Here is a 60,948-nt window from a genome sequence, read left to right as displayed (position 1 = left end):
TTGTGTCTGTTTGCCAGGAGCTGGGGGATGAATTCTCGGTTCAGGTGTACTGAACATCTGGGTTAACTCCGTGTGTGTGATGGGAGCAGAAATCGCCTGTGCACAGTGTCACAGGAACGCCCATTGCCAGCGGCGGATGGGTGTGAGCTGAGAGCATGGGGAAGTGTGACAAATGGGAGGGTAACGCAGGCACTAGCAGGGTCTGTGATCAAGAGTCAGAGCAGCAGAAGGGGCTGATGGAGCCACGTTGTTGCTTACAACGGAAGCTCAGCAGAGCAGGGACCATGTCTCCTTTTTTGTTCTTTTTAAAACAGGGCCTAGCCCATTGGCGCCTCTTGCGTGCTACCACAACAGAAATACGAAGTGCAGGCCCCGGAGGGCAGGGTCACCCCGGCAGTGCAGCCCTTTTCCCCACCTACGCTGGCAGACAGAGCCAGGGAGGGAAGCATCATTCACTCCCCTCTGAGATTCCAGCGAAGCCGCAGCATCAGAACCTTCCCTGCAGCCGGGCCCGACCCGAAGTTCCCTCTCCGCAGCGTCCTCCAGCTGCCCCGCCAGCTAAATAAAGCCCCACACAAGGTAGAAAAGGGCGTCACTGTCCCATTTAATGAGCGCTCGCTTCCGTCACAAACACGTACACGTGTGTCACCACACCACAAATGCGCAGCAAAGCAAAGTGCATGGAGGGGGGCGGGGTGGAGGAGCCAACGGCCCTTCCCCGGTCCCCGAGGAGAGGAGAGGCTCTCGGTACCTTGTGCAGCGGGGCGCAAGGGCCCCCGGGAGTGTTCAGAGAGCACGGAGGGCAGAGAGAGTCCAGCACTCGGTTCAGTTGGCACCAACGTTGGCAGAGGGGCACAGCTCCAGTTCTACCGCTGAGCAGCACAAGGGGTGCAGGGGGAGACACGTCAAGTACGCCAGGACAGGGGACGGAGCCTGTGGGTTCGGGAGGTCCCAGGGATGCTGCTATCGTAAGGTTGGATCCTCCCTGTCTGAACCCCAATAAGATCAAAGTGGGGGAGGGGAAACACAGAGGTGGGGAGAGGGAAGGGGACCCTGCGTGAGGGCCCTCAGCTCTAGCTAGCTGATCTCATGTGCAACATGTCCTGGGGGGATACATTCCCCACCCCTGCCCCGAAGGAGGAGGGATTTGATGGCAGAGCTCCGGTGGTGGCTCCACGTCCCTGTCCGTCGCCCAGCCACGGCCCAGAACACCCCCCTGCTCTCTGCCTCGCCAGGAGGGGCAGGGCCTCGGGGATTATCTGATTGAGGCCTCGGTCGGGAGGTCGTGACTGGACTCCTCGGTGTCCTCACTCAGGGCGGGCTCAGTGCTGGAGAGCGGGGTGAACGCAGGAGACTTTCTGAAAGAGAACGAAGAGCAGGGGTCACGTGGGCACCAGATGGGGGGGGCAGAGCGGTTATAGGGGGCACTGTAGGGTCAGAGGGAGTCCTCAGGTACTGGAAGGGGTGTAGTGAACTCTGGGGAGTGAACAAGTGACATGAGACGGGTTCTGTGGGGCAGAGGAGCCTAGGTAAGCGCTGGGGGCAGCGATGGGGAGCTCTGCTCAGAGCAGGATCCCACTGGAGGAGGGAGGTGACAGCATGCACTCATGGGAGCAGGGCCCGGCCCAGAGCCGCACTGATTTCATCCTGCCAGCAGGGCCCAGCGGGCCGGAGAGGCTTCATTTCTCTTCAGACAGCGACATCGCCCCTCAGAGCTGACACCGGATTCCCCGTCTACAGGCACACGGCGCCGAACCCAACTCCTGGGAGGAGCTGTAGGGGTGTCGCATTCAGAGTCCAACCCAGTCCTGAGCGCCAGCCTAGCCCCCGCCCTCCAACGCACTAACCCCCGTTCCCCTGCCAGAACTGGGGACAGACCCCGGGCACCTCAATTCCCAGTGCCCTGCTCACACCCAGGCCTCTCCCAGAGCTGGGAGGAGAACTCAGCCTGTGTGGGAGCAGAACAAACCTCCCCACCTTCCACGCCAAGCACAAGGAGCATTTCCTTGCCTGTGCCTTGTCTAACGCAATACATAGAGCAACGTGTACGTCGAAACCACCCCTCCTCCGCAAAAGCCCAGCACCGTGCACACTGCGCTCCCGGCGGAGAGGGTGAGCGAACACACACCACCTGACAACGGTGTCGTCGTGGTGCTGAACCTGGAAGGCGCTCAGACACTCCTGTGGTGAGTGCAGTACGAGAACCTGTAAAGAACTGACCTGAACGCAGGAGTCCTGACTCAGTCCCCCCCGCCGCTCCGAACTCCTGCCCCTCCCAGAGCTGGGACTGGGACCCCGGCACGCTGGAGCTCACCTGTCTCCAGACTGGGTGATGAGCCGGCGGCAGGTCTCCATCTGCACATCCAGCCCACGCTTCATGCTGCACATTTCCATGTATTCGTGCAGGTGCCGATTCATGTCGTTCTTTGCTGTTGCGAGTTCCAGCTGCACACGGGGGAGCAATGGGGAGCTGAGCTGAGCTGAGCCTGCTGGCAGGGCATTGTCCACGCCAGCAGGGGACATTGCATCCTCTCCCCAGCCCACCCGCCCGGGATACTGCCCGCCCGCCTCACCCACCAAGGGACACCGGCCAGCTTCACCAGCCAGTCACAGGGAGACCCCCCCCCCACTACCATCTTTCTTCTCCCTCCTGTCCCTACACCGCCCATCTCCTGGCCCCCCATCGGCCCCACTCGCCTTCTCCCACCTCTATTTGGTCGATGGTTTCCTGATACTCCTTCTCACGGCTCTTGAAGAGCGACTCTGTGTCCTTAATCACCTTCTCCAGACTGTCGTCCTGCTGCTGCGGGAGACGAGGGAGCCATGACGTGTGGAGACAGGGCAGTTGCCAGACGTCAGAAACCAGCGTGAGAGATTAGAGAAGGACCCAGGAGCACCGGAAAGAGTGAGGAAAGGGCAGGGGACAGAGAGAGGCAGAGACACAGGATCAGAGACGGAGGGGTGTCCCCAGTTCAGCCAGATCCCGTTTAACGGACCCGGCCCTATATCTGCATCCACCCCGTATCCGCTTGTACAACAAGCTACACCTACGGACCTACCAGCCTCCCCCATCTAGCAGCAGGGATGGGGCAGAGAACTCACTGTCTGGGACCACTGGCAGGTGAAGTTCTGCCCAGCAAAGCACAGCATTGCCCAGAAACACTGGGGATTGTGGCAGAGAGACAGCGCCCCCGTCAGCCCACCTGAGAACCCCCACTGGTAACCCGCCAGGGCAGCGGGAGCAGCTGCAGCGCTGGCTACGTAGGGGCCTTGGCCAGTTGGACTTTCAGGCTTCATCTTCGGCGGTGCAGAGCGAGCTTCCTTCCCACTCAAGGAGCCGACAGTCTCCTCGGCAGGTATAACGAAGAGACCGGGGACGGGAGCTCACTGGAGTCTAGAACAACTGGCACCGCCTGCGCTTGCTGGCTTGGGCAAACGACTCAGACAAGTGGCCCTGGGGTCATTTTGCAGGGGCGGGTGGCGTATCTAAGTACAGTGAGGGGAGCCAGGCAGGTCCTGGCTGGGTGGGTCTGAATATTCTCTATTCGAATGAGCGCTTCAGGGGTAACAAACACTCAGTTCTGCCCGGCAGCAGGGAACTGTCAAATCCATTAGAAATAGGCGCCGATCTGTGTGGGAAGGAACAGAACCAGGAACGAGGGATCCTCGCTGCACCGGAGAGCGGGACGGGCGGCTGGAGAGGGGGCAGGACTAGAGCATGAAGCTGCTGTTACCTCCCCCTGCGCCTCTGCAGCTGCGATGGCGTATCCGGAGAAATCCTCCCAGAGCAGCAGCGTTTCCTCGGTCTCCTCCCAGGTCAGACTGTCACAGTCATCCTCAAAATCGTACTCCCGCCTGGGGACCAAGAAACCACGAGTCAGCACAGAGAGGGGAGCTCTCCCAGTCAGAAGAGCGACCAGAGTGAGGCCTGAATGCTACCGGTGGGGGAACTCTCAGCTCCTCCAATCCTGGCCTTTCCCTACAGGAAAGTGCTGTCGTGAGCATGGCAGGGCTTTCAGCTACCCCAGTCCCAGCACGCAGGGGGAAGAGCAGGGGCGCTGGCCAAGGGGGAGCTCACAGCAACTCCCGCCCCAGCCTGTCCCAGCAGGAGTGACGCAGAAGTAAGAGCTGGGCTGCACTCACAGCTGGTTCAGCATCCTCTGCATCTCCTCATTGATGCTCATGGCTGTGGTCTCCTCGTCTTCCTCCTCTTCAGGCTTTTTGGAGGCATCGCTCTCAGACAGCGAAGTGTCCTCGTCGCTCATCGGCTTCCGCTCCCGCTTCCGCCCCGCCGTGGCTGGGACCTTAATGGGAGACAAGTGCAGAGACTACAGAAACAAGGCCGGGTCCAAGGTCCAGGGGTGGGGTGGTGAGAGGAGATGGAGGGGAAAGGTATGGCACAGGGGTAGGAGGATAGGGACAGCAAGAAAGAAAGAAAGAAAGTAAGGAAGAAGGAAGAAGAGGGGGTGGGGGAGAGAGAGAGACGGGCTCATTATGACCAGGTTAAAGATGGTGCAATGGCTAAAATGTGATTTTAGAATATTTTTAAATTAAAAACTATGCAACTAGAGATGGAATCTGTGAACCTGATGAGAAGAATGTGGCTTAATTGAAAAACTCAAATCACCCCCAGAGACAGAGGGAAAGAGAAAGACAGAGAGACAAAGAAGAGACAGTCTCAGAAAAGTGAAATATGTCAGTATTTACAGTCAAACCTGCGCTTACAGAAAGTGTCTAAACTGTACATTTTCTTAACTGAATGAAACTAACCAGCTGCTTCTGTAGGGGGAAGGGGAAGAGACAGGGACAGAGAGAGGCAGAGACAGAGAGAGACAGGGACAGAGAGAGGCAGAGACAGAGAGAAGGGCGGGGAGGAGAGAGATGGGGTTAGAGACAGACACTTCACACCATGTCTCCCTCTTCTGCAGCTGCTCCCCCATCACGCAGGAGTCCCGAGGCCCAATCTCTGAATAATGAGATGGGGGGGTACTCCTAAGGCCTCCAGTAATGTCTGGAGCTCTCAGCCTCCTCCCCTTGCTTCCCTGCCTGCTGCTTCCTACCCCACTGCATGTAACCCAGGACGGGAGAGCAGCTGAACTCATGGAACAAGGGTCAGGGTGACTGAGCCCCTCCTCTGCAAGCAGCACGGAAGGGCTTTGGTCTCTCCCCTTGGCTGGCGGCTCCTTTCCCCGGCGGCAGCTGTCTCACTCGGGACGGCAGCAGGCACATCTCACCTGAAACATTTTGATCATGTCCTCACAGTTCCGCTGCTGCGCCACGTCGCACAGCTTGGCCGTGATGTCAATGCGCCGGCAGATGTCCATGTCCACCTTCATGGCCTTCTCTTGGATCTTGGTGTCCAGCTCTGTGAGGTTCTGAGCCGGGGAGAACCAGCCCAGCGCCCGGGGGCAATGGGGCAGAGGAAAAGGGGGAGTTAGACAAGGCACGCAGCACCTGCCGCTCGCACGAGCAGAGAATTCTCCTGAGTGTCCTTCCGCGAGGGAGATTACACTGCAGGCGTGATCAGAGCTGTCCCCCAGGTAGGGAGAACTGGGGCGACTGCCCTGGGGGGGCCCCGCGCTTTGACTGCAGCCGCCCACCTCCCGCCTGGGCCTGGGGTGAAGTCGGGACCCTGGCAGCAGCCTCCCGCCTGGTCACCTGTATAAAAATGTTAAGGGGGGGCCCACGCAGTACGATTTGCTCCGGGCCCCGCATCCCCCTAGGGACGGCTCTGGGCATTATAACCAGGGCCAGGCACTGTCAGGGCAGCGCAGACGGAGCTCGGGCTGGAGGCTTTCCCCCATCCATCCAGGCTGGGCTCTGCTGTGTCCCCCTGCAGACAGTCCCTGTTTGGGAGGACACTCCCAGCAGTCTGCCTAGCCGTGTCTGGGCCAGGGGCTGAGGGTTTTGCTGGGCGGGCGGGCGGGGGGCACTCACATTGCTCATCAGTCCCTTGAAGACAACCAGCTCTGCCTTGAGCTGCTGCACCTTCATGGCCAGCTCCTCCTGGCAGGCTTCAGCCTCCTGGGCCTCCTGCTCCGGGGGAAAGGGAAACCCTGGAGTCAGTGCCAGGAAATAAGGCTGGGGCGCAGGGGAGAGGGGCTGGGACCCTCACCTCATGCAGCTCGGTCACTCGGTCCTGCAGCTGGACGCGCACGGTGTACTCCTCTTCCCACCTGGCGAGACAAATGTGGGAGTTACACCCGGCCGGCCTCACGGCCCCCGCCGCTGCGGAGGGCAGAGCCGGCAGCTGCAGGCTGCCTTCCCCACGGCCGCTCTGTGCACTGGCAGACCCTCTCGAGCCATGCGAGGAGCGTTGGGAGCGGGGGAGAGAATTTGCTCTGGAATTTGCTGCCCTTCCTTCCCAGACAGCTGCAGCTGTTCGGTGCGTGTCATGCCGTCTGACCATGAGCTGGTCCCTGCCACAGACTCTCCTGCTCTCACTCCGAATTCACCAGCTGCCTTTCACATCACGCTGGGAGACCTCAGGACACCAACCACCAGCTCTATATAGCAGCTGAAACGCGCTCCCCCCAGTGCCAGATCTAGCCCATTGCCCCTCCCCACCACGCCAGGTCAGAGGAGTGGGTTATACTGGGTTTTGCTATACTGGAAGCAGGGGGCATTGGGCACTGAGGGGCTGAAACAGTCTGTGCTGTGCTTGTGTTATATGTGCTGGTTTATTAAATTGAGCTGTCCGGGGAGAGTGGACGCAGAGCTCTGCAAAGGGCTCCACTCTCCAGGGCTGCCCGCTGTTGTGATGGGCTGTGCTATAATCCACTGTATTGCACTGTGATGGGCTGCCTTGAATCCGCCTGTTTGATGCCAGCTGGTACTGCCAGTCAGGGGTCATGTTACACCGGGCGGTACTGCACTGCCCTTGGTTGCAGAGAGCTGTTCTGCCCTGGTTCTGCTGGGCTGCGCCAGGTTGCACTCGACTTCGGCTGTATTGTGTTGCGAAAGATTGCTGCATTAAGCTGTCTGGCACTGCAGCACGCTGGGCTACGCTGCAAGGATTGCAAGATGACAGGCAGTTTTATGCTGGGTGTGTGGTGCTGCAACGGGCTACAATACACTCTTACGCTATATTTCATAACCCTGGGTTTGTTGCGCCCTTCTTTGCTACATTGTGTTGCCTGGTACCGGTTTGTGTTGATCCATGTTTTGCTATGTTGTGCTGGGTTGTATCTCACTTTGCTAATTAACTGTGTCACCCCATGCGTAGCTCATATTGGCTGGGGATGCACGGTCTGGGCCCTGCTCTATTGTGATGAGTTAGTGCAGACCGGGGTTGTGTTGCTATTCCACTTCCAGTTCACTTTGGAAGGGTCTCTGGGCGGGACACACTTTACAGAGTCGCCCACTCGTGCAATTTGATCATGATTCTTGCAATCGTTGGTATTTTTCTTAAAGGCCCAGCTCCTGGAGTTGTAGAATGACACAAGGATTTCCGCTTTCATTTTTAACAAAGGACATTTCTAGTGCTTGTGGCTGGGCAGAAAAGTTTGAAAATGGGAATCCTAAAAGCTCAGCACCCAGGAGGCAAATAGAAAGAGCCACACGTTCTCGTCGGAGTTTTAAGCCGATCTCCTGGTTTCTGAGGCCTGACTCATGGTTTGGAACACTTGGGCTTTGGCACCACGGTCCACGCCGACTGTCGGAAAACGTCCAGCCCTAACGCTGCATGCTGGCCTTCTGCCAGCTACTCCAGTCCACTGCCCTGAGCAGACAGACAGCCCATCCTCCGTCCACAGGGTAAGAATCTGTGGGGGTTCCTCTGAGCTTGACAGGGGAGAACAGGAGAGAGGGAAGAAGAAAGAGATACAACAGAGGAGGACAGAGATACAGGCCGGATGTGCCTTACACGGGAACTGATCAAACTAGGTTTCCATCTCGGAGGAGAAAATGGGTTTCGGTGACACAAAATACTTTCAAAATCTCTTCCTCTCCCGCCTTCTCTGTCCAGCGCCAGCTTACAGCGCTCTCTGTCCCTCTCCATCGCTCCCTGGAGGGCGAACTACTGCTGGGAATGTTTTTAAGAAGTAATTCCCCTGACCCATTCTGGAAAACGGGTGAAGTGCTGGTGTAGAACAGACAGGGGGGGGGGGGGGTTCAACGCTGGCTCAGAAAAGGACAGTGATACGGGGTGGAAGCAACCCTTCTGTGCGCCCTCCATCCTTCCCCACCCTGCTGACTCCTCTCTGCGTTCCCCTCCGCTACTCCATCCTCCCTACCTGCAATGCAGCATTCCTAATAATAACCTCCCTCAGCAGCTTCCCCCACACTGCCCAGACCAGCCAAAAGCCTCCAGCCGGCATCCTGGACTGCTGCCGCCGGCTGTGAGCACTGCTCCCTCCTCTAACCCCTTCTCACCACCCCAAGTCCCCCCGGGCAGCCACAAATCCTGCCCTGCTCCCCAGTGTAAGACGCACATCACTCCAGTACTGCAATAGCCCAGTAAGCACAGGACCAGAATACGTGAGGGGAAGAAGACAGAAAGCCAGGGAGATCCTCTGCCCCACATAGACCAGGCCACCTATCAGACAACACTAAGCCAGCATTTCCCAGGCCAAAGACAAGACCCAGCCCCTCCCTGCCCCATGAGGAAAACAATACGAAAAATTCTAATCTGTCTTTTTAAAAAATCCATGTACGCGAATCTGGGACCGCAAACACTGAAATGCCTGATCATCAGACGGTTATTGTCGGGTGCTACTAACGGGCAGGGTTCACGCTGTTTGGGGGCTTTAAACTGTATATTTCCAACCTTAACATGTTTAGATGATGCTTTTAAGTTTAACCTTCACTGTGGATTTCCTGGGTTTGCACTAGAAGGTTTGGGGATAATGATGCCATCTCTGTGACGTAGTTTATTCTGAATTACGGATACGGGCTCTCCGTCTTAGCCACATCTGATCAGAGTTTGTGTCTGGGAATACATATATGTACATGGGAGAATGGGAAAGGGCAGACATGACCGGGGTCCCAGCTGCATGACCCTTGGCAGGTCTGCACACCCCTACGACCACTGACTCATCATTTAATTGCATCCACCCCAAGTGTGGTTTACACCCAGCCTGTCTCTTGTGGCTGCATCGCTACCTCCATCCTCCTGCTCCGAAGTCCTGTACGTTTGAAGAGAGACTTTCCTCATCACGCTGCTGGGGGCTCAGTAGTCTATGGGGCTGCTTTGGCCAAGGTGCAGATACTCAGCACTGCCTCATGCCCTCCCAGAACGCGAGAGCGTCATTCCCCAAACTCAAACTATTAGAAACCCAGGAAACTCTTCCTACAAAACACCAGCATAGCTCTGTCCCTCTCGGGATGGCAATAGGAACAAGAAATGCCATGGGTCTGCAGCACAGAAGTTTAAGGAATTATCGCAGGAGGACATGAGGAACCCAGGGCCGGGTTGAGCACCTGCAACCTTAATTCCATGGCATTACATTTTTGCATATGAACTTCCCCGGATTTTGTTAAGAAAGGGAGGGGCCGTGACTGAAGGGACATTTTGCATCAGGGAATGGGGAAGGATTCTTAGGCACACCCTGCCACCCTCAGGCATTGGCTCCCTCCCCCTCCGGCAGGGTTAGAAGGCCAGTGAGAGGAAGGAAGCTGGTAGCAGAGAAGCCTTGAGAAAGTCAGCTATCAGTTAGAGATTGCACGGGGTGGGGCCTTCCGGAATCCGTACCTCATACTGGGGCCCATGTAATGGGAAGGGTCTCTGCACTCCCCTTGCCCCTCGGAGTGGGAGATGGGGAATCCCAGAAGCCCTTCCCTTGATGTGGGAGAAGTGTGTGGGAAAGGGGTCCCCAATCGGGACCTTAGGAGGTTCACAGCGGCAGCTGTGCATCTCAGAAGGTTCTCAATGTGGGGAAGGGATTGTGGGGCGTCTCTTTCTCCTGTTCCTGCTATTCCTGGCAAAACAATGTAAAAGTAGGTTACGCCAAGCACAACACTGGCCCCCAGGCCTGCAGTGTCTCTAAACATGCCCCCATGTCCCCTCCCAATATACCCACAGAATCACAAAGCCAATGCCTCTCCCAGAGCTGAGGAGAACATGGGACCAAAGTCTTGGAAGTTCTTCAGCATCAAACCAGCTAAAACAGACTCTCGAACTGTGAAGACACCAGAACAGGTTGGTCATATCCCTGAGGTTTACAGGTTTGGAAACTGCCAGGCACAGAGGTGAAAGCCCAGATCCCCAAAGGTTTTTACTGAAATCACTGGCAGTTCAGCCCCAAAATACCTTTGAGGATCTGGGCTTGAGTGACTTGGCTACGGAAACTCAGGAAGTCTGTGGCAAAGCTCAGTACTGAACACTGGGTCTCTCGAGTCCCCATTCAGTGCCTCAACCCCAAGACCAATCTTCCTCCTACAGTTCACAGGCGTGGGGTAGTTCTCCAAAATACCTCGGCAGGATGGCCAGCTCCAGACATATGGCTGAAGTGACTGGCTCGTTACCACATAGCATGTTTGCGGAGGGGCTTCAAAAATAGATACCCATGCTCCTGGCTCCTGCTCCAGTGCCTTCACCACAAGCCCATCTTGTTTCTTCCTGCAATCCCTGCCTCCTCCATTAGCACCGTCAGCAGACTGACATTCCAGCTTGTGTGACTACACCCCGGGCAAGTCAGCTTTAGCATATTCATTTCAAACGGCTGAGGGGATGACACCTGAGGTTGCCATATTAGAGCCCTGGATTCTATTCCTAGGTCTGCCTGAGGGCTGCACAAAGTCTCTGGTCTGCGGAAAGGGGCAATGAGAGCTGCCTGCCCCCTGAGAGAAGGCTCTGAGTCACTTACTTCCCCATCAATATAACGTATGAAGTGCACAGAAAGTAACCCCAGCAGTCCGTGGAAGAGGAGTCCTGTGCATCTGTTTCCCAGTCTAGTGAACCTTCCCTGGAACGTCAGATATTTCCCAGAACAGCCAGGTCCCCTCCCCCACGCTCTCCTGCTCCACACACAGCTCACAGCAGTTCAGCTTCCTGCTCCAGAAAGCCAAAAAGCCGGATTATTGTGAATTATCCAGTTCTGGACCCCAATCTTGGTACCTGACAACTAGGGGGTAACGGGCAGTTCAGAGATACCTGTTTTACGTGGATACCGCCCATAGTTTTGCCCCTTTCATTGCTTAAAAAAATCCCCCAAAAGCATCACAAGAAAGTTTTGGATTTTTTTTTAAATTCACGTGTCATTTGGATGGGGACGTGGGGTGGGGAAAGAGATTAACGTCTCCAGAAACCCTCAGCCAAAGTACCCCAAGTTTGCACCCAACACGGCCTGGTGCCCTGAACTGGGACCTGCTTGTTTTCAGGATGATCTTATCATACATGGTCGATTTTTGAGCAGTTTCAAAACCTGGCTTTAAACAGAAGTGTGGTTTCCACCTTAACTAGGGCAAAGCAAGGACTTCCCGATGATATTAAAAGACTATCCAAGAACTTTGGGCACAAGCCAACCACTAGCTATTTGAGGGTCAAGAAGAAACTTTCCCTGGGACAGGTCATCCCATCACTGCCCGACCCTGCACCGTTTCCTGCACCTGCCTCTGAAATAGCTGGTCAGGCTAGGATATGGGACTAGCTAGAAGAACATAGTCCTGTAGTATAAGAGGTTTGGAAAGGAAGGACAGGGAGAAATGGGGTTAGTGGACGATAGACAGTCCTATCAGGGATTTCTCCCGTGCATTCCCACTATACAGCAAGGTCCCTTGTCTTTGACATTGAACTACCCACAGTCTTGGAGAGTTGTTCTTTGCCCTCACCCAAACTGCATCTCCTCCCTGACTCCCTATTTCCCTGGCAGGCCCAATCTCCTCACGCTCTGTATCATCTCACTCAGCACTGCTAACGCTCGCTACTTTTTCTCTTAAAGCCTCAGCTCCTGGAGTCATGTTCATTCAGGAGAATCTCAGCTTTCATTAAAAAAAAAACCAAACAAAGCTTCAGGCTGGGGTGAAAAGCCGAAGCATGTGACCCAAATGCACCATGAAGGCTCCAAAACCAGACGGTGACTGAAAAGAGCCCCAGCATTTATCACTGGAAAAGTCTGCAATGATTTTGTAACCCACTCACCGGATTTTTGGGGCCCAACTCACAATTTGGAGTGCTGGGAGTTTGCCATCTAGACTCACCCCCTATTCACCCACGTCCCTCAACACCTCGCTGCCCCCCCCACCCCGTTCTCACCCGCGCTACTGCTTCTCCCAGTTGCCCTGGGGCCCCCACTCGCCCCCGGGCCCCCCTTTTTCCCCTTTAGTCGCCTGCCAGCGCCGGACTCGCCCGCTCCCTTTCTCACCTGCGTTTGTACTCGTCGCGCTCCCTCTTCACCTTGGCCAACACGTTGTAGAGGGCCCGGATCTCGGGGGTGATGGTGTCGATCTGCACGCCCACCCCGTCGGGGTGAACCCACGAGACCCCCGGCCCCTGCACCAAGGTGGTCTCGGGCCCCGGGCCCAGCCGACGGGCCTGCGAGAAGGACCAGATGGTGCCCGGCATGAAGCGGGAGGCGGATGAAAACGGGCTGCCGGACAAGGGGGAAGACTGGGAAGGGGGCGCGAAGGGTACCCCGGGGGGCCCGCTGGGGGAGCCCAGAAACCTAGCGGGGGCAGAGAGCCCAGCCGGCCGGGTGCTGCCCAGGGCGAGCCCCAGCGGCCGGATGGGGCTGACGAAGCTGGTCTGCACCGCCTGGTCTCGGCGCTGTACACTGCGCGGCCGGCCGCCCCCCTCCTCCAGCGCCTGCTGCAGCTGCTTCTCCAGCTGCCGGTTCCTGCGCTCCAGCTCGTGCACCTTGGCCAGGAAGCAGCGGAAACGCAGGTTCAGCGTCTTCAGCACGTTGATGTTGGAGCCCAGGTCGTTGCGGAGAGCCATGGCGGCCGGGGGGGCCGGGAACGGGGGGGCCGCCGAAGCAGGGCCCAGCTGGCCGGCGAAAAAGTCCCCCGGCGGCTCCCGCGGCTCCGGCTCCGCCAGGCCCTGCTGCTCCTGCTGCAGGAGGAAGAGGTTGGGGCCGAATAAGGGGTTCATGGCTGCGGCGGGGCTGCTGCCCGGCAGAGGCGGGCCCGGGCGAGGGAGGGGAGAAGCGGGGGGGAGCCGGGGAGGGAGGCGGCTTCCGCTGCAGCTGGGGGGGGATGCTGGGAAGGCAGCGCTGCCGGGGTAGGCTGGGTGTCCGCACGTAGGAGCAGGAGGGGAGGGTGCCGGAGCCAGGCACGCAGCGGAAGAGAAGGAGAGAAAAATCCTGCCCCCCACTTCCCCCTGCCCCAGCTGAGAGGCTCCAGGCTTTTCCCCGGGGCGAGGGGCTCTGCTGACCCCCCGGGCGAGGGGCGGAATCACGGGGGCAGCCTGGTTTTCAGAGCGGCTCAGCCTGGGGGTCCATCTAGCCCGGCGTCCTGTCCCTGAGCCAGGCCGGCCCCGGCGATGAGCTGGAGAACCTGCCCTCACCGCCCAGGCTGGCCACAATTCAGGCCTGGCCTAGCCATCAGGGTGACGTCAACCCCCTGCCTTCTGGCCAACGACGGAGCCTCGTCGGCTTGATTGGCGCGCACACCCGGTGTGCTTTGTCCTCGGCTGCCCCTCAAATGCAGGGCGAGCTCCCCGTCAGCGTCCCGAAAGCCACCCGCTTATCCGCTCCAGCAGTGGATCAGCGCCATCACAATGCCCACCCAGCCAGGCCACCTGGTGATGGCTCGGCAGATGATGAGCCGAGACCCGCTCTGCACCGACAATGTAGGTCAACGTCATGCAGCTTGTTAACCACATGCAGTCTGCGTCTCCACTGGCACGTCCGTTCCGCCGACCTGAACCACAGCAAAATTCGACTTAATAAAACCACCTCTGCAAGCGGCGTCGCGCTGAGTTCGAATCCTGTGGGTCGAATGAGCGTCAGTGTAGACAGAGCACAACATCAATCGCCGTCACTGCCCTCTGGGAAGTAGCCCATAATGCTCTGTTGTGACTGCTCTGCACACTGGCAGTCTGCAGCACCCTGGCCGTGTAAACAGGAAACAGCTCCTCCCCACACGCCCCGGGAAATTTTGAACTCCCGTTTTGTGTTAGGTCAGCGTAGAGAGAGCTTGCCAGCACAACTGATCCTGGCGACTGCACGCCCCCAATGCACTCCCGCCTGGAGCCGACCTGAGGTCTTGGATCACGTCGGTCTGCGGGGCGAAGAGTCTGTTCTGGCTCAGCACCGAGCCAGCAAAAAGCCATTTGGACATCTACGAGAAGACATCTCGCGCATGTTGGAGAAGGGGCACAACAGGGACGTGCGGCAGAGCCGCGTTAAGATCAAAGAGCTGAGTCAGGCTTATCAGAAAACTAGGGAAGCTAACAGCCATTCTGGCTCCTCACCCCAAACATGCCGCTTTTACTAGGAGCTGCATGCGATTCTCAGCAGAGACCCCCCCACTATGCCACCACGCAGCATTGATACCTTGGGGGAATCTGAAGCCAGGATGAACGAGGACAAGTTGGAGGATGAGAACAGGGGGCAGGCGAGTGGGGTATCCCTTCTCCTTGAAAGCCAGGAGCTGTTTGAAACACAGGAGCAGCCCACCCAGACACAGGAAACCATGACTGACTGGGATGCCGGGGAAGGCACATCTGGTGAGTATGTACTGCAAATTGCATGTCTTTGGTTATATCCCCTGTCCAGATTCTTGTACCAGTGGGAAAATGGTGTGTGTGGCGGTGGGGCCATGCTTCCTCGTACTTGGTGTACTTAAGCATTGGGTTCACCGCGGAAAAAGTTATTTATGTGCACAGGGATGCTCCGAGAATCCTCCATGCATATCTCCAGGAAGCTTTCATGCAGATATTCTGCAATCCTTTGCAGAAGGTTTCTTGGGAGGGCAGCCTTATTCCTTCCACCGCAATAGGACACTTTCCCCCACCACTCTTTATTAATTGTGCAGGCATCATCACGGAACACAGCATAGCAGCATAAGGGCCAGGCTGTGGCCAGATGCTTGCAGCAAATCCTCCCTTTCCACCTGTGTCACCCTCAGCAGGCTGATATCACTCACGGTTACCTCGGGAAGATGGCACGTTTACAATACCCACCCAAGAAAGTTTTTTGAAGTATGTTATTGCACAGCCAGGGATAGTTTCTTGGTTCAGCACACTGCAAGTCCTTAAGCAGGACGTTGTTGCTATGGGCCTTGGACATCAGCAAATGGGTTCCCATTTTTTTCCTCCAGAGACGATTAACCCGTACCCACCCCTCACCCTTTCTACCACCTGTTAAAAACCTGACCGATTGGGAGCCTGATATCCATGCTGCTCTTGGGAGCATGGACTTGTGCAGCGTGGGCCCCAGGGATTTCCCTAACATAGATGCACTCGCCCCTTACTTACCATGGCTGGAACGGCACTCCGACCCCGGCAATAGTATGCGGTTGTAGCCTTCCCTTGGGAATGTTTTTACATTGTAACATTGCTTTTCCTCCATGGGATGAGTTAACAATGGGCACCTTGTGCTTTGCTTCCCTCACAATGGACAATGTGGCCATCAACACACCACCATCTCACACTCCTGCAGGGCGCCTGTTGCAGATAAGAAGGTGAAAATCAAACAAACCCTGGGATGACATGTTTAATGAGCTAACGAATGCCTCCACGGCTGCTGACACAGAGCTAAGAGCGTGGAGGATTTCATTAACTGACAAACTGGACATGGACATGGACCACAGGAATATGAGTGTTCAACACATGAAGAGATGCTGCATATAATGTGTGATCAGTCAGGCATGTTGAGGCATCTGGCTGAGCTTCAGGAAGCTCAGTGGCAAGACAGACTCCCTCTACAGCCCCTGCAAAACTATGAGGTAACACATTCTTTCCTAGCCCCCCACCCCAAAGCCATCTAGGAGGAGGTTAAGCAGGGTGCAGTACGTGCTGCACTCCTCACTGGTTGAGGGGAGCAGAAAGACGCAACCGGCCCCTTTAAGGAGCGATTCTTCTGTGTGCGCACAGCCAAAATGGGCTGTGTATCGCTGGCCCCACACAATGCATGTGGAGTAGTCCATTATCTTTCATTTCCCCCCCCGAGAAGGATCAGCAATAAAAAAGTGCTGCTTTACAGTTCATTATTGTTTGTTTATTGATAACAATGCTTCCCTGCGGCGCAGCACTCCCCGCTTGACTCTCAGCGTTGCAGTGGCATCTGGGTGCTCAACATTTGCGGCCAGCTTATCTGCCTCCACAACCCAACCCCATGGAACGTCTTCCCCTTTGTCTCACAGACATTATGGAGTACACAGCAGGCAGAGATAACTATTGGGATTTTTTTTTCACTGAGGTCTAACCTAGTGAGCAGACTGCACCAGTGCGCCTTTAAATGTCCAAATGCACATTCCAACACCATTCTGCACGTGCTGAACCTATGATTAAAACCTATAATTAAAACGCTCCTTCTCACTGTCCGGGTGCCCGGTGTAGGGCTTCATTAGCCAGGGGAGCAAGGGGTAGGCAGGATCACTCAGGCTCACTATTGGCATTTCAACATCACCAATATTTATTTTTTGGCCAGGGAAGAAAGTGCCCACTTGCATCTTTTAGAACAGACCTGAGTTCCTGAAGATGCGCTCAGCATGCACCTTTCCAGACCACCCCACACTGATGTCAGGGAAGCATCCCCTATGATCCACAAGGGCCTGCAATACCATTGAGAAGTATGTGTTCCGGGGCTAAGATAGGGATGTATGTGCCATCTATGCCCCCCCACAGTTTGGGAACCCCATTGCGGAAAACTCTTCCACTATGTCCTCCACGTTTCCCCAAGCAGAAGTCTATTAATGGCCCGGCACACTTGTTTCACAGTTGTTCCCATGGTGGATTTACCGACTCTGAATTGATTCCCAACTGACTGGTGGCAGTATGGCAGTGCTAGCTTCCACAGAGCGATGGCCACTCTCTTCTCCACTGTCAGAGCTGGTCTCAAGCGAGTATCCATGAGTTTCAGGGCTGGGGAGAGCTCTCCGCAAAGTTCAAAGAAAGCGGCCTTTCGCATTTGGAAGTTCTGCAGTCACCGCTCATCATCCCACACCTGCCTACCGATGCAATCCCACCTGTCACTGCTTGTTTCCCGAGACCACAAGCAGCGCTCCACCGACTGCAGATGGTGTGTGACAGCCTGCGGCAAACAGGAATTGTTTTGTTCTATGGCTTGTAGCAAGACGGCCTCTGTACCATTGCCATTTTCAGCGCTGCGGCGCCTGTCTTGCCCCTGGAAATACGGCAGGATAAGTCGTGAGGTGTTTGTGTGGCTCACAATAATAGTACAGCGCTGAGCGGGCTCCTTTCCTCTCAGGCAATAGAATGCATGCGGCAGAGAGCGAAGGGTTTGAGAAAATGGCACGAAAAGGCGATCGGCTGTTTGGGGACGGGGGGGTACGTTGCATCATGGGAGGATGACAACCTTCTCAAAAGCCTCTGCAGCTAGTTGCACTGCGGGATAGCTCCCCGCGGTGCACTGCTTTGATTGTCGACCCGAGCACGGCTAGTGGGGGGACAATCCCTGACGCACTGAGCGTGGTGTGATCACAGTCCTCCCACTTCTAAAATTCAGTGGATGACAGTCGATGTAAAATAAACTGACTTCATTCCACAGTGTAGACATACCCTGAGATTTTGTGTATGTGGCTCATCTACGCAATAACATGCTGGTGTTATTGCAGCTTCTCTTGCCCCCCACCCCCAAATGGCTGTTTGTTTAGCTCACCCGTTCAGTCTTGCCTTATGACTGTAAGCTCTTTGAGGACTACCTTTATTAGACTGGGACTCAGAGAAACCTGGTCTCTGCTCAGCTCTGCCACTGGCTTGCTGGGTGACCTTGGACAAGTCACTTAATCTCGGTGTGCCTCAGTTTCCCCATCTGTAAACTGAGGATTCAGTCTTTAGTGACATGATCACATGCTATTTTTTCCACAGGACCCATCTCATTCAGTGCACAGGGTGGATGGTGCTCACTAAATGAGACGCTATTATAGGTTTTATTTACTCCCTGTTACTCAATGTATGGCCCCAGGCCTCACTCACTGCTCAGAAGATAAAAAATATTAATTTCCTCATAGGCTTTTCTGCAGCTCTCATCACCAGAGAATCCAAATGCTTTACAAACATTACATTATCTTTGCAACAACCCTGTGAGACGATGGTTTATCATCCCCATTCTACAGACAGGGAACCGAGGCAGAGTCAAACGTGCCCACTGAGTTTAGATGTCCACTTTGAGACACCTAGGACCTGATTTTTTAGAGCACTTAGTATTATATAGGGCTGTAGTGTTCCAAGTTCAGCTCCAACTGACTTCAGTTGCAGCGGTGAGTCCTCACCACTTCTGCAAATGAGATCCCGGAAGTGAGGAACACACAATTAATGACCACCTGGGAAGAGTTTGGTTGAAGTGACTTGCCCCGCCCCACCCAGGAACTCTGTGGCAGAGGCAGGAATGGAATTCTCCAGGGCAGCATTCAACCAGCGTAGCCATGAGACCCTCCTTTCTCTTCCTGCAATCCTTTGCCCAGTGCACCCACATTTAATTTCTGCAACAAACGAGGCAGGGGGGTCCTACAGACAGCAGCCTCCTTCCCTGAACATCCCTGATTTATCCCCAGAACAGGTCCATTGCGTGCACAGAATGAGGCTGGGGCCCTATAGAAATAATAGCATGTGATCACATCATTAAAGACTGTACCATAATGCATCTGCCTATGGGGGGGCCGAAGTAAAGCTGTACAGGCAGCCTTAATTATGGCACTTCCTGACTTGCGTGTTCCTGCCTTTGCAGCCTTACCCCTATTCGGTTAATGTGCCATCTGCTCCCGTTGACTCATTGCTCTTTAACTGGGCGGTTTGTTCCGGCATCTTTTCCTTTGTGACCTCAATCTTTGGCAGAGCCACACCGCTACTGCCGCACAACAGCCCCTCTGGTGAAGACTGACCAAAGAAACCAGGTGCTTCTCTGCAATGCCCTCCTCCCTGCAGGGCTGGGACCTGGAAACCAGCAGGCACGCCACCCCTGCACCAGGACAGCTGCTTCCAGTTGGGACACTTAAGAGAGCAGGGCAGCACCTGGGAGTCAGGGCCCTAGCAGTCTCTGGGGAAAGCTGCAGAGAGTTCTCTGCCAACCCTCCTGGGGAAAGAGGGAGGATGGATCAGGCAGCCGGGGAGGGAGCTAGCCTGCTGACTTACAAGAGTGAAAGTCAGTGGTGGGAGGCTGAATTTTAGGAAGCCAGTGGCAGGGTTAGCTGGCTGGGCCTCTTCTGCTAGAAAGCCATGGCCAGAGAAGGCGGGAGCTGGGTAAAAGATGGAGAGCAGCGGAGGGACGTGCCTGCAGGCTGTTTGAGCTAGAGGGGTGGGACACATGCTGTTCCGGAGAGCTGGGGTGCGGTGAGGGACACAAGGACCGTATGCAATACGCTCTCTGGCCTACAGGGGTGGGACTTGGGTTATGTGCAGGGGGTTCACTTTTGCAACAACCCCCATCAGGACTATTTGGGCACAGGAAGAATGGCTGGACTATTTCTGGGGACTCAGAAGGAGGTAAACGGAGGGCCAAGGCCTGCCACAGGAGGGCGCTCCAGGCAGGGCCATCCTAGGACAGTCCTTAGTCTGTGTAGGTCTTGATAATCTAGCAGATCCCCCTGTCCTTAGCAGGCTCCCTGCTTCATATATACTGAAAAATGTTCTTGAGTAGGGAGGGGTCGGTTATTTCCTTCTACCTGGGCAGTTCATGCTCCTTTCCACTGGGCTCCAGGGCTTGGCTTTCCATTTTTGGAAGGAGGCCTGGTTAGCTCTAAAAACCTTTGACCCTGGCCCTTTAGCCATCCTGCCTTATTTTGGGGTCAGCCTGCTACTTATGGTAGCTGCTTAGGTAGCTTCCCTGATGAACCAGGATTTATTTCACTTGCACAGTTGATAGGTAGAACCTTTTTGATTGGCTTCATTTTAGTAAAGTCTCCCTTGGTGCAGTACCATGTCACCATGCCTGGTTTTTGGACCTTTCCTCCCTCGGGGATGCTAAATCTCACTGATAGCGTGGTCACTATTACTGGTGACTCCACTACACTTGCTCCTTGAACAAACCCCCGTCCGTCACTTAAATTTAACTGACTCCTTGGCTTGCATGCTTTAGCACTAGCTGCTCCAATTTGCAATTCAGGTGTCAAGAAATTGCTTCTCTAAACCAGGTCTTGGCCTTTGAGCAGTTTATACAAGAGATCTGGAAGACATCCACTATTACGTTTAGTGGCTATTTCTATCTGCTCAACTCCTTTCCCTTTGCTCAGTCTCACCTCATTCCATTGCTCAGCATTCGGAGAGAGGAACCAGAGTCACAGGCGAGGGATTTGTAACGGTCACGTTTTATCCTATGTCAGTGACAACAGCACAGAGCCTGATGGCAAATGCATGCAGACATTTCTGAGTATGGGAGCGAGATAAGTTAGTAATTAGCTGAGCACGGCAGAAGCTCAGTTACATGGTGGAGTCAGGACTTCAGCATTTTATTCCCAGCTCTTGAAGGGAGTGGGTTCTACTGAGTTAATTCAGAGAAGGCTGGACCTTTTAGTGTAGGATCCTACACTGAACTGTGACTTTGGGCAAGACCATTTCCTTCTCTGTAAGATGGAGTTTGAGATGGACTTACCTTGCCAGGAGCGTGCGAGGCTCCATCAGTGAACAGAAGACCCCTGAGGAGCCTCACACCTGGATACAAGATGGCAAAGGCTTAGAATCACTTGGAGCAGTGAGGTCTCAGATCTTTACGGGAGGGGAAGTGTCCACTTGAGGTGTTAAGGGGCCCTCCTGGAGGAGATGCCACACCTAGTTTAGGTGCAGAAGGTTCTCAGACCCTGGTGCTGACTGAGGGCCTGTCTACACTTACCACATTGCAGTTGCGCCCGTGTAGTGCTTAGCGAAGACGCTACCTGCACAGATTGGAGAGCTTCTCCTGTCAGTGTAGGTACTTCACCACCCCGAGGCAGTAGTTATGTCAATAGACGAAGCCAGGAGTTAGGTCGGTATAACTAGTGCTCAGGGGGGTGGATTTACCACACCCTCCCCCGAGTAACCCAATTATACCAACAGAAATTTGAAGCGTAGAGCAGGACTTAGACATTTTAGCTGAATTCCTCAATGCAGTGGCACTGACTCCCCCAGGACAACTCTGTATGATGTAGAGAGAGATTCAGGAACCAAAGGAGAACATCCAGGCTTGAACTAAAAGCTTGTTACACTTCAGCAGGCACGTGCCATGGCGTCACAGATGCCTGACTGCAGCTAGGATCAATCCAGGAGAGCTTGGGGAGAGGAAGCTCTAGCAAGAACTCGGGAACCATTTACCAGCATTGAGGGGGTGTAATGCTGGGGAATGGGTCATCTCCCCCAAGGAAGGTCCTGAAGTCCCAGAGGATGATTGCACCTGATGTTAAATGTGGGAGGGGGAGTGGGAACACTTAAGACATGAATGAATTTTATTTCACCATCCACTGTGATGTCAAGCTAGTGGGAGGGACTGACCTGAGGTTAGGGATGGCGAATGGGGACAGGGACTCACCAAAGACTGCACAGCGAGAACAGCAAAAATGAGAATTCAGCTTAGGGCTCCTGTACACCAGGCCAATGCAGGAAGGAAGAGACTTCACTTCAGGTGTACAGGAGAGGGGGCAGGGCAGCCTTATCTATGCTTATCTGTGCAGAGGAAGGAAGTTTATTAGTAAAACTGCTCCAAACAAGGCCTGCCACGCTGGGACTGGGGAAAAGCTGGCTACTTTCTCCTCCACAGGCATGAGCCCATTTTGCAGAGCTATTAGCAGAAAGGGCTTCCAGAAAACTTGGCATAGGGCAGTTGCTAGGGTTTGTATGATGGTTAGTAGCCTTCCAGCAGAAGCAACTCCCTTCCATCCTTTGCTGGCCCCACTTAGTAAGCCTCCACATCTGAGGGTGGGTGAGGAGGCAAATGAACCAAGCTGTACAACACCCAGGCTGTGGGGCAGCCCCCATCACTGGTCCAAGAGAGAAAGAAAGGGGCATGGGGAGAGGAAAAGATGTGGGAGGGAGGGTTGAAGAGATGCTGGAGTGGGCGACAGAGGATTGGGAAATAGGAACAGGGTCAGAGTAAGGGCAGGACAGAAAGCAAAGAAGCACAGAGGGAGAGTGATGGGGGGACAGAATGATGGAAGATAAGTAGAGAGGGACAGGCCACAGTGGACTCTTCTGCAGCACAAGAAGGAGGAGCTACAGCTGAACATTTACTGCAGGGTCTAGCTACAGGGCACTAAACTGAAATAAATCCCTACCTTAAACACACAGGGGAAGAGAGGGAATTTGATCAAAGTATAAAATCTTTAATCAGTCAGGATCTATCAATCCAGCACTCCAACCAAAGGAGAGCTGAGGAAACACACTGGACTGCCAGAATAAAGAGAAGACAGTTAAAAAAATGCCCCCTCTCCAGGAGCAATAGCTGTCCCAGACATTCACTGCTACAGCAATCATCTGCACAAGATGAGAAACACAACCCTACAGGGGTGGAATCTGGAGAGTCCCTGACCTTCAATCTTCAAGAATACCCCATCCCTGGAACCAGGGTCTCATGGAATCAGACACCAAAGCCCAGAGAGGCAGTTCCTCTTACTGTCCACTCCGGTGCACTTTGTGCTGCTTCCTGGCAGGTGGCCGAGCGCCTAGATTCCGGGGCAAGGGCCTCCGATGCCTTTGCACAGAACCTCCCTTTGAAATGGGCTGCTGCTGCTGCTGCTTCTTCTTCCCAGTGGGGACTTTCAACTTCTCAAGCTTCTTCCTTTTAAGCTGTGGCTCAACAGGTACTTCCGGGGCACACTCTAGACCTGCCGTTTCCACAGTAGACTCCTCATCTAGAAGAAGAGAGTCAGATAGAAGATGCTATGGTGAGCAAGCCGTGCTGCCTGGATGGCAACCTCTCTGCTATTCCCAACCAGCCAGCACTGTACTTGAGCAAGGCAGTGCAGTGCAGCTCTGGGATTCAATTACCTTTCTGCATTTTGGGGATGGCATTGGAGAATTTCTTGAGCTTGGCGATGAAGAACCCATCCATGTTGTGGGTGTGAGGGTAGAAACGCCGTGTGGATTTGAGGGATGGGTGGAAGCGACGGTCCTTGAACCTAAAGGGGAGAGAGAAGAAGGAAATATTAATTTTCCTAGTGAAGTCAGAGGGTTATAAACAAAGCAAGCTTCCCTCCTCACCGCCCCCAGAGACTTAACACACCTGGTGAATCCTTCCTTGCCAAAGTCGAGCCCTGTGGGCACCAAGCGAACGTTGCGTTTCTTCAGGGCATAATCCACAACCCACTCATTCTCTTCAACCTGCCAGAGATCAAGCATTAGAGACGGACTCCGTGGAGACTCCCCGAGTGAGAGCTCCCACCCCACACGGGCCAGACGTCCGGCACCCTAAGGGAACTCACCAGTATGGAGCAGGTACAGTACACTACGTAGCCCCCCGTCTCCGAGGCAGCGTTGACTGAGTCGATAGCACTGAGAATCAGCTCCTTCTGCAGGTGAGCACAACGCAGGACGTCCTTCTCATCCTGAGACAGACAAGAGGGGGTTAGAACTTTTGAAAGATGCTGGTCCAACTCCTTCCCCAGCCTAGCACTCTGCACCGCCTGAGAGTGGAAGTGTGACGAGAGCAAGCGCCACACGTGGTGAGTTAGCAGGACTCGGGTGGGCTGCTATGCTGAAATCTGTGCCCAGAACAGTGCGTGCGAGGGGGAAAGGTCAATTTCTTCAGGTCTCTCTGGTCCAGACATCTTGGTGCAAGGACAAAGGTGTCCAGAACCCCCCCTCTTCCATAACCTGCAGACAAGTTCACCTCTCACTCTATATCCTATGCCACAAGTCAACCACGCTCCTTCTCCCCTCTCCTGAGCTGTCCCTGCCCAGGTTGCTCACCTTGTTGGTTTTGACAGCAGGGTCCTTAGAGATGACACCTGTGCCACTGCAGGGAGCATCGAGCAGGACACGGTCAAATCCACCCAGCACCTAGAGGCGGATGGCAAGAGAAAGGTCTTGGCCTCAATTCCACATGGACAGGACAACATGACATCAGAAGGGGGGCGGGAGGGAGATAGAGATGCCCCATTGTCCTCTCCCCTGCCCCGTGGGCATTCCTTTCTTGTGAGTCCCCCACCCACTGCGCACACAGTCAAGGGGAGCACAGCTGGATTCGAAGACTTGCGACAGACACAGCACCCATGAAACAACCCAGCGGCTGCGTACCTTGGGGAACTGGCGCCCATCACAGTGGCTCAGGACAGCATTGGTGACTCCCAGACGGTGCAGGTTCCCCACCACGCTGCGCAGCCGCTCTGCATTGCTGTCATTGGCCAGAATCACGCCTGTGTTCTTCATCAGCTGAGCTGCCAGGGCATGAAGGGGTTATATCAAGACCCAGACAACGTAAACCTCCCCCACTCCCAGTAAGCGAGGAGTAAAATACCCCCTTCTCCCATGGACCCCTCACTGTCTCACCTTCCTACCAAGCAACCCACCCTCCAGCGCCCCGTATCTCCCTGTCCCCAAGATGTCCCAATAGACCTCTTTCCCCAGGTTCTCCTCCCAAACTCCACAGCCTTGGTCCTCCCTCATCTCCCCACCCTCCAGTCCAGTACCTATGTAGCTGGTCTTGCCTCCTGGGGCACAGCACATGTCCAGGATGCGTTCATTCTCTTGGGGGGCCAGAGCCATGACAGGGAGGAGGCTGGAAGCACCCTGTAGCATGTAGTGTCCGGCCAGGTACTCAGGGGTGGCACCTTGGGAGTGGGGTTGAAGAAACAGCCATGAGAAGAGGAGAAGCAGCCAAAAAAGTGAGTCAGTCAGCTCAGCCCCGTGAAAGGGGAGTCAGTTTCTCACCGATGGGCACAGAAGAGTCGTAGACAACAAGCCCAGTTTTCGACCACTTCCCCAGGGGGTCGAGATTCACACCACGATTAATCAGAGCCTGAAGGATGAAGACACAGGGATGAGACCACTGTGCCACAGCTGGGACAGAGGTCAAGGGTCCATGGTGCTTTGCTCACCTGTGCCAGGTCTCGCCGCCGTGTTTTCAATGTGTTGGTACGAAGGGTCACGGGTCGAGGAACCTCGTTCGATTCCAAGAAGTTAACCAGCTGGAGATAAAGTCAGAGTTTAAGGCCAGAAGGGCCCCCCAGATCATCTAGTCTGCCTTCCTGTACATCACAAGTCACCAACACCACCCAGCACTCACACATTAACCCCAACCACCAAAATGAGAGCAAAGCATTACAACTGTCAGGAGACCAGACTATTATGTGCAGCAGACAGAGAATAGGAGGGACCAAGGTGCACCAGTGCCCAAGGCCTGTGCAGTGGCAAGGAAATGATTAAGTGAGGTATAACCAGATAATCCTGGCAATTGACTGCACCCATGTGCTGCTAAGGAAGGCAACCCCCGTCTCGACCAGGTCACTGCCAATCTGACCTAAGGGAAATTCCTTCCCAAACTCACATATGGGTATCAGTTAAGACTCTGAACATGTAGCAAGAACCAGCCAGCCAAGCACCTGGGACAGAGGAAGGAGATTAAAAAACCCAGAATGCATTGCCAGGGAGGGTGTCCCTTCCTGACCCCTGCAGGTGACCAGCTGAAATCCTGAAGCATGAGATTTCAGAAACATCTGACATGAACCAGAAGGAACCCCCAGGGCTTCTGGGCCCTGCACCTCACCATATAATCCCACTGATAAATTTCTCTCTCTCGATTCCCCCCAAAACTTCTAAAGGCTGTTCCAGAACCTCACTCCTCTAATGGTTAGAAAACTTCCAACCTGAATTTCTTCACAGCCAGTTTACATACATTTGTTCTTGTGCCAACGTTATCCTTTAGCTTAAATAGCTTTTCACCCTCCCTGGTCTATACCCCCCTATGAATCTGTAGAGACACACCATATCCCCTCGCAGCTTTTGTTTTGTTAGAACAAACAAGTCAAACCCTTCCAGTCTCCTCTCAGAAAGTAGGCCCTACATTTCCCTGATCATCCTAGTAGTTCTTATGTACACCTGTTCCAGTTTAAACTAATCTTTCTTGACCAGGGGTGACCAGAGTTGTACACAGTATTCCAAACGAGGCCTTGCCAGTGCCTTGTATAATGGCATTAATGCTTCTCTCTCTCTACTGGAAATGACACGACCTAGGATCCCATTTGCCTTTTTCACCATCGCATCACATTGGTGGCTTAGAGTCATCCTGTGATCGACCCACACACCCAACTCAATCTCCTCTGTGGCTTCCAACTGCTGAGCTCCCAGCTTATAGCAGAAATCTTATTAGACCGTATGTGCATGAACTTGTACTTTGTGCTATTCAATTTCTTCCCATTTCTGTTACTCCAGTCTCCAAGGTCATCCTGTTCCTGTATGACATTCAGAACCTCCTCTGTACTGACTACATCTCCCAACTTTATCAGCAGTAAATTTCATTAGCATTCTATTTTTTGTGCCAAAGTCATTAATAAAAATATTAAATACGAGTCCCAAAACCAATCCTTGAGGAACTCCACCAGTTACCTCCCTCCAGTCCGATAGTTCACCTTTCAGCACAACTCGTTGCTTTCTCTGCTTTAGCCAGTTCCTTATCCACCTTACAATGCTTATACTGCTCCCATCTTAAATTAACTAACAACATCCAAAGTGGCACTATGTCAAAGGCTTTACTGAAGCCCAAGTATATTACATCTACTGCACTTCCCTTATCTTAACAAAAAAAAAACTCAAAGGAGGAGATCTGTTTAGTCTGGCATGATCTACCTTTGGTAAACCCTCACTGCATTACATCCCTTTGACCATTTACCTCCATGAATTTAATTATTCTTTTCTTCACAATCTGTTCTAAAGCTCCGCATGCTACTGAGGTCACCCTACAAGCTCTGTAATTGCCCAGATCACTTTCTTCCCCCTTTCTTAATTAGAGATACGCCAGGGGAAGGAGGAGAGAAAAGAGAATGAGAGAGAGAACTGGGGAAGGCAACAAGAAATTCAGGCCCCTATCTGGGAAGGGAGTGGGCAGATGTGTGAACCCCAGTCAGTGTGGAGATAGGCTGGGTGCATCCAGGTATGCATCTGGATTCACCCAGCCTGTGTTCATACCTCAGGGAGAGGGAAGAGCTCCATGAGCTTCTTGAGCAAAAAGTCACTGTAGGAATAGTAGGCAGCGAGGTCCTGGCGCAGCAGGGCGAGGTACTCCTGTCGGGCACGCCCCTCTTCCCGCTTCACTTTGAAGTCCTGCAGCACCTCCACATTGTCCTTGATACGCTGATGAATGAGGTGCAGGTCAAGTGGCTCAGCTGGTGATGAGGCAGTTAAGGAATCAAGAAAAAAGAGTCACACGTACCTGGGGTATTGCTCAAATGTGAATATTGTGCACGTGTGTGTACACCCGTGACATGCAACGCACAGCTACCTGTGCTTCATGACTTTCAGGCTATACACATGGTGTCACAAATGCCTCTGCTCTGTTACGCACAAGTGTGGTCTAACAGGTGACATGCTGGAGGGTTCTGGTCCACCCCCCTGCAACATACAAGTGTGATCTAACACATACACTAGTGTAGCCTATCATAACCAACACACCTCCGCTGTGCAATGCACATGTACAACCCAGCATGGTTCTGTGCAAGAGTGTGGGTGGTCAGCTATGCCATGTACCCGGCTTGTGTGTGCCATACACATGTAACAGGGAAGGATATTCTCTTTCTCCATCACCTCACTACTGGGCAACAGAAACTTCTCATCTGTCTCCATGTTGAGCTGCAGGTCCGTGTCCTCCTCTTTCTCCTGCCCCATGCTTGGGCCGCTCACCCGCTCTTCTTCTTCTTCTTCTTCTTCTTCACTGTCATCCTCGCTGAGACCTTCCCTGAGCACAAGGGAGGGAAGGCTTTGCATTTAAGCATGGGAACCTCTCCTCTGGGGGAGGGAGAGAGCAGATAAGAAGAGACGCTCCAAACCCAGAATACTGTGTCCAAGTCTGGTGCCCATAGTTCTAGAAGGATGTTTATAAATTGGAGGGTTCAGAGAAGAGCCATGAGAATGATGAAAGGATTAGAAAACCCACCTTACAGTGACTGAGCTCTTTGACTATGTATTTATCTTAAAGACAATTAAAGGGTGACTTGTCTGTAAGTCTGTAAGCGTCTACATGGGGAACAAATATTTAATAATGGGCTCTGCAATCTAGCAGAGAACGGCATAACACAATCCAATGGCTGGAAGTTGAAGCTAGACAAATCCAGACTGGAAACAAGGCGTACATTTTTAACGGTGAGAATAATTAGCCATTAGAACAACTGACCAAGGGTTATGGTGGATTCTCCACCACCGGTAATTTTTAAAACAAGATTGGATGTTTATCTACAGAACATGCTCTAGGAATTATTTTAGGCCTGTGCTATACAGGAGGTCAGATTAGATGATCACAGAAGCCCCCCCCTTCTGGCCTTGGAATATTGGAAAATTCCTGTCCATGGCAGAGACGTCGACACAGCCTCACCCCATCCCAGGAAAACCTGCTGGCCTCCAGCTCCTGGAATCCTCACCTGCCAGACTTCTGCTTCTGGGCAGCTTGTTCAATGGGCAGCAGCTAAAAGCGTCATAGGAGAGTAATGAGACTGGCATCAGATGACAACTTCCTGCCATCCCCATTCCCGCCCCTGTAAAACCCACTCATTCCATTCGAGAGCACGTACAGACCAGCCGTAGGTGAAGGCAGGAAAAAGTATTTTATGTCTGGACCCCCCCGCCCCACCACTCTTGAGATTTCTCAACTCCCCCTATCCACCCCAGGCCTCCTCCATCTGCAGGAATAAGGTCCTGCTGCCTCAACCCCACTACCCCCAGCTGGAGAAGTCTCAAGTGTTTACTGTGACATCAAAGTCAGAGGTTCCTACCTCCTCTTCCTCAGAGGACGAGGCTCCGTAATCATCCACCATCTCCTCATTGCTCCCGTCATCCTCCAGACTCTCCCAGGCATCCGCAACCCCGTCTCCCTCACTTTCACTGGACTCCAAACTCTCCCCTTCATTATTCCCGGCAGGCCGTGATCTCTTGATCACAGTGCTGGCTGGAGTTAGCAAGGGTGAGCTGCTGTCACTGAAGCCAAGTTGAGGGGAGTGAGAGGCTCTTTTCCCTGGCCCCCTGCGTTTTTCTCCCTTCTGCGGTGATGGCTGCTCTGCAGCTGCAGACAGAAGAAAAGGTTAACGATTCATAACGACCCTCAAAACCATCTTGTCCTATTCAGTGCAAAATGAGAGAGCTGGGAATTCTGCATTCTAATTCCTAGCTAGAAGGGCAAGTTAATTCTCTGTATGTCAGTTTCCTTACACACAATGAGGCTATGATACCAACCCCCACTTTCCCAAAAATCAAGAGATTTAATACTGACTTTTAAAAATTCTATTTATTTGTTATGACATTTCTCTTGGGTAATTCCAAGCTCAGACCCAGGACGACAAGCAGGCTCCAACTTGGGCAGCTAGCCTGAGCTACTGCCTGTGCTGCAATGTTTGCACAGCTATTTTTAGCAAGCAAGAGTGAGCAGAGCTAGCACTAGCCTGTCTACCCGGGCTGGGAGGTTCGCTCCCAACTGCAGTGTAAATATAAACTCTTCATTCCCCTTATTATTAAGTGGTTCTTGGATTCCGAGAGACGCACGCTCTCTCTCTCCATACACTTTTGGAATAGTCCCCAAAAATGCCCAGATCATTCAGAGATCTTTTAAGTTTCCTGCGCCCAGGTCATTGAGTGCCTTGAGGAGGAGAACTGAAACCTTTGCATTTGAAGCTATATTTTATGGGGAACCAGCACAAAAATCAGAAGACAAATCTGATGTGCTCACAGTGGCCAGTGTTACTGAGAAGATGTAGTTTTAAAACTTTACTTTGAGCCAAAATTAAGTTGCTATGGTCACAGGGCCCCTCTTAATGTGTTTACAACCCTAGCTACAAAAGATGCCCACAGTACCCTGGAGTCAGGTGTGGGCAGCAGAAAGATGCCCACTCCTTAAAAGGACTTAAGCTATGCCAGACTCCTACTCTTCTCACGGCTGGGGATGAAAGTGATGAAAACGGCATTAAAACACGTCGGGATCGAGCTAAGAGCTTTCAAATGTGCAGGACTCTTCATTAGGGAAATGCTTTTATTAGATTGAAGTCAATTGGTTAAACACATACCTGCCCTGGTGTCATCCATTTCCCCCTCACCTGGGGGCTTCTTTAGCAGAAGCAGATTCTTCTTAGCTTGGGGTTTTCCTGACCCCATTTGCCTCTTTGCAGCCCTGAAATCATATGGAAAAGTGAACAAAATAATAAATGAACAGATAAACTCTTACACCAGAGATCTTAACAACTCCCTCTGAACCACAGCAACACTCTGACCTCGGGATGCCAGATTGTAACCAGTGCCCTGGATCCTACTCTCGCTAGAGGAGAAACTCATTGGTGTACTTGTACACTCACCTTTTTCGTGCATGGCTGGATAATTTTTTCCCACTGTTGTCAGTAGCTAGGAACAAACAAAAGATGACAGGAAATTAAGAAACCGGTAATAGGAGAAGCAGGACAACCAAGAGGATGATGTCCCTGTATAGAAGCCCTTACAGATGTGACTGTGTGTTGGGAGGAGGGATGCAGAAAAGGATACAGAAACAAAGACACCTCACTTAGCTGGGACTGTTTGAGCTCCAGGGCATGGGCAGGCAAAAACCCACCTATATCTGAAATCTCCTCCTGCAGTCTGAGGGGAGGAACCACAGAACCCGGACTCAATTAATTATGGGGGACAACACATGAAAAAACAGGGACGGGCGTGAAGGTCAAAGGGCTAGACGGAGGGAACCTGAGGGGGACGCTGAGCAGAGGACCCCGGACCGTGCCCGCTGCTGCTCGCAGGTAGCCAAGGAGTCAGCGGACGAGGCCCAGAGGAGCTGTGCCCGGATACGGGATCGGAGGGAGGCACGGAAATGGGCGCCTCCTCTCCCCGGTGTGGTGGATGGCCAGCCTGGGCCAGGCGAGGAGGAGGTGGGCCAGGAGATGCTGTGAGGTTGTGGGGCCGCGGCCGGGTGCGCACAGCTCCGAGGGGCTGGGGAGAAGGGCAGCCAGCACCTCGGGAGGGGCCGGGACAGGGGCTGCACCCCGCCGCAGGGGCAGGGACAGGTACCGGGGGGGGGGTGTCACTTACCTGCGGGCAGGAACCTGGCTAACTCGACCTCCGCCCCCTTCTGTTTGCGGGCTTTGCGCCCGGGGCCGCGTTTCTCCTTCCGCAGCACGTCCAGCCTGCGCCCCATGGCGCCGCTCGCCTGCGGGGGGGGGGGGGGGGGGGGCGGAGAGACGGAGGTGAGGGAAACCAGCCTCCCCCCCCCCAATCCTCCCGCCAACCCCACCGCCGCGTGCGCAGCAACCACCGCTGCCAGGGCGGCCCCCGCGGCGGGGCCCTGGGGGCAGCAGCTCGTCCCCCCCCCACCCCCCGCAGCCTCTCTAACACCCCCCGTCCCGGAGTGTCTGAATTACACACTTACACACTTACACACACACACACACACACACACCCCGGTGCTGGGATCTCCCCCAAACCGCCCCCCCCCCTCCAAGGCCAGGCACTGGCGGGCCCGCCACCCCGCCCCTCCCCCCACGGCCTCCCCTCAGCGCAGCGCCCCAGGCCCCTGGCGCCGGCAGGACCCCGCGCGCGCTGCCCCGCTCCGCTCCGCTCCGCACCTACCTCCCAGCCGCAGCCAGCCACGTGTGTGTGCGCGCGACGCGCGGCTACTTCCGCCCAGAGGAGGACTCGGCGCAGCCCTTCTTCCGCCCCTACAACACACGCTCACCCCCCCGGCCCCGCCCTCGCCCTGCGATTGGCCAGACGTCTCTCCTCCCCCTCCCCGCCATTGGCTAGAGTCTTCTCTCCCTACTCCATGATTGGCCAGCCTAACTCCTCCCTCCCACCCCCGGCAGGGAGGGACATGGGCACCAGCCCCGAGCCCCTTCCCACCCCAGGGGCAGGCCTGGCTCGGCTCGGCTCGGCGCTTGGTTCGCTGCGGCGTCGGCGCGGGTCTGGCCAGCTGTAAGGGTCGTGGAAGTGTGGCCTTACTCTACCCCAGGCCCTTAGCCTGCGTCAGCTAGCACAGGACCCCGGCCGGTTTTCATTGCCGTGTAGACATACCCCTGGAAAGCGGCCACTTTTGCTCCGCATTTGTAAAGGCACAGAAAACAGAGGCACGAGGGCCCCGACCGAGCCACCGCTGTCTGACAACCCATCATTACCCGAGCATTAGCAGAACAGCTCTGCAGTGAGCACTGCCAGGAGTGGAAAGGAGGTAACAGCAGCAAAACTGTGCCTGCCTGGGAGCCTCTAACTTCTTCCCTTCTTTACTGAGCACAGAACAAGGCTTATGCTACAGGACACCAAGGACCTACCCCCTGTACCGTGCCACAGAAGGACACAGAGGTAGCAGTGATCACAGGAAAGCCAACCCAGGCAGGGTTTTTTGTTTTTTTTTAAACTTATCTTGGGCTCTTTCCTCCCTTCCCTCCCAGCTCATGCTACAGCTAACTAAAAACAACAGAATAAAATACAAGGAAACCTTTATTTTTCAGGTTTTATCAAGATTTTTTTTGTCTTTTTTAGCTGTTTATTGGTGGACAAGTCCAGTCAGTTTTTGTATTAAAAACGATCTTGATGGAGGTAGCTGTGTCTCTGTCCTGGCTTTTGCTTGGTCTCATCTGTACACTCATCTTCGTAAACAAACTTAAAATAAGATTAAAACAAAAAAACGTGGAACTCCAGGCTGCGGCAGCGAGCAGTGCAGCCAGGATTCTGTGTAACAGGACGTGGCACTGGGGCCTCCGGTCACTATGTACAGAGTCCATGTCTCCTCTTGCGCCAGCACACTCCTTGCTTGTGTGGGCTGGCTGCAGAGGAAGGAGTTTCCTCTCCCCCCAGGAGGCCGGCGCAGCAACGTCCAGCAAGGGGAACAGCACCCGATCAGGAATGTCAGGCAGAGGAGGGGTACAGTGTGAAGAGGGATCATTTCAGCTTGGGTGAGAGGTCAACAGTACCAAGCCAGGGACTCATTGCTGCTGAGCCACCTGTGGGGTGAAAGAACACATTAGGAACCTTACTAACAGCACCCATCCAGCTGGGGCACTCCATGGGCCCTGCTCCCTCCAGATAACGGCCAGATTGGGGTGGGGTGACTTAAGCTCCCTCCCCTCCCCCGGCTGGTAGGGATACCTATCCCTCTTGGAGCTTACCTGCTGGGGAGGTGGGGGGGGAGGAGGTTCGCTGCTGCGGTTGGCCAGTCGGCTGAGGATGTTGCGCTCAGACATCTGGAGGCGCACAGCCACAGGTGGGATGCGGGCAATGGTGGCAGGTAACCGAGTCACATCTGCCTTCATGTCACTCAGAAGCTCCTCCAGCTGCTTCAGAACTGGAAGAGAAAGTGGGGTGTATTTAGAGGGGGAGGGGCACCCGTGCAAGGGGGCAGGGGTGGGGGGGGAAATATCGGCATGAGACGCAAGCCTACCCTTGCTCAGCATGATCTACTGCCTCACCTTTGTGAAGAACAGCATTGGCTGGCTTGTTCCCAGCCATTGACTCCTTGGACAGGTGCTGGTGGCTCTCCGCCAAACATTCTACCTCAGCAAAACGTGTATTCAGGGCCATAGATGGGTGTGATGGATCTTCCGACATGTTCAGATAGGCAGCTCGCCGCAGCTGCTCCTCAATCACCAGTGCCTGCTCCAGCAGCTGAGTGAGACAGTAAGTGTTAGAATCCTGCCACTCCGGCTCTAGTTGCTTCCTGCAGAGCAACCTACCACTCCCCCAGGCCCAAGACTTACCTTCTGCCAACATCCCCACCCCCTCTTGTGAGGCCCGAGCTACTTCCCCTGAGCCCCACTGCCCAGACACTTATTTGTATTGGGATAGTGCATAGATACTCCAGTCAAAAATCAGGTTCCCACTGTGCTAAACACTATGCAGAAAAGAATTACAATCCTGTCCCCGAACAAAATCATCTCGAAGCATCCTCTCCTCCATGCAAGTATAGCTCACGTTTTCAGGGACTGTATCCCCAGGTACCTTCACCTATTTCATTCCCTTTATCCCTTGTAGGAGCAAGCAGACCATGAGAACTCATTCACAGGGGTGTTCCCCGAAGGAAGATCTGGACTTTCAGGCCATTTCTTCCCTCTCCTCCCCCTCAACTCTCAGGAACAAGTGCATTTATAAGAATAGTGGCCATTTTGCTGCTTTCCCGTAGGCAGAGCAGCCTGGAACAGGTTTGAAGTGTTGGTTAACTTGTTTTAGAACCCTACTGTAGTGGTGCTAATACAATGTGTGCTGTGTACACTAGGATTCTATAATGTGTTCAAACTTTTAAATGACCTTTTTAAATCTAGTCTAGACATTCTGGGAGTGGGTTGTAACAGCAAGGAGGTAGAGGGTGGGGATATCCACCCAGCCTCATACCAACTGAGCACCAGTTACTTGGGAAACACTTGGAGGAAAAAAGTGAACCCCACTCCTTCCCTCGCCGATGGCAAAACACTCCCAATGCATTTCATAGGTTTTCCTGCAATCAGGGAAGGTAACAGTGGACAAGCATGGAAGATTGCTCTCTATCTGCCTGTCCTGTGACTATTTCTGATAGACACTCCATTTTCCTTCTGCAGGTCCCCTTAAAAATGGAACATCAAACTCAGGCAAGACAGGTTGTCTTATTCTTAGTTTACAGTGCCATTGCATGCCCACGAGGTAGAGGCTCCCACCTTGAACCTCCTGGCCAGGAACTTGTTCTTGATCTCCAGGAAGTTGCCCCTATTCATCTCCCCCTTGAAGGGTTCGTTGAGGATGGCGTAACGTGGATCATTCTGAATGTCCTGCCAGCGGGCATAGCCATGACTGAGATGGAGGAGCTCAGGCAAACAAAGGCAATGAAAACAAGGGAACAGCCCAGGCAAATAGGACTGTATCCTCCGGGATGGGGAGATGGGAGAAGAAAAAAAAAAAAAAGTGTCCTGCTCACTGTATCATAGCCCCCCCATTAAAATCCCCACATGGAGCCGTGATCTTGGTCGGGGTGGGTAAATATGGGTCCATCCCACTCACTATATTCCAGCCACCACTTGATAAGATCCCCTTTATGGGGATGGGTCAGATTCACAGAAAGGGGAGGGGTGTTATCAGGGGAAGGATACTTTATGATCCCAGCCAGGAGCCAGTAGTCATGGCGCCGGTGCCAGATCTCATAGGTTTTCTTGGTGACAGTTGCTGCTCGTTCTTCATTTTGCCACAGCGAATGCAACTCTGAGAATGGGAAAAAAAGACGACAAAGTCAAAAGGGATTTCACCAGAATGAGCAGACACGGGGTAAGGGTAGCTGCACTCAGGCCCCTCATACCAGTGAAGCCACCATCAGCTATGTTGAACATGAAGCGCTGCTTCACTGCCTTTTTGTGTCTCTCATCAATTGAGTCCTTCAGCATCTCCCCATTCTGCAGCATCACCACATCCCTCTTGTCATTGTCCTTCTTCTCCTCTGCAGACACAGGGACCCATCAGAGAGAAAAACAAAGCACCACAACAGCTATATTTGTGAGGTACCCTCCTGGAAGGTGGATAATTAAGAGGGCTGGCACTACCCTGCCACACTCACCCTTCTCATCCAGGTTGATAGTCGGAGGTTCAGCAGGGGGCTCAGCAGACACTCTCTCTTCAACCTTTTCCACATCAGCTACATGAGAAAAGTAGAACAGAAGCCATGAGATCATGTCTGGCAGCTCCAGAGGATTCACTGTTCAGGCTAAAGCCTGGCCTAGTTAAAACCTGGTCTGTTTCCCCAATCACAGCCCTGTGATCCCCATTCACATTTATACTTAAAGCATCACCCTGACAAAAAGAGGATGGTCTCTATACAGCTCTGGGAACATGCTAACTGGGGTCCAGCACACAGTTCTAGGCCTCTAACCACCTCCAACTAATACCTTTGATTTCCATTTCCATTGGCTCTTCTGGTCTTTCCTTCACCTCTGCTTCCTCTGGCTTTTTCTCCTCTGCTTCCGGGGGGTTCACTGGGGACTTTGCCTCCTGTGGGAGTGTTTCCACAGGCTGGGCACACTGCTGAAGAGAGAAAGCCTGTTAACTCAAGGAGCAGCAGCCAGCTATGGACAGAGCCTGTGGAACACCACCCACCACTGGAAGCTGAAGGCAGGGTGAAAGATTTTTGAGGGTGCCATACAGCAGAGGGTAGCTATGGGAGAACAGGGTGCAGGACGGACACAAAACAGAGCTGCTTAATGCCAGTACGGTGTTAAAGAGATGGACTGCTCCTAGAAATCGCCAGAATCTAGCTCTGTCCCAGGCACTGGAGGTGGGGGGAAAACCGCAACAATGGGTACAGCAGAAGAAGAGATATCTACAACAGTATGAAAGAAGCACCTACTAACTCACCTCCATTGGGACCTCTGCTTCAGCAGCAGTGAGGCTGGGTTCCTTCTTAGGCTCCACAGGCTCCACTTGCTCCTTGGTGCTGGCTCCCTCTTCCACCTTCACTCCCTCTTCTGTGCCTCCCCCACCCCAGACCAGCACATTTTTTAAATAAATAAAAATATAAAAAGAGAGAGACGATCAGTAAGCTCCGACACTCACTGCAGCATGGCCCACATCTCCCTCACTGCACCTCCACCCCAGCCTGAACCACAACTGGACTAGAGCCCTCAGACCCCACAGATCAAATGCAGAAGTTGTCTGTTGGCCCCACCCTCACCCAAGGAAAGGCAATGTTCTCTCGTGCCTTTAAGGGCATGCACATCTCTTGGGGCAGCCCTCCTAAACTGAGAGGCAGGTTGATCTGCGTCCACCCCAGGGTCCTCCCCACCATAGCTCTGGTGCGGAGAACAGCACTTGTAGGGGCAGGACGCGGGGTTATGCAAGGGGAAGGTTCTCACCAGGTGGAGGGGCAGGGGCAGGTGTGTTAGGCTGCGTGTCCCCTGGCGTGGAGGGTGTAGGGGTCTTGGGGGAGGGTGAGCTCGGCTGCAAAAGCTTCTTGTTCTCCTCTATCTCTGCCAGTTCTGGCATACTCCAGCGCCCATTCACATGCTCGAATTCCTGCACCTAGTGGGGAGGGGGAGAAACACATCATGGGAGAGATCACACTAAGCTGCCCTTCTAACCAGGGCAGATGGGGACTACTCAAGACATCACAGGCTAGGGGAACTCCTGACCCAAAGATGAGCGGGAAAGGAAGAGAGCATCCATTGGTTTGTCCACTGCACGCAAGAGCTATAGGCTCCTGTGATGAGAGGACCTCTGAGGAGAAAGACGATGCGAGGTGGAGTTCAGCATTGCTCCACTGAGCACTCACCTTTTTGCGTATGAGTGACATGACCCCGATGCGGGTGAGGACATGCTGGCGGGACAGCCCTTCCCGTGGGACCCCATCTGCGAAGGTCTCCGCGCCATCTGCTCCCGGCTCACATAAGTGACGCATGAACAGCGAGACGTAGGCCCTGAAGCAGTATTAGATCAGCCTTAATGTCTAATACATAGGGGCTAGGAGGCTCAGGGTAGGTCTTCCCTAGGGACTCAGATAACGGGCTCCTGACTCAGACCCCTAAGTGCTGCAGGATCGTTCCCGAGCTCCTTTCCCTTGATCCAGTTTCCCCTTTAGCTATTCCTCCTCAGCCCCCCCAAACAGGCTTCTTACCCCTGGAGCGTTCAAGCCCACTTTACCCCTTGAGCCCTCTGCTACCATTCTCACCCTTTCCCAGTAGGTTCAGGAGCCATCTCCTCCCTTCCCTTGCAGAATCCAGACTCACTTGAACTCCTTCTCAGATTTGCCACGCAAGTCCCGGACAAGCCACTGGGTGGTGAAGGCATCCTGGGGAGGCATCCCATAGCGCATGATGGCATTGAGGAAGGCCTTGCGCTGGCGGGCATTGAAGCCCAGCACCTGGAAAAAGGACGGACAGATTTAGTTAGAGCCCCATGCACACAGGGACTCAGAGGCCCTTCCCAGGGTACCACTTACTTCAATGTTCCCTCCCACACGGGCAAGAAGGGGAGGCAGGGGCTTGTCCTTGTCATTTCTCAGGCCTTTGCGACTGGGCCGACGAGCAGCTGGAAGAAGGAGACAAGAAGGTAAGAGGTGTACAATACACCATGGTGAGAACACGCACTGGCCTCCTGCACTACGTGGAGATGGACTGGAGCACTAAGCTCCCAAACCAAGGTGTCCTGACTGCCATCTCCAGAGAGAATATCTAGGTTCCTGGGACACTTACCTTCAGACCTCTCATCAAAGTCCTCATCTCCTTCCTCAGAGGCCACTGAATAATCTGACTGGTTATCTGATTGGTCATCCTGCCAATCTGGAGAAGGGGGGGTGGGGAAAAAAAAAAAAAGTGAGAGTCTGACAGATCCTATTCTTGCAGGTCCTGTTTCCTGCCACATAGAAAAAAATCCCCATAGGTATCCCTTCTGTACCTCTGTCCTCCTGGGAACCATCATTGTAGTTGACCTGCTTGCGGATACGTTTGCCCTTGCCCAGGTTCCTAGCCAGGTCCTCCTGCTGCTGCTCGTAGTGGTGACGCAGCAACTTCTCCCAGTAATCAGGGTCCACTGACTCCTCCTGTTTAATGATCTCCCGCTCTACCTCCTCCTCCTCCTGCTCCAGGGAGAAAGGTATAAAAATAACAGCCCTGCATTTAAAAACCCCCAACCCCACAGGTGCAAAATACCTGCTCACCCCTCCCCCACTTCCCAGAGGAACCCCACCCATATCTACACCTTAGTCACATCTGTTCCTGTTTAATTCCTGCACCCTGGAATAGAAGAGGCAAAAAACTCACCCCCATCTCCTCCTCCCGTACCACATACTGGGCCACCTTGAAGGAGCTGAGATACTCATTCATGCCCTGCAGCTCCGTGTCTTCAATCTCATCCTGATTTCGGTCCAGTAGTCGCTCGATTGCCTTGTCATCGTAGTGGATGACACTGCTGTCCTCACCCTCTTTGCTTTCACCTAAAGGAGAGGAGCACAGTCAGCTGGTGTTGAGACAAGGGGCTTTTGGGAGACAGTAACGCGTACGGCAGCTATCAGTACCCTTGCCATTCACCAGAGGCAAAGTAGCATCCCCATAACCACACCCAGGCACTCACCACCCTCAGTGGCCTCATCCTTGAAGAGCTCCTCAGTGCCAAACTTCAAGATGTCATCAAGCTCCTGCTTGGACATTGAGCCTGTCTTGGAGCCCAACCCTGGCCTCACCACCAGATGTGTTAGCATCATCTTCTTCTTGGCCACTTGAGTGATACGCTCCTCCACGGACGCCCTTGTCACAAAACGGTAAATCATCACTTTCCTGTTCTGTCCAATCCTGTGGGCACGGCTGAAAGCCTGAGGGGAAGAAGATGTATTCAGAACAACCCCAAAACCAGATCGTGCACAGTCTGACCTGGTTTACATAATCCTGACCATCTGGACCACCTCCCTTCAATTTCCTGCAGGTTACCCCTTGGAAGCAGCCTGCCAAATCCCTTCCAGTTGCCCCATCCCCACTTAATGCTTTGTTACTCCACTGTGAAGTCTCCCCTCTCCCCAGCCCAACCACACACATTTCCTTCCCTTCCTCCACCCACATTTCCTTCACCACCCCTCATTCCTAAGAGTCACCCATTAGTGACTTTAGTGCCATCCTACAGCCTCACCTGAATGTCATTGTGTGGGTTCCAGTCTGAATCATAGATGATCACTGTGTCTGCTGTGGCCAGGTTGATACCGAGCCCCCCAGCTCGAGTGGAAAGCAGGAAGCAGAACTGCTGAGCACCAGGAGCTTTTGGGGGAGGGAGGAGAGTAAAGGAGTGGGGGGAGAGGAAGAGAATGAGAGCGCATTAGATTCAACTCCACAGACCCATCACATCCACTCCCTCAGCCAGACATGCGGCCTAGGAATGGAATAGCAGGGTGTGCTGCAGGGCAGCACCCAGGGTTAAAAGCAGACGTTTGGGGCCCCAAGCATTGTGAGGTGAGGGAGAGTTCTGGTTTTCTGTTGGGTGTATAGGGTTCCATACCATTGAAGCGATCAATAGCCTCCTGGCGCATGTTCCCTGTGATCCCACCATCAATCCGCTCGTATTTGTATCCTTCATGTTCCAGGAAATCCTCTAAGAGATCCAACATCTTCGTCATCTGGGGATAAGGAGATAAGAAAGCTGAGCAGGAAGATACCAACTGGATTGCCTCCCCTCTCACACATGCAGTTCCCTGCCTCTGGGAGACACTGCCCCATTACCTGTGAGAAGATGAGCACCCTGTGGCCTCCTTCCTTGAGGTTCTTCATCATCTTCTGGAGCAGGAGCAGCTTGCCAGATGCCCGGATCAGGGCACTACCATCATACATCCCATTTGGCATCTTTGGAGCTTCCTGGGGAGGAACTGCCAAAGCTCAGCATCATCCTTCTTTGTGCAACTGGTATCTTCCAGTTTGGCTCCTACACTCCCATTCCATTTCTCCTTCTTCCCAGTCTCCCCTCTACGCTCATGCTCTTATTGCACCCTACCCTCCCTACCTTTTGTGATCCCTGCAGGAAACCACCCCCTCCACCCCCTGCCACATGAAAGGGGCTGCAGAGGCAAATAAAGGAAGGGCCTACCAAGCATTTCAAACCCAAATTAAGACACAGGGTACCACAGAGGGAAGCAAAGGATAGCTGCTCCAGGTGCAAGGAAGCTCAGGCTCACCCCACATGGTAAGGGGCCTTGCACAGAGGAGGTTTGAGGGACTAGAACATACCACAGCCGCCACGGGAAAGAGGTAGGGGTGGTTACAACATTTCTTCAGATCCATGACCACATTGAGCAGGGAGACCTGGTTGCCACCACCTCGTGCATTCAGTGCCTCAAAGTTCCTGGTCAAAATGTATTTATAGTATTTCCTGTGAAGAAAGAATGAGTCACTAAGCCCGCATCACAAAAGGGCTGATAACCCCCTTGTCCCCCAAGTTCGTATCAGCTCAGCTCCTAGCACTACCACAACAATGCTTCCCAGCTAGCACCGCCAGCACTCCCTGCCAGCGTCCGTCATTATCTCTCCATCTCCCACACGAGAGTGTGTAAGATCATTTCTCCCTGGCAGTGGCAGCAGTTCTTGATCCCCCCTAGCGTGTCCAAAGCAAATGGACCTAGAGAAGACGCAAGGTGGTCTCCAGGAGATTCTCCACCCTCTCATGCTCACTTCTGCATGGGGCTCAGCTCCACCCGGACGATGAGTTCAGTCTTGGAGGGCATGTTCTTGAAAACATCAGCCTTCAGGCGCCTCAGCATGTGTGGGCCCAGCATGTCATGCAGCTTCTTGATCTGATCTTCCTTAGCAATGTCTGCAAACTCTTCCAGGAAGCCTTCCAAGTTACTGCAGGAGAAACAAGCACTCAGAGCAGGAGCCACGAGGGAAGGAGACGCAGGTCCATGGGGAGACAAACGGGGTGGGGGAAGGGAATAAGGAAGCAGACTCAGCCTGGGTCTACGTTACAAGACGTACTGAAATCTCTCAGGCGTCAGGAAGTTGAGCAGGTGGAACAATTCCTCCAGGTTGTTTTGCAGAGGGGTTCCTGTGAGCAGCAGTTTGTGCTGGAGGGAATAACCATTCAGCACCCTGAAAAACTGGGGAAGGAAGAAAGGACGGCAGTCAATGGACTCATCCAGGCAGTCTGCTGGTCCCCCCTCCCAACATAAGATATTGGGCCATAGAGGAAAATTCCTTCCAGAATCAATCCTTCAAGGCAGGGGTCAGTTTAGACTATAGGTACAGTTTCTGCAAGAGTCCTAGGTACTGCATCTCCTGGCCAGTGTCATTAGAGGCTTATCTCACTCATATATTGCTTGTACACTCACGCCTCAGACATGCCTGGGTGAGATCCTGCTGCGGCAAATTACCAAAAGTCAGCTGCTGTACATTTCCTTTACATCTTTTCAACTGCCGACTCTTCCAACCTTCTAAAGGTTGGCATACTGTATACTATCTCCTCAAACTGCAGTCCTATATTCCTTCAGCCCCCCGTCCCTCAAAGAGTTTAAGAGACCTGGCTAAGTAGCTCTTTTAACTATGACTGGCAATTTTTAATGAATTGTCAATACTAGCAAAGTTCCAGAGGACTGGAAAAGATTTAAGGTTGTGCCAGTATGTATAAGCAGTAAATATGGGATGACCCAGTTAACAGGCTGATTAACCCAACAATCAGGCCCAGGCCAAAAACATGGGAATGCCGATATGGTACTCAAAATTAAATAAGGATGTATGCCAGTCAACGTGGTTCTGTGAAAAATAAAGCTGTCAGACAGACGTGATATTTTGAAATTAAGTTTAGTTAACAGTGATCACTGACATAGCGTACTTTCCCTTAGTACCATGCAGAACCGATTAAAAAGTTAGAATTCTAACAAGTCAACGTAGTCCACATGTAATGGATAATTAAATGTAATTTGTAGGGAATCATTCTGATGGGGATTTCTTTTGGGGATCTGTTGCTTCAGTATTATTAAATAGCTTTAATTATCTGGAAGAAAGTACAAAATTGCTGATGAACTTTGATGACAGTTCAGTGGAATGGTAAATGATGGGAACGTCATTCATACAGAACAAACTGGATTACTTGGTAAACTGGGCTCAAACAAGCATTTTAATATAGCCAAAGGGAAGGTCATACATCTAGAAACAAAACAATGGTCAAACTTACAGGATGGGGGACTATCTTAGAAAGCAGTGACCAATAAAGACTTAAGGGTCATGATGGAAAAATCAACCAACCTCCCAATGAAATGCAGTGACTAAGAGGACCAACATGATCCTTATATAAACAGGAATATTGAACAGATGTGGACAGGCTAGTAATACTTCTACGTGCAACACCGATGAAAATGTTGCTGAAGTAGTGTCCAACTCCATTGTCCACACTTCAGAAGAGGTTGAAAAACTGGAAAGCATTCAGATGACACCTACAAGAAGGATCTGAAGGCTGGGAAACCTGCCTTATGACGAAAGCCTTGGAAGCGAAGTCTATTTAGCTTATCAGAGAGGTAAAGAGGTGACTTGATTAAGGTCTATAATAACCTACACAAGGAGTAGACTTTCAACAGGAGACAGCTCTTATATTAAAGAGTCAAAGGCATAAAAAGATCCAATGGCTGGAAGTTAAAGCTAGCTAATTCAAACCAGAAATAAGGCACAAGTTTTTAAACAATGAGCTCATTAGAACAGCTTAGAAGGGATGTGTTAATTTTGATTTAAGGACTTCACGTGATAAAAGAATCATGTCTTTCTAAGACATTATGTAGCTCATCCGAAAATTATGCTCTTGATGAGAATTACTGGGTGACATTCTCTGGTTTGTGTTATGCAGGCAATTAGACTAAAACAACTGTCTGGCCTTAAAAAAAAAAAAAGGCCTATAAATTCCACCACCTTCAACCTCCTGCCATTGCTCCAGCACTCCCTTCTGTACCTTTGATTGGTTGTTCTTGAGCCGGTGAGCTTCATCCACAATGAGACAGGCCCAGTTAACAGAACCCAGAATGGTCATGTCGATTGTGATCAGTTCATAGGAAGTGAGCAGCACATGGAACTTCACTGATGCTTCCTTCTGCAAGGAAAAATGAGAGCTTAGCCATAGGGGAACAGGGAAGGAGAGGTACAGCCCCGGGCTAGAGCAGCAGGGGCAGGACCTGTCTTTGCATCAGGCTGCCCTGATCGTTCACGATCATTCAAGATTTCAAGAGTCTAGGTGTTAATATGAGTCAATGCATTTGTCTAAGTTGAAACTACCTCATTTTACCTCTAACAGCCATGTTCAGTTAGATATAGGATTCTCCTCCACAAGTTAATGTTAAGGGAGGCTGCTGAATCCTTGCCAAATCTCATTCCAAAAAAGAGTCTGCAGTTTAGAAAGGGATGAAGAGAAAGAAAGAAAATGCTAGGGAAATGGACAATTACTAAAGAAAAATTTGGGGTGGGGTAGGGGGAAGAGGAATGATGCTTATCAGCCAAAGAACTAAATTCACTCTATACAACTCTGGTTAGTTGAAGTTGTTTTAGCACTGCCTGGACCTTCAAGCAGTCATAGAAGTCAACATGATTCTCATTTTCACTGGCACTCACAGTGAAAGCAGAGGAATTCTAGCTTCTCTATACTGCTGGGGAAGTTTTAAGCAGCAACATCACCGCCGCCATGCTGCCTGTCTGTAGGTGTGGCAAGGCAAGCAGTCAATTTAAAGGCTCTTTTCAATTAGAAGGTTCAAAAGTTATTTACCAGGAAAGCTGGAATTCTGCAGAATCCAAACTGCCATGGTAAGGAAGGCTCTCTATCTGTCAGGGAAAAGGGGATGGGGGATTTCCAGCCCACTAGTCTGGTGTCACTAGTGTCAGAAGAATTAGCCCCTTCAATGGCTCTCTACATGGAGTCAGAGTGGCAGTCTGTGTTTGAGTTGAATACCTCACTCTTACCTAGTGCAATAGATTACCCAACAACCCCCAATTAGCAGCCACTGTCACTTAGCAAGGCCCAGATCAGAACCAGTTTCTAGAGGCTGAAGTCCTCATATCCCTCAATCTTCAACTCCTAGGAGCCAGCCAGTCTGCTGTAACCTGGGGCTTAATTGGAAGCAATTTAAGGCTCTGTACCTTCATCCTGGCCATCTTCTTGCCCCCACGTATGGCATGGTCCTCGAAAGAGAACTCATTCTCCCGGATGATGGCTCGGCTGTCCTTGTCCCCAATATAGGTCACCACGTACATGTCTGGAGCCCACATCTCAAACTCTCGCTCCCAGTTGATAATTGTGGAGAGTGGGGCACTCACAAGAAAGGGTCCCTTTGAGTGGCCCTGGGGACAGAGTCATCAGGAGTGTTACAGAACTGCATCCCATCAGGAGAGGAGAGTATCCCCCAAGATATGCGGATATCCCCAGCCACTTTTGCCCCTCACCTCTTTGTACAGAGAGTACAGGAATACAGCTGTCTGCACCGTCTTGCCCAGCCCCATTTCATCAGCCAAGATCGTGTCTGTGCCCTGGGCCCAGGAGAAGCGCAACCAGTTCAGCCCCTCCAGCTGATAGGGGTGCAAGGTCCCTCCTGTTACATCAAGGTACTCTGGCTGCCGGTCATACTTCACTGTTGGCTAGAGTGGAAGGAGAAAAAAGGTTGAGTCCCTTTACACCAAACCAGACAGATATCAGCCATCAAGACTTGTGTTTCCTGTGCATCAGGCTCCAGCTTGCCTCCCTACTTCCGGCACAGCTGAGGCAGTGGCAGGACAAGCTCCCAATCCCCCCATGCCACGTGCGCCTTAACTGGCCCTGAAGGGCATCCCTCCTGAAGAGCTCAACTTCGGAACCCAAACCCTCCTGATGAGAAGCCAGGCAGTCCCCTCCCCAAACGGCAAGGTGAAAGTGAATTTGAAGGCTCTGTATCCATCTCCCTTCCTCTAACCCAATAAGGGGCTCTCTGGACACAGTATCCTTCTGCCTTCATCTTAGTAATTTACTGACATATAAGAGTCAGATGCACCAGCTGGCATCACTAGGAGGGTGAAAGAAACATGCCTCCCACTCTACCCCGAAGATGCAGGTATATCACACACATCCCAGAACCCACTCAGCTCTCCAACAGGGAGAAGTAACATACATCCACTGTGGGCGTGTCTGGGGGCCTTTCCAGCTTCCGCAGCTTCACCTTCTTTATCTTCTTGCCAGGCCGACCTTCTTCACCTCTCATCAGCTCCCTGTACAAAGGTAGCCCCACGCAGAGGATGCGTGAGTTTTATGGAATTTGCAAGAGACACAAAATGGGGAGGAGCAGCAAATAGCAGGGAGGACAAGGAAATCATCCAAAATGGCTAAGAGACAAGCCAGCCCAGAAACACACTGCAAAGCAGGCATACAGCCTCTGCTTGAAAGCATAGAGTCAGTAGGGGCAGAATGATTCCTTGATCTTACAAACCCAGTAGAGCCCAGGGATGGGGAACATGCCCCTATCCCTACCTCGCCTGTAGTTCAAGTCAATCGTCCATCCACTTACCTGTGATTCCAGTAGGCCTGCTTGTAGAGGTCATAGTCCTGCACCTCCACATCCTCACTCTCCCAGGAGGCCTGGTCATAGGGCAGGTCCCTCCATTTAATCAGATAGTGGACATTCCCCTTCTTATCCACACTGCAGAGAGAGAGACACAATAAATCTCGCGTGTCAGAATCAGCCTTCCCTCAATCCACCCCATGCACAGAGGGGAGGGGAGGCAGGAAACAGAAGGGGAAGGAGTAAGAGAGCAACCATGTCTATACTTGCTCTTACAGCAGCACAACTGTGCCAATACAGCCGTGCTGCTATAAGTTTGCTTGTATAGCTGCGTTATGTCAATGAGAGAGAGTTCTCCCGGAGACATAAAACCACCTAAACAAGTGGCAGTAGCTATATCAGTGGGAGAGCATCTCCCGCTAACATAGCGTTGTCCACACTAGTGCTTATGCCAGCAAAAGCTTTTTCCACCCCCAGAAGTGACAAAACACACCCCTGAGGGACAACATTTTTGCCAGCATAGTGCTAGTGTAGACAAGGCCTGGGGTTAGGGACTCAGTGGATCTCACCAGTCGGTCCTCCCTTCCCAGGACTGAGAACTCAGTAGATCCTATTCCCTTCCTTTAATCATGCTGATGCTCTTGAGAGAGCCCCCACTACTTCTGTAAGCCAGAATCCAATGGATCTTACTGTAAGAGATCCCTGCTTCCTCCCTCACCTGTGGTTGAGGATCCGGTGGATCATCATCCACTCAGGCTTGATCCCATAGCGATAGAAGCGCTCCTCCATCTCAGCGAACTTGGGGTCCTTGTTCTTTCGCTTGCGGCTCTTCTCCTCCTCACCCCCAAAGTCCCCCGAGGGTGGCTCATCCATATCATTCTTGCGCTGGTAATTTCGGAACATTACCTGGCAGTGCAGCTCCAGCTGGAACCAGGACAGATAGATATGGTTAGTGTGGCAACAAACATCCCTCCCCACCACCCCCCAGGTGTAGTTGTCCATTCCCATAGGCAAGCTCAGAGCCCACTAACCTGCAGCTCAGACACCCATGAACAGTGCCAATAGGACATGCCCTGCCATTTGACGAAGAACTGCCGCTCAGGTCGGCCCTCCAGGGGCTTGGGGGAGGGAGTGTTAGGGTCTGCATCAGCTGGTCGGGGCACTGGTGTGGGTAGTGGGGCCTGGCCCCACTTCCACATCAAGATCTTCTGCACTTTCCCCTTCATAGATGGGCACTGGAGAAAGGGGACAGAGGTGGTTATGCCGGAATTTAATAGAACAACCCACACTTCCCGCCAGCATTTGTACCCTTGAGACACATGCCAATAATTTTCACATCTCCCTCAGCCATGGCTTCACCAGGCCAGATAGATATACTCAAGGACCAGAGGCTTTAAGGAGATAGAGCATAATCAGTGGCTTTTCTCTGAACTTTTGCTAGTTTGTCATTTTTCCAGAACCGAGGAATCCTTAGCTGAGGTGCAATATTCAGAGGGGGAGGCGGGGAGGGAGGAGAGAAGAAAGGAGGAGTGTATTCTCAGAGTCATACAAATTCATATTGATTCTATATGAACATTGAAACTGCTGGGCTGATCCAGTGCAGAGTCTGCATAATCCATAAAGGACCTTTCTTCCTAATCTGTCAGAGGTTGGAATAGGCACTGAAGCAGTAGAGCTTTTATACTTCTCATAACTGTGGATGCCCTCAATATCCATATTATCTCATACCCCCTCCCCCCATTTTAAAATTCTTTTCTTAGTGATATCTTGTGGCAATAAAAGTCTATCCCCTCTCTCTTCTGGGATGTGGGGCCCCTGCATATGCCACCAAATCTGTGGCCCACCTAGGTAATTCAAATCCCACTGATAACGAACTCAGATAAGTGATCCATTTGTCAGCTCTAACATTTCAGGACTGAGTAGTTTTAGCCATGGCTTCTGTTCTCAGACATGGTTCAGGAGTTCAGGAAAGTGGGTCCCTCAGAGTCCCTGGAGCCATGGCCATGGCACCATTTTGCATACGGGAGCATAAATCTGTCCAACACTGGGGCCCATGACCACAGAGCCCCTTCTGGGAAAGCAGGATGAGCAGTTACATCCCTGAGGGAACAACACAGCTCTGAGACAGGGAGGGGTACCACTCCCTGTGAAGGTGGGCAAATAGGGATAGCAGAGACTCACAGTGCAGCGAGGGCACAGCCACTCCCCATTAGGAATCTCTGGCAGTGGGGGATTTAGGCAGTGGATGTGGTAGGAAGAGGGACAAGCATCACAGCAGAGCAGTTCCCCTCCATCCTTGCAGACCCGGCAGAACTCCATGTGGTGGTCGTCCTCCTCCTCAGGGTCTCCCACAACATCCTCCAGTATCTCCTCGCCTTCAGAGTTATCCTCCTTTGCCTCCCATTGGATCCCCTCCTTCTCCTACAGCAGAGAAGAAAACTATTAGCCCAGGGTATACAAAGCCCCACCATCCTGAAATCCCAGCCTTTCACCATCTCTTCAACTTCGCTTTCTGCCCCAACAAGGATTACAGAACCCCCTTCCTCCATGGTTCTCCCCTGGGTGAATGGAAGCTGGTACTCACACAGTGCGGGCAGCTCCATTTGCCCTCTGGGGCTTTCTCCATGTCTGGGTCCAGGCAGACCATGTGGTAGGCACGGGGACAGGTGTCACACAGGATGATTTCTCCTCCCTGCTGACACACCTCACAGTAGTCCTGGTGATCCGTCTCATAGCCATCCACAGCCACTGTGGAGTCATCCTCACCTGGAAAGAGTGGTGTTGACAGTTACACATCACTGCAAGCCATTGGCAGGAGCAGAAGTCCTTCCTGCAGCAGTGGGGATACCATGCCACATATAGGCTATATAGGGATAGAGACATTGCTCCAGATGCAGACCAAAAAGGCTATGGAGCAGGCAGCTCTTGCATCCACAACAGCCAAGGTGAGTGGAAACAGAAACCAAGGACGGGGCAGCAAGGCAGCTGTTGCCAACTGCAATATTTGCAAGAGTCCCTTCATGTCTTATTCTACCTATGGGACCCTAGGCAGGATTCCTTCTCAGTCCCTTCCTCAGGATCAGACCCCTCAGCACTAATTGGTGGGTCAGACTTGCAAGTTCCCTTCTCTTCCAGGAGTCTTATCCCATTCCAACAGTTCTTCCTCCCGAGCCTGCTCTAAACAATCCTCCTGTTCAGGGGTTTGTAGCCCGTAGAGTCAACAGCAGACAATTCTCACATTTCTCCCACATCCCCTTAATTGTGCTCCTCCCTCTACCTCCAGCTGAGCAGTGTACTTTGATACCTTTCTTTTTCCTTTTCCCAGCCTTGAGTTTCTTGCGGCTGCGGCTGCTGCGACTGGTGGATCCATCTGAAACAGAATAGCTATTGATGCTAGCGTCATCGAAGTCTGATTCCACATCCAGATCCTCATCTTCACTCTGGGGAACACAAGAAGAAAGTCTGGTGAGTCAAGCAGCTATGGTCTACCAGCCTCCTGCATTCTTGGACCATCCTCATGCATTGCAGGTTGAGAAATGCAGAGTTGGTCAACTACAAGCTCCTGCCACCACCCCTTACTGGGGAGGGGAAGAGAAGAAGAGTCACTCACTGATGATCTCTTGCGCTTGGAGCTAAATCCTCCCAGTTTGATTTTCAGAGGAGCCACCTTCTTGGTTTTGGGTTTCTTGATATCAGGAATACGAGGACTGGCCTTGGGTTTCCTCCGGGCATTGGGTCCTAGGAGTAAGAGAGATTGTGAGACAGAGGGTCACCATCTCTAGCTACCAAATTCCATCTCTCATCCTGGTTTTTCATCTCACCTTTGCCCTCCTTGGTCTTGGCCTTACGGAGCGGCACATCCACAGGGGGCTGGGGCAGGACAGCATCCACATTGGCCACCATACTCTCCACCACAGCCACAGCTGCAGCCGCCGCAGCCGCCACAGAGGCCCCCGAACTGCCCTTGAAGGGGTTGTTAGTGCTGAACTCCCGCCACTTGGCTCCCAGCACCATCATCATCTTTGATACAGCTATCTTAGGGTTCTTGGCAGCTATAAGTGGCCTGTGTGGAAGCAAGAAGGGTGTGTTACTGAATGGACCTGAATACTGGATTGCCCCCCGTCTCATCCCAGGAACTACAATCCAGCCTAACCCCAGGGATACTAGCTGCTGCCACCCCCCTGAGGAGGGAAATATATCCGACTCAGGAAAAGGAATGAAAAAAAGAGGAATGATGTCTGCATTAGAACACAAGGGGGCCTGAGAATATGGACTTGTGTGTCCCAGCTTTACCACTGACAGCAAGGCCATGGGACCAATCACTTCTTTATCTTCATTCCCCTTGCCCCTACACTGGGGGTAACTGTCACCAAAAGGTGGGCATTTACTGTCTAAAATGCTTTGAGGTCCTGGGAACAAGAATATTTTGTCCTGTTTCCCTTCTGCTCCAGAGCCCCAGAAGCCCCATCAGCTCAAGACTTACCTGACAAACTGACTGAAAGCCTTGTAGTTGGTAAGAGTGCGGTAATCCTCCTCTGTGAAGATATGATCGATGTCCTCCATGCCCCAATCTTCCAGGAGCTGAGCAGATGATTTGGGTTCCTGTGCGAAGGGGGACAGGCAGCAAGTCCCAGGGCAATCAGACACAATTAAAACTTCTATATACTGCAGGAGAGCCTATCAGGCTGGGAGGGGGGGAAGGGATGGGGGGGGGGGGGAGAGGAGAGGGGTGACAACTCTAGGTCAGGGGATCCCACTCAAGGTCCAGGGATGAGGGGAAAGTAATTTAGGCCAAGTCTAACAAGCAGGACAGCCCCTCTGTGCCACTGTAAAGGGGCAATGTGATGGTGTCTCCAGGTCAGATCTGCGGGATGGAGTGTGGCGATGGGCAGCCTCTCACCTTTGAGTCATCATCTTCCTCTTCCTCCTCCTCCTCCTCCTTGCGCTTGGCTTTGTTTTTCTTCTCTTTCTTGGGCCCTAATTTCTTCTTCTTCTTCCTCCCAGGGGTGTAGTCACTGCCCTCACTGTCCGAGTGCAACACCTCTTCTTCCTCCTCCACAAACTCATTCCCCTCACCAGAGCTGTCCCCCAGCTGGGGGGAGGGGGGAAGAGAGAAGGTCAGGCAGCTGTGAGAAGAGACCCAACAGGAGCATTCACCACACCCTCCCACACACTCCAGGGGGCAAGGCCTCAGGCTGTGCAGAAACAGGAGTGATCCCGTGTGCCCAGCCTTCACAGCCTGTTCCATGGCAAACAGACAGAATCTCCCCTCAGTTCCTCACCTCCTTTTTCTGGCGCTTGCTAAGTTTGGGCACTTTTGGTTCCTTCAGCTTCTTGGGCTTCTTCTTTTTCTTGATTTTGGGCGTTTCAGTCTCCGATAGAAGCTCTTCCTCTGGCTCTTCTTCAGGTTCTGGAGGAGATGTGTAGGCAGGGAAAGAGCAGAAGAGTTAGTGTAGATATAGATATCTACACACGTACACTACACACGTACACTACACACACACACAGAGCTATATATCTGAGCCCCACCATCATGCATGTGGGCCCTGCTGTGCAATCCAGGGGGTGCTGCATCACAGCATGCCCCACTGCCCACATATGTACACAGCTCAACTGCTTCAACTCCTTGCCACACACATTCAAACCCATACATTCATCTTAGCCCTGCCTAACGATGTCCAGTAACCAACTGATCATGCCATACCGAAGAGGGGGAAATCAAAAGCCATTAGATCCTGATACCTCTCACATCATCATATACCCCCAGTTATCCCATTCCCCCTTCTCCAAGCAGAGCCACACGTCATTTAGCAGGTTAGGAATTTCCTGACCCCTGCAAGCATACTAAAAATGGAGTTAGGAGTTACTGGACACATGCAGAGGACTCAGCAGCCAGAGATATGAACAGTTCCAATTAGTAAGGGAGAGAGCAAGACAGGAAGCCCCCAGCTAGTCTTTGGGATAGACAGCCTGAGAACGTAGCAGAAAGCTCAGGAGAACCAACTGCTCAGGGATGAGGGCATGGGCTCTACCCCAGGGTCCCCAAAAGAAACCATTACAGCACAGGGGCCCTACAGTGACAAGCAGGGAACAAAAAAACAGCTGCAACTTGCTCTTCCCCCCCCCACCTAGGCAACTTGCTCACCCGATCCCTGCCTCAGCAGCCAGCCCACAAACACCTCTTTCCCCCACAGCACAACCAGCCGGCTCAGTCCCTTTGCTGTAATGCATGCCAACTCTCCCCCACCCCCACCACACACTCCCATCTGTGTTCCCTCCCCCTCCCTCCCACACAAAGCCCAGAGAGGAATGGACAGCGAGACAGCCCTTTCCTTTGTGACAGGATCCACAGCAGCCCAACCCCTCGGCCTCCCTCCCCTCTGCAGCCACCCCACCCATTACAGAGCCAGAGTTACTCATTCTCCCTCCAGGGGAAAATGGCCTCCTGACCACAGAAGTCAAGCAGGATGGGAGAAGGCGCAATTCACAGCAGATGCAGCCACCGGAGAACAAGGGGCAGAGGGGAACGCGTTCAGGATGCGGTCCTGTCTTCTTTCCATATTCCCAATGGACACAAGTATATCCCTTTCCAGCAACATTTGCCTTATCTTATCTACAAGCATAGGCCACATATCCTTTCCTTCCAACCAGTTCTGATTTAGGGCCCAGTCATGTCCCATCCCATCCCACCCAGTACATTCCCTGGAGCTCTTAAATTCCCCGTGACTTCCCTTAGCAAGACTCCCTGCCCCAACCTCACAAACGCCTAAGTGCTGGTTAGATGATTCTAGAGCTTGTTTCCCTTGGTTCAACCTCACCCTGTTCTCTCTAGCTCTCCCCGAAGTTATGGAGGTGCCAGGTGAACCTTAAGACAGACCAGCCATAATAAAAGCTACATCACAGGAGCACTTCACTGTGAAATTGAGAGTCGTGTCTCATATCCCACCACCACAGAATGCATATCACTCCTGTTTTAGAGTGGCAAAATGAGTTGTACATCCATACAAGTCAGCAATAAACCTGGCAATAGAACCGGAGAGTTGACTCCCAGTCTTCAGTGCTCTAACTTAGTCCCCATTCCCTGCACAGACTACAGTAATCGTGAAAACCAGGTCTGAGGCCTGGAGAGGCAACTACTAATGCATCCCACTAGGCTCTAGAACGACACAGGCAATAAAGCAACTGACAAAAACACAAGAACAGGGCTAAGGTGCACAGTGAAGAATGATCCACGGGAAGCTTGGAGAATAGGGTGTGGTGAAAAAAGAAAGTGGGTCATGCAATAGCCCTAGGCACAGTTTCCTCTGGACAGTCAGCAGGTCTGAGCTCCCAGAGGGATAAGAGGAAAGCAGACACCTTGCCCTCTCAAATACTGTTTCCTCTCCCAGACATGGTACATATACCTTGCAGGCACTCAGGTGCCCCATTAAAACCAGACTCCCTGCCCTATGGACCGCCAACAGCCTGTACTCGCTTGGAACAGAACAATTTCTACCTCGTTTTGTGTGGGTGTGCAGCCCACAGCTTTAAAAAAGGACACAATAAAGAAATGCAAATGTTCTAATCCGATATACACCCAGGACTCCTAATAAAACTTCTCTCTGCACATCATCTTTTACATGCATCACCCATTCAATAAAATAGAACAGACCCACTGCCAGTGCCTTTTCCATGGACACCCTACAACGAATGCTATCTGTACCTTGGTGCTGGGGGATGCTGTTAGCCAGCAGGATCTCCATCTCCTCATCACTGCCAGCAGAGCAAGGTGACGGGGATCCAATGCCCGATGCCATGTCCTCCAAATTGGGGTACCTGGGCTCAGCCAGTTTCTGTAGCCTTGTCTCCTTCCTGCCAGTCAGGCCAGTATCTTAATGGAAAAGCAGAAAGAACGTTAGCTAGGATGATCCGCATGAACCCGGAGCCACAGGTACTGACCCTGCCCGAGAGACGACCAAGATTAGACGGCTTTAAAGGACATCTGTAGGACTCTTAGAGATGTGCAGTCCCCCACACACGGGCTGAATGGGGAGAGTGGAAATGCCGAGACTGGGCCCTGGTTGAGGGTCATGAGGAGAGTGGTTTTGTAACAGGGAATTAAACTGGGCCATGAAGTCACTTCACGCGAAGCGGCACCCAAGGGCTGGCTCCTGGTAACCGCGTCCAAGCCCTGGCGATGGGCTGCCAGGCTGGACCCAGTGCTGGGGGGCTCGGCGACAGGGGGCCGGGTGACTCGGAGTGCACCGCTCGCCCGGTGACTGGAGGCAGTTCACAGCCGTGCCAAGGCGGCTCTCCGTGCGCCCCAAACTTGTGTGCTTTCCTGCTGGAAGGAGCCAGCCCGGGCGAAGCTGCAGGCGGGGACAGCGTGGAACAAGTGCTGGGGGGCAGCCAGGCGCGCCTCTGCGAACACAGCGGCCGCTGCCACCAGCTCCCGCGAGCTCAGAAGTGGGGGCAAGACGAGCGAACCCCCCCACCCCGGAAAAAAAACCAAAAACACCTTCTCAGGACCGAGGGAATCGCAGGGAGGCCCCCGCCCCCCAGCGCGCCTCACGCCGGGACTATGCCCAGGCACCCGCTCGCGGCGCCCCACCACGCCCCGGGAGACGGGCCGAGCCGAGCCGAGCCCCCCCCCAGTCCCACGCAGAGAACACAAAGGCACGGCGAGCCCGTGGCAGGCACGGCGAGCCTGGCTATCTTCCCTCCCCCCCCCCCCTTCGCGCGCACACACGCGCACGCACACACACACACACACACGGGGGGGGGGGGGGGGGGGAAGCCCAGCCGCAGCACGCGGCCACCCCTGCCCCTCGCGCGGCCGGCGGGCGGGGGGGGGGGGGGGAAGGGAGGCCCAGCTGCGGGCTCTGGGCGCGCGGCCAGTGGCGGCGGGCGGGGGCGGGGCGGCCCCGCGCAGGGCGATGCGACGAAGCTTCGAGCCCGGCCGTTCCCGGGGGAGCTGGGGGGGGGGGGGCCGGGGGCGGCGACCGACTCCGAACCCGGCCAGTCCGGTCCGGTCCGGTCCGGTCGCTGGAGCGAGGCTGCGCCGGGGAAGGTCGGGTGTCCCAGCGGGGACACAAGGCGGCCGGGCCGTGACCGGCGCCCCCCCCCCCCCCCCCCCGGGAGTCGGGATCCCGGGGGAGGGCAGGGCAGGTCCCGGGGTCGGGGGGCGCGGCGGTAGGGCGGGGGGTCAGTGCCCTGAGGGGGCCGCAGCCCCCGCGTCCTGCCCTCTGAAGCGGTTTGGGGGGCGGGGGTCGTGCCCCGCGCCCGTGCCCCTCTCCTCACCCAGCTCGCCCCCGGCTCCGCTCTCGCTGCCGCCGCTGAAGGGAAAATGGCCCCTGCTCCGGACCGGCACCACCTCTTAAAGGGGAAAAAACCCGGCCAGGCCCCTCCCCGCTCCCGCTTCCAGCCCATAATATGTCCAGACACCTCGGCAATGGGCCCGCCCCCATCACCCTGGCAACCCCCCAACTGAGACATCCCATAATACTCGCCCTCCCTTCAGAACTCCCTACTCACTGGCCAGCCCTCCATCCCATAATAGTCACCCCTCCCATCAGGAACATCCCATAATACAACCCTCCCTCTGAGAAACATCCCATAATATTCCCCACACACCCCCTCACTCAAACATCCCATAATACTAACCCTCTACTAAAACATACCACAATAGTCCCCCTCCCTCACCATCAGCCGGCCTCCCTGAGACATTCTCCCCCACACAGATATCCACTCCCAGCCCCAAGCATCCCATAATACTCCCTCCTCCCCATCCCATTCCCCCTCCCTCACTAACACACCCTACAGTAATCCCCCTGCCTCCTTAAAATAACCCATAATACTACACACCCACTGCCCAGCCTCACATCCCATAATCAGCACTGCTCCCTCTTCAACTCCCCCACTGAGACATTCCACAACAGCCCCCACAACATCCCATAATAGTGATACCCCCAGACATACATCCCATAATAATAGTCACCCTTCTCATCCTCCCCTCTCAGCCAGGCAGGCATCCCATAATAGTTGCCAGGAGCCGGCCCACTGTCCAGCCAGGCATCCCATAATACTCTCAGCAATTCTTAGCCACAGCCCACAGTACTCACACTGCCTGCCTGCCTGCTCCCCCACTCCAGCTAGGCAGCCCATAATAATCACATTCATGTGTTTCCCCCCTCCACCCAGACAGACCAGAAGGAACAAGGTGCCATCTGAACAGCCCACAATACTCAAGCATGGGGACAAGCATCCTGTAGTGCTACCTACCAAATCACCTGTAAGAAAATCTCAGCATAATACTCGTGATCCACACTCACCCTATACACCCGACCCCCACGTCCCATCTATACACACCATAATAACCACTGGGGGCACAGGGCCAGCCACATATCCCATAATACTTTGGCACAGACTGCCAGGATTCTTTGTTCCTCCAGATGATACAGACTCAACGTATCCCATAATGATCAACACCACCCCAAATACACAGAGGCAGCTAGCCCATAATATTCACTTAACTCTACCTCTAGGCAGACATCCCATAGTAACCTGCTTACCCCACTTTTCAAAGAGAATCAAGCATCCCATAATACAAATACACCCCCATAAAGAATGGCACACAGAAGAGCAATCCATGTGAACAGTTCTGATACCTCGAACATCCCTATCAAAGCCAAACATACTGTCCACCCTGCTGATCCTAGACCAGACCATCCCTTAATGTTATATGTCTTCATGGTATAAACATAATAGTATCCTTTTCCCCTCCATCATATGCATGGACTTCCCCCAATAGTATTTATCCTTTATACACATATCTTATAGAATTGTGTCCTTCCCATTGTGTGTGTATGTATGTATACGTGAACATCCCATAATACTATTCACTCCCTTCATTATATACACAGACATCCCATATTACAAGCCTTTCCCCTCTATTACGCACAAGGGCATGCCATAATAATATCCATACTACCTGATTATACACACTGGTATAATATCTAACTTTCCCATTATACACATGCACATCCCATAATATTGTCCTTCCCCTTTGTTGTAAACACAGACATCCTATAATACAATCACTAATAATCCCTTGCTATACACAAGTAAATCCCATAATAGTATCTATTCCTATTTATGCATACACACTGCCCATAACACAATCCATCCTTCCATTATAAACACAGGCCCCCATAAAACTATTCATACCCCAGTTATACAGACTCCCCATTTTACTATCCATTCTTTACATTATAGACATGGACATCTTATAGTACTATACATCCCCCATTATGACCCCAGGAATCTCATGATACTAATCATCACCTTATATTGACCATAGGCATTTCATAAAAATAAAAATACCCCAATTAGACATATTCATAATTATAATATGCACATCCAGTAGTATTTAGTCTCACGTTATACAAAGTGACATCCCATAGTATATTCTAATCCTCATACTTATTGATAACCCATAATACTATCCACCCCAATTTACCATGACATAACACTATCAGTCTCCCTGTTATAAAGACAGACATCCTACACTGTCCATCTCCACCCACTAGACACACGAACATCGCGTAATACTACCCATTCTCCATTATATATGGACATCCTATAATGCTATCCATCCCCCCTCATTACATACACAAACTTCCCACAGCAGTATCCATTTCCTTTTATAAACACAGATATCCCACAATACTACTGAGGCCTCCCTATTACACAGAGCCATCCCATAACTATTTTTTGTTATACACAGTCATCCTGTAATACTGTCTACTGCCCCCTCCCTCTGGTTATATTCACAGTCATCCCATAACACTATCCATTTCCCTCCACTGTACGAATGGACATCCCATAATACTACTTGCCCTCTCATGAACACAGCATCATCCCATAACACTATCCATCTAACCCCCCCATTTATCCTTCATATACAATGCATGTACTTACATGACTATCCAAACCGGACTGCTCAACCTGAAATACTATTTTACTACTCGCCATCTTGTACATATGTAAATCCCATAATACTTTCCATCCACCTGTACCCATACAATATATCTCTTCACCTCATTGCTTCAGTTTCCCCTAGGTAAAGTGGGGATAATGCTACTACCCTTCCTTTAGCTGAGATCTATAGATAAAAAATGCTATATAAGAAGTAAATGATGTTACTATTACTACTACTATCTATCCCCCATTCTATACATGGATATACTGTAATACTCTCTATCACCCATTATAGATATCCCATCCCCTCCACCATACATGCAAACATCCTATAAGGCTTTCCATTTCCTCTTTACAAACTGCCGTCCCATAATGCTCTCAGAGTTGTGGTTGGTTGGAGAGAACTGTGAAGCTCCATAAAATCTTTAGGAGTATGATCAAGTGATTAAAGATAACACAGGCAGAATCTCAGAAGGCCGATTTCCAGAGTTCTGTCTCTAGCCTGCTCTACAGTACACTGCAGAGTTAGGGTGATGTAAGGCAATTTAGGTGGAGGGGGCAGCTGTGCTCCCGGCAGGAAGTTGAGAGCCCGGGGGCACCAAGAGCCCGGGGGGCAGCCCACACTGCCCCTCACAAGTTTGTGGAAGCACTCCTGGTGAGGATGCGCACCACCAACAGAAGGAAGGTAGTCTGTACATGAACCACCGCAGTAATTACTGAGGTGGCTGTAAATCGACCTAATGTAGGTCGACTAAGTTTGTAGTGTAGACATGCCCTCTGTATACCCTATACTACTCCCCCATTTAGGATTATGAACGCTAGATTGGGAACGCTAGATACCACCATGATATGACATAGGCCAAACAGTTATGCAACAGATATTATGGAGGTTCTGTCACAGATGTTTCAGACTTTCCATGTAGGCTATTGTAGCTAATGATCACTGAAATCTTGCATGTTGCCTATATTTGAATATATTTTTCATGATTAATAGTAATTCTCTCCCTCTCCCCTGGTTATTCTTCATAAATCAATGTCTTTCATTCAGCAGAAACCTTAACTCTGGCCTTCAGTGACACCATGCAAAAACCATACTTTGGTTTAGCAAATTGTTTGTTCCCTGGTATTTCCTTAAATTGACATTGGCCTCTGCTCCTGTGTCCATTTTGAACTTGAGAGGACGTTCCTTTGTTATTAGGTAATGAACCATCCATCACAGTAGGCTGAGGCCTGCTTGGAGTTGGAACAGGTCTCCAACCCTGTGAATAAACTGCTCATATCCAGCGCACCTGCTAGGAATTTTCTTTGTAAATATCTGGGTTCAGCCTTTGCTTAATCTAGTGGTTCTTACCACTCTACTTGTGAAAAACCTTTTCATATGCTGGGTAGTTGCCTGGGTAGTGCACACAGCCACACCATGGAACAGCTTGCACAAGCCCACTTCATCTCTCTAAGCTTGTTTTGATTTCTAACTTTCTTGGGTTGACCCCTTGTGGAGCATTTTCTCAATTAGTTATCATGTAATTCCTTCTCTATTGCACTGGCTCTTGTCATGACCTAGAGTTAAGATCTTGTTGCTTCTGCTGTGCAGCATCTCTTCTTGTGAGGCCAGAGTCTCTTTCCATCTTTCATCTGTAACACAAAAGATAATTTTGTCCTGGGTCATTTAACTCATTATGGGCCAAACTCACAGATACTTGCTTTTACTTTAAGATCAGTAAGAAAATGTTCTCTAATTTTCCCTTCTGTTTGTTTGTTTATAATTCCAGAATTGATGTCTCTTGAGCTCCAAGTTGCTACATTTTTACAGTATTCTATAAACTTCGAAATGCCCTCTGGGCCCTCACTACTAGTGCAAAAAAAATACCAAATATTTAAAAGTCATATTCCCTAATACTATGCAAAAGGATTGCTACTTGCATTTTCTGGGGCTTTACCTCTGCTCCAGATGCTGCCAAATACAGTTTGAAGCACTGCTCCCATCACTTCTAGTTTTCTGCAAGGTTTCCTCCTTAGGCTAGAAATTCTAGGGATTTGAAATTACCCATTTTCTTTGTTTCTCGGTTGCTGCCTTTCCTTTTTTCCCCTTTCTTTTCTCAGAGATGCATTTCTGACACTATGTAATGTCCTGTTTGGCATCAGACATAGAGGCAACTAACAAAGTTGCCTACTCTTGTGGAGAAAAGATGTGAGCACGCTGGTCACATCAAGTGGTAGCTCCTGCAGGAAATAGATGCAACTAGAACAAGAGACACTTGAAGACCCGTAGCGAGACATGTACAGAATACAGAAGGGTGCAACCTGCACAGGACCAAGAACCACCTTGTGAACCAGAGAATGTCTCAAGAGAGATTGCCGGGAATAATGTGCTAGTTGAGGCAGAGAATCCTGTGACTCAAACAACATCCCCTGTGAAATTATTTGCCAGCATAACTATAGGTCTAATATGCAGTAAAAGGACAGTGGTAAAGACTACTCCCCATGGTGGGTCATGAAGTTGTGACCTCTGACCCTATGTGCAATATTTGTTAAGTTATATGTTGGTAAGTTTAACTGATCATTATAAAATATATTACAGGCATAGCTGTCAGCAGCACCTGTAGTTAAGATTGACAGACACTTTCCTTTATAAATCGCTGTTTTCAGTTGTTTATAACTTTGCCAAACTTTGACCATTTGGGCTGAAATTTTCTATGCCTGGTGTCTAGCTTGGGCTAACCTTTTTTGTATGTATGAAAAGTTCAGCAAACACCATTCAGTCATTTCAGAGAATGAGATTAAGAAAAGTATGTTTTTTTGCCAATGTTAAAAGATTCTTAAAACCATTTCTTGAGAAGCTTTAGCAACCAGAGACTTGAAATTTGGCAAGAGGCTTGCCCTGGGG

The 60,948-nt window shown here is 52.3% G+C and overlaps 3 protein-coding genes and 1 non-coding gene across 11 annotated transcripts; all 4 read right to left on the bottom strand.

Moving 5' to 3' along the window:
* Positions 1-579: 579 nt before the first annotated feature.
* IFFO1 (intermediate filament family orphan 1) lies at positions 580-13,697 on the bottom strand. 5 transcript variants are annotated; one of them, XM_067545936.1, is made up of 10 exons: positions 12,794-13,685; positions 12,303-12,472; positions 6,116-6,176; positions 5,938-6,033; positions 5,235-5,375; positions 4,144-4,328; positions 3,735-3,855; positions 2,708-2,803; positions 2,315-2,445; positions 580-1,358 (listed from the first exon to the last, which is right to left on the bottom strand). In XM_067545936.1, the coding sequence occupies exons 1-10, from the start codon at positions 13,025-13,027 to the stop codon at positions 1,256-1,258; spliced, it is 1,338 nt and encodes a 445-aa protein (XP_067402037.1). In that variant the 5' UTR covers positions 13,028-13,685; the 3' UTR covers positions 580-1,255. The 5 variants fall into 5 exon arrangements, with proteins under 5 accessions (XP_067402037.1, XP_067402033.1, XP_067402036.1 ...); XM_067545932.1 differs by having other exon boundaries at positions 2,708-2,800; positions 12,303-13,697; XM_067545935.1 differs by having other exon boundaries at positions 2,708-2,800; positions 4,144-4,304; positions 12,303-13,695.
* An 8,629-nt stretch (positions 13,698-22,326) lies between these two features.
* Positions 22,327-31,859, bottom strand: NOP2 (NOP2 nucleolar protein). The gene is made up of 17 exons (XM_067545930.1): positions 31,766-31,859; positions 31,229-31,346; positions 30,508-30,553; positions 30,223-30,326; positions 28,942-29,228; positions 28,591-28,634; positions 27,745-27,911; positions 27,146-27,345; positions 25,060-25,149; positions 24,893-24,980; positions 24,652-24,792; positions 24,260-24,399; positions 23,933-24,022; positions 23,446-23,568; positions 23,247-23,344; positions 23,012-23,142; positions 22,327-22,875 (listed from the first exon to the last, which is right to left on the bottom strand). Exons 2-17 carry the CDS (start codon positions 31,332-31,334, stop codon positions 22,634-22,636), a joined length of 2,097 nt encoding a protein of 698 aa, XP_067402031.1. The 5' UTR covers positions 31,335-31,346; positions 31,766-31,859; the 3' UTR covers positions 22,327-22,633.
* Positions 31,860-32,195: 336 nt separating this feature from the next.
* CHD4 (chromodomain helicase DNA binding protein 4) lies at positions 32,196-55,524 on the bottom strand. 4 transcript variants are annotated; one of them, XM_067545925.1, is made up of 40 exons: positions 55,386-55,524; positions 53,809-53,976; positions 51,389-51,516; positions 51,007-51,198; positions 50,590-50,708; positions 49,928-50,169; positions 49,717-49,844; positions 49,411-49,546; positions 48,691-48,872; positions 48,288-48,527; positions 47,138-47,341; positions 46,825-47,030; positions 46,113-46,244; positions 45,720-45,816; positions 45,022-45,213; positions 44,719-44,919; positions 43,544-43,681; positions 41,584-41,705; positions 41,281-41,454; positions 40,840-40,981; positions 40,339-40,470; positions 40,118-40,235; positions 39,755-39,879; positions 39,206-39,443; positions 38,896-39,068; positions 38,531-38,714; positions 38,329-38,415; positions 38,076-38,164; positions 37,864-37,997; positions 37,410-37,554; positions 36,994-37,159; positions 36,497-36,606; positions 36,031-36,166; positions 35,703-35,780; positions 35,448-35,585; positions 35,245-35,353; positions 34,816-34,948; positions 33,598-33,793; positions 33,298-33,473; positions 32,196-33,132 (listed from the first exon to the last, which is right to left on the bottom strand). In XM_067545925.1, exons 2-40 carry the CDS (start codon positions 53,900-53,902, stop codon positions 33,115-33,117), a joined length of 5,754 nt encoding a protein of 1,917 aa, XP_067402026.1. In that variant the 5' UTR covers positions 53,903-53,976; positions 55,386-55,524; the 3' UTR covers positions 32,196-33,114. The 4 variants fall into 4 exon arrangements, with proteins under 4 accessions (XP_067402026.1, XP_067402028.1, XP_067402027.1 ...); XM_067545927.1 differs by having other exon boundaries at positions 36,031-36,163; XM_067545926.1 differs by having other exon boundaries at positions 38,531-38,711.
* On the bottom strand, positions 36,825-36,966 carry LOC137151937 (small Cajal body-specific RNA 11). The gene has a single exon (XR_010919413.1). It is a non-coding gene; the product is annotated as a small Cajal body-specific RNA 11 (non-coding RNA).
* Positions 55,525-60,948: the final 5,424 nt, after the last annotated feature.

Source organism: Emydura macquarii, unplaced genomic scaffold, assembly GCF_026122565.2.
Source record: "Emydura macquarii macquarii isolate MOO-44397 ecotype Brisbane River unplaced genomic scaffold, CSIRO-AGI_Emac_v2 contig_1119, whole genome shotgun sequence".
NCBI classification, from domain to species: Eukaryota; Metazoa; Chordata; order Testudines; family Chelidae; genus Emydura; species Emydura macquarii.
Note: the sequence above shows the minus strand (reverse complement) of the source record. Positions and strands in the feature narration are given on the sequence as shown.

Coding starts and splice junctions, on each gene's coding strand:
- IFFO1 (XM_067545931.1), bottom strand. CDS start 13,027: ATGAACCCCTTATTCGGCCCCAACCTCTTCCTCCTGCAGCAGGAGCAG. Junction 5,376..5,937: donor TCAAGGGACTGATGAGCAAT/GTGAGTGCCCCC, acceptor TCCCCGGCTCAG/AACCTCACAGAGCTGGACAC. Junction 2,804..3,734: donor CTGCAGAGGCGCAGGGGGAG/GTAACAGCAGCT, acceptor CGTCTCCCGCAG/CAGCAGGACGACAGTCTGGA.
- NOP2 (XM_067545930.1), bottom strand. CDS start 31,334: ATGGGGCGCAGGCTGGACGTGCTGCGGAAGGAGAAACGCGGCCCCGGG. Junction 30,554..31,228: donor AGCCAGGTTCCTGCCCGCAG/GTAAGTGACACC, acceptor GTTTGTTCCTAG/CTACTGACAACAGTGGGAAA. Junction 23,143..23,246: donor GGCAAGGAAGGATTCACCAG/GTGTGTTAAGTC, acceptor TCTCCCCTTTAG/GTTCAAGGACCGTCGCTTCC.
- CHD4 (XM_067545925.1), bottom strand. CDS start 53,902: ATGGCATCGGGCATTGGATCCCCGTCACCTTGCTCTGCTGGCAGTGAT. Junction 50,709..51,006: donor AGGAAGATGATGACTCAAAG/GTGAGAGGCTGC, acceptor CCCTTCGCACAG/GAACCCAAATCATCTGCTCA. Junction 39,069..39,205: donor GGATGAGGCCACTGAGGGTG/GTGAGTGCCTGG, acceptor CCTCTCCTTTAG/GTGAAAGCAAAGAGGGTGAG.